This window comes from Rhinichthys klamathensis, unplaced genomic scaffold, assembly GCF_029890125.1.
Source record: "Rhinichthys klamathensis goyatoka isolate OS25496 unplaced genomic scaffold, OSU_Roscu_1.1 h1tg000092l_1, whole genome shotgun sequence".
Lineage (NCBI taxonomy): Eukaryota > Metazoa > Chordata > Actinopteri > Cypriniformes > Leuciscidae > Rhinichthys > Rhinichthys klamathensis.
In genome coordinates, this window is record NW_026606631.1 from 884,308 (window position 1) to 956,396 (window position 72,089).

General features: G+C 41.2%; 2 protein-coding genes across 2 annotated transcripts; both read left to right on the forward strand.

Moving 5' to 3' along the window:
* Positions 1 to 2,400: 2,400 nt before the first annotated feature.
* LOC130085993 (FYVE, RhoGEF and PH domain-containing protein 6-like) lies at positions 2,401 to 49,602 on the forward strand. The gene is made up of 21 exons (XM_056252076.1): positions 2,401 to 2,429; positions 8,512 to 10,387; positions 11,238 to 11,337; positions 11,978 to 12,042; positions 12,398 to 12,428; positions 19,443 to 19,594; positions 20,818 to 20,974; positions 21,142 to 21,229; positions 23,429 to 23,479; positions 23,616 to 23,674; positions 23,763 to 23,834; positions 23,919 to 23,987; positions 24,179 to 24,262; positions 24,424 to 24,503; positions 27,499 to 27,601; positions 27,679 to 27,825; positions 43,626 to 43,734; positions 43,847 to 43,944; positions 45,127 to 45,261; positions 49,008 to 49,150; positions 49,276 to 49,602. Exons 1-21 carry the CDS (start codon positions 2,417 to 2,419, stop codon positions 49,310 to 49,312), a joined length of 3,669 nt encoding a protein of 1,222 aa, XP_056108051.1. The 5' UTR covers positions 2,401 to 2,416; the 3' UTR covers positions 49,313 to 49,602.
* A 620-nt stretch (positions 49,603 to 50,222) lies between these two features.
* Positions 50,223 to 56,617, forward strand: hic1l (hypermethylated in cancer 1 like). Its single transcript, XM_056252077.1, has 2 exons — positions 50,223 to 50,316; positions 55,133 to 56,617. The coding sequence occupies exon 2, from the start codon at positions 55,164 to 55,166 to the stop codon at positions 56,526 to 56,528; it is 1,365 nt and encodes a 454-aa protein (XP_056108052.1). The 5' UTR covers positions 50,223 to 50,316; positions 55,133 to 55,163; the 3' UTR covers positions 56,529 to 56,617.
* The last annotated feature ends 15,472 nt before the right edge of the window (positions 56,618 to 72,089 follow it).

Genomic DNA, 72,089 nt, shown 5'->3' on the forward strand with positions numbered 1-72,089 from the left:
GACCAGACAGAAGCTGTCGGCGATTCTTTCTTTTGTAAAGTCATGCATTGTGAAACCCCCTGTCGGCAATCCATCATGCAGTGTGCACACAGCAGCAACTGAATGCTGCCCTAGATAGTCGTGCAGTGTGAAAAGAACAGTGACCCGACCACTTTGAAAATCGTGCAGTGTGAACTCGGCATTAGCTCCACCCTCTTAGGATGCGAGGAAAGGATACACCCGTGTATCCTCATCTCATGACTTCTCAGGAAGCTTCCTCGTTCCTCATGGTGAAATTAGAGAATTGAGATGTCCTTCAAGATGGCTGAGTTCGATCAGTTTCCTGGTCATGGGCTTGAGGACGTAGGAGCGAGGAAACGAAGAAGCATCAATTTGAGTATTAAGAAGCACCCCTCACCTCAAGCTCCCTTTGCCAAGTTGGCATCTTTTCCCTAGACTAACCCCAGAATTCATTGCACGCCAGTGACGACAGGATTTTTTTTTTAGAGAGAGAAATTGCCAAATTACACTTTTAAACGTAGTATTGGGTTTAAAAATATCTGATTAATAAAAATGTAAAAAACAACAACTTTTAAACACTCAGTCCAACATTCGCATGCAGCCTTTGAATTGGGACACAGCCAATGATTCAATAGGAGTCAACATCGTACAGTCTGTCGTACCCAAGTTTATTAGATCCATGTCGTGCAGTGTGATTTGTAGTGATCTTATAGGATTGCCGAAATCGCACAGTCTGTAGCAGGCACAACTGACGACGACTTCACAACGTACTGTGTTTGCTGGGGTAAGCCTATATACTTCGGGCTTGGTAATAACGTTTATCATCTCATCTATTACTTTTAATTTGGCAAGAAATCAAATACACTGCTGAACAATAACCACTAATTTCTATTAAAAAAAATTCCTATATGTTATGAATTTTTTTTATTAGTTTATGTAGCCTACTACAAAAACTTGTGCATTAAGTCCTCATGGATTTCATAAAATGTAAAAAAATGCTTTAATACATTTAATAAATAAATCTGTAAATTGCAAATGCTGTTCTTTGAACTTTCTTCTTCAAAGAATCCTGAAAAATAAAATGTATTAGGGTTTCCAAAACAATTTTATAAGCAGCACAACTGTTTTCAACACTGATAATAATCAAAAATGTTTCTTGAGCATCAAATCATCATATTAGAATGATTTCTGAGAGATGTGACGCTGAAGACTGGATGCTGAAGAACTGACGCTGAAAATTCAGCTTTGCTCACAGGAATAAATTAGGCTACATTTTAAAATATACTCACAAATTACTGTTTTTATTGTATTTTTGATTAAATAAATGCAACAAAAGAGACTTTCAAAAACATTAAAAAGGCTGTCAATTCAGAAAATCAGCTATGATGAGTTAATTGCAGTTTCAATAAAACTTTGGATACCTGCATGACCGATTTAAACAAATGAGACAGAGGACAAATATGTACAAGAAAAATCATTAACACTTTACAATAAGGTTTCATTAGTTAACATTAGTATACTTTAGTTAACATGAACTAAGAATGAACAATACTTCTACAGCATTTATTAATGTTAATGTTAATTTAAACATTAATGCACTGTGAAGTAACATGAACAAAAAATATATATGTTTTATTAACTAACATTAAGAAAGATTAATAAATACTGTAACAAATGTACTGCTCATTGTTAGTTCATGTTAATACATTATCAAATGTTAACTAATGAGGCCTTATTCTGTAAAGTGTTAAAAAAAACTCTGGTGAAAAAACCTGCATGTTGGTCTGAGCCCTGCTCTTTTACCTTTAGTTTTTATGCCAAAGTTCTCTTCTCAAACGGACATAGGAGTATAGATTGTACAGCTAGGTTTGATGACTGCGTTCACCTTTGTCATGTAGCCTAGTTAAAATCGCGCCTACAGATCAGTCCTGATTTTAGCATTTTGACTGATTTTGGCTCGTTATGGGCGATGGAATAAGCGGCCTTGTCTAATTAGATGGATTTGAGGACGCTGATTGGCTCAATTTTATCTTTGAATACGGCCCTGTTCCAAATGGCACACTTCATAATGCACTTTCGGTCTCGTGGACTTACAATGGCCGTTAAGTCCATGAGACCGTAGGGTGTCATTTGTAATTTTAGGTTTCAGAAGGGCGCCCCCTTGCGGTTGAAATGCGCGCTCGATGCGCACTTTGGCCGAGCCCGCACTGATGCGGATCAACACAGCCAGGCACGCACTCAATGCAGAATTAGGCTACTCTACTGATTCCAAAAAGGCACGTGTGTGTGTTACCCGCCCTCTCCAAACCTCTGAAGGAATTTGATCACAGTCTTTCCTCATTAAACTGGACTGGAAACGTCGCCTTGAATGGTATCGTTGAGCTACGAGAAAAAATCTCATGAATATTGTGGGACGATGAAGCGTACAGGTGAGAGTTTTTTTCTTTTTTACATGGATAATTCATACTAAGTCACAACTACAACCATTTTAATAGTAATCCGATTTTTACTTTAAAGATATTTTTAATAGGCCTACAAATTGTATAATTTAAAAGTCAAACTGCAAAACGTATCTGTCACCACTGGAAAGTTTATTTTATATACTTGGTTGGACTGACTTTTTAAAGGCAAAAGCAAAGAGACACTGACTAGTTGACTGACAAGATCTTTTTTTATTTCTGTAACAAATTAGCTTTCTCTAGAAGTGTTTTTTTTATATATATATATATATATATATATATTTATTTTAAGAACCAAGGACCTACCTTTAGAAATATTCACTGGATCAAAGAGTCTGACAGCTATTCACGGTCTACCATTTATTTTTAATGTTTTTTTTGTTTGTAAATTTAATAGAATATGCTATAAATCTTGCTGAATTCCATTAAAGCTAGGGACTTTCCATGCCCCTCCCCTTACCAAAAACAAGTATATTTAAAGTAAATTTTTATTAAGTATAGCTACTGAAGTAAAGATCAAGTATATTTTTAAGTATACTTACTAATATCAATGTACTATAAGTATACTTGGAAGTGTGCTGTTTCAATACTACTACTTTAGTTTATAAAAGTATACTTTTACGTAGGCTATGAAATTTCACTCGTCTAGTACGATTATGTGGTTTTGTTTCATTAATACTGTATACTGTATAGGATGCCCACATGACAGATTAAAATGTTATCTGATCTAATCAAAACAATATACAAATCAAACAAAAATATTTTCTCAATAAAATACAATTATTAACTTGCAGTGTGTCAACATGCATCAACTGCGCAACTAGGATTTAAACCCGGCTAGTTTCTTCTGCTGTTTAGATCAGCATTAAAGAACTATCTCAACTGTTAAATAACAGATATAAGATTAACATAATATTAGATTTGTCTAGGTTTAAATAAACACACACACACAAAAAAAAAAACAGTGATGAAAAATGTACTTAAGAAATGTACTTTTGCTATGGTTAAATAAATGTTCAATGATATCTTCCAAAGATTTTTTAATTTTGACAACCAGTAAATACACTAAGTTTTAAATACACTGGTTCGCTTCTTCTATGTACTTCCATATTCAAATAGCGACGCGCCACAAGCGCTTCCTGAGATTTGCTTTCGAAGGCATGGCATACCAGTATTCATTGCATGCGTTCGGGCTGGCCCTAGTGTGGACACAGCGCTTTCTCGCCTCAGAACGAGCGGAATGCGCATTTTGAATTATCTGGACGATTGGCTGATTTTAGCTCACTCAAGGGATGTGCTAATCAGTCACGTGGAAACGCTGCTTCGCCATCTGGATACACTGGGACTGTGTGTGAATGTGCAGAAGAGCGTGTTTATTCCGAGTCAGACTATAACATATCTGGGCATGTGTTTCGACTCGGTGGCGATGCGAGCCCACCTCTCTCAAGAGCGCATAGAGATCGACTCTGCGCAGTTTCAGACTGGACAGGTCTGTTTCATTGAGGAAATTTCAGAGGCTTCTGGGGCCGATGGCGGCTTCTTCAGTGTGCCATCTGGGCCTGCTGCATATGCGGCCGCTGCAGTTTTGGCTGAAAACTCGAGTCCCGCCGAGGGCGTGGTCTTCAGGTCACACGCACATTCTGGTCACTCACAGTTGCGTTAGCGCTCTGAGACCATGGCGCAACCCGGATATGTTCAGCCAAGGAGTGCCTTTGGGAATAGTGACACAACGCACCGTAGTCTCGACGGATGCGTTGACCTCAGGCTGGGGAGCAGTGTGCTTGGGCGTGCCTGCCTCAGGTCTGTGGTCGGAGTCACAGAGAGAGTGGCACATAAACCGTTTGGAATTAAAGGCAGTGTCCTTAGCCCTGGAAGCTTTTCGGTCGAGGTTGGTGCAGCAGCATGTACTGTTTCGAACAGACAACATGTCTGTGGTTTCGTACATAAATCGCCAGGGCGGTTGTGGGCGGATCGACACTTTCTCTCCATCAGAGCGGTGCATATCCCCGGTCTCCTAAACTGCGGAGTGGACATGCTTTTGAGGAACAGGATTCCTGAAGGAGAGTGGAGGCTTCATCCCCGGATCGGTGCGAATGATTTGGGATCCATTCGGGAGGGCGGACATGGATCTGTTTGCCACAAGCGAGAACACACACTGTAAGACGTTCTTCTAGCTATCTCACTCCCCGCTGACTGGAGATGCTCTGACATCGCGTTGGCCGAAAGCCAGGCTTTACGCGTTCCCTCCGGTGAAGATTCTGCCTATGGTGTTATGCAAAATCAGTGAGGAGAGAGCGTCAGTGATCCTCGTGGCCCCGAACTGGCCGAACCAGCCCTGGTTTGTGGACCTGAGAGAGATAATGGTGGCTCCCCCATGGAAAATCCCCCTCAGGAAGGACCTGCTGTCTCAGGCGTACGGCACGATATGGCACCCCAGCCCCGAGCTGTGGAACCCTCATGTGTGGCCACTCTAGTTTTGAGGGCTCTCTCTCTACCGCCGTTCGAGCCCCTAGCTTCGATAGCGTTTAAGGAGCTCTCCCTGGCTTTACTCCTTGCTCTCGCCTCTGCGAAGCGCATTGGAGACTTACACGCGTTCTCGGTGAACGATGATTGTATCTGTTTCGGACCCGGCGACTGCAGCGTGCCGGGCTACGGGCTACGTGCCGAAGTCACTCTCTACACCGTTCAAAGCACAGGTTGTTTCCCTGCCCGCTTTATCACGCTGGGCCGTCACCGCTACCGCCGTTGACACTGTGTTTGAGCCTCATGCTTGAGTGCTTATTGTGTTGTGTCTGCCCTGGATCAGGGCAGCCTTGGCTTTCATTGCGTTTGAATATGCAAATTTGGATAGGGTCGGAGCTGATGTCTCATTGGTCTAGTTCCGCCTATCAGATGCGAGCATTCCTAGCGGCACGGCTATTGGCTGGCTGTCTGTCTCATACTTGAGTGGTATAGTTTGACCCCGTTTCTCAAGGCTTATCTTCACTACTCTCACGGCAGGATTTAATACAGTTCCCACAGTGTTGCTACGCAATGTAGAGTTACTTCTCTCGAAAGGGAACGTCTCCGGTTACTATCGGAAATACTTCGTTACTTTACTTAAGTACATTTTTCACGTATCTGTACTCTACTTAAGTAGAATCAATAGTGCATACTTTTTACTTTTACTTCGTTACATTTTGCAGCAATTATTATACTTTCTACTCCACTACATTTCTACAACGTTCTGTTACATTTTCGTTAAATTTTCTGATCAGTTTTTCCCCTGCCAAAACATCACCCTGACCGTCCGTTCATCGCACGTTTGTCTCACCAGTGAAGTTTGGTTGCCATAGATATATCAACCCGGTCACACTAAATGCGTCTCTATAACACGCAGGGCCCTATTTTAACGATCTGAAACGCAAGTGTCAAAGCGCAAAGCGCAAGTAACTTTGTGGGCGGATCCCGGCGCTGTTGCTATTTTCCCGGCGGGATAAATGCCTCTTGCGCCTGGCGCAAATCTAAAAGGGGTTGGTATGAAGTAGCTTCATTATTCATAGGTGTGGTTTGGGCGTAACGTGAAATAAACCAATCAGAGCGTCATCTCACATTCCCTTTAAGAGCAGGCACGCTTGTTCTAAAGCGGATTCCTATTATAACGGCGGATTTGCCAGGCGCGCGCCAGGAGCGGTTCACAGCCGAGGAGAGCAACGTTCTCGTCAGGGCCGTAAAACACAGAGAAGTGACATTGGGGATGGAGAAACCCACCCAAATCAACTTCTGTTAAACAGGCGTATGATAATTTGGGTAAATGTGTAAGCTACATGCTTTTATAATAAATTATCTATCTATCTATCTATCTATCTATCTATCTATCTATCTATCTATCTATCTATCTATCTATCTATCTATCTATCTATCTATCTATCTATCTATCTATCTATCTATCTATCTATCTATCGTAATAATGTATGATTTGCAAAAATGAAAACTGCTGCTTAGATGAGAGAATCAAAGTGTATGCGTGTTGTGCACACGCTACATTGATTATGGCCAAGCATGCGCCCTTAAAATAGCATAATGAACAACGCGCAACGCGCCACTGACTTTAGACTATTTTTTTCTGGTCAGTGGCGCATTTGTTGCATAGAACAGCAAAATAGCATGAGGGAAAGTTTGCGCCGGAACACGCCTCCTTTTTGCGCTGAACCGCCCCAGGGAGCGCAAGTGTATTTCTTAGTTAACCGACGTGTGTCTGTGGAGGGAAAAGCCCGCTTTGCGCGGGTGCAAAATAGGAATGATACATGCGTCAGTGTACAAAGTCATTTGCGCCGAGTGCAAGATAGGGCCCGCAGTGTGTTTAGCGTGCAATTTATACGCGAAAATTAGTTTTTACATGCATAGGAAACGCATTGGTAGGTATAGTAGTGATGTGGGGTGCGTGTGTATTATACGTTTGGTTAGGATTAGTATGGCAAGCCAAGAGGTTCAGAATTACGCCATAAAAGAATCGCGTTTACAGCAAACGCCGTCATATACGGCGTTTTAACATAATATGTGTGTTTATATATATATATATATACCGTATATAGTAAGGGTATATAGTAAGCTTGATGTGTATATTGCCTAATTGCAAGCTTGTTCAGAAATGGTGACAAAAACTTAAAATATAACTGCTTTTCCATCATATTGAACATCATTATATGAGTATTGGGTTGAATGAGTTAGAATTAACTGTTTTATTAATCATTAGAATATAGACATTAAGAGAATAAATTGTTATGCAAGTACTTTTACTTTTAATACTTAAAGTACATTTAAAAGCAGGTACTTTTTACTTTTTACTTAAGTAGGGTTGTCATTGTGGTACTTCTACTTTTACTAAAGTAAATATGTCTCTGGTTATTTGTACTTTTACTTAAGTACTGAGATTCAGTACTTCCTCCACCACTGGTCGTGATTCTGATGCAATTGTCGCGTCCAAGCTGGCCATAGTTCATAAGATTTCAACAAAAGTGGAGAAGGAAGGAGTTCCTGCAGCGTTGCTACACAATGTCTCGTTCCCGCCTCTCAGGGAACCGAGGTTACGATAGTAACTGGAGACGTTTTGGGTGCTGACAGACCCCAAGCCTAATGGATGGTTAAAAAAAATACATCAACAATGATTGACACTTAATGAATTTAACAACTTAAAGAATATTTATATATAATATTACTAATAAAAGTTCTAAAAATGTTACATTGCGCTTCAGGCATTAAAAAAATAGACGGATTTTATATTGTTGCCTGCTGTACCAGATTTGTAGTTTGTTTTTGCTGTTCTTGTCATGATTAACAAAAACAAAAATGAATAAAAACCATCTTTCCAAGAAAGTACATTCTTTCTTTGCCGTAAATCGTGTTAAATCTTCTACTAGATTTTAATTCAGAGAAAAATATTTTATTAATATTATTAATATTATTTTGATAGTAGGATATTTAAAAAGTACAATTAAACAAACATGCACGAGCAAGGACCACGCCACAACCCTGAATGTTTGAAATTATTTATTGAAGTTGGGGATGAATAGAGAAAGGATGAAGTGGAAGGAGAAAATGGGTGGTAGTCAGTTTGATCTGTTATTGAAGAGAGTTGGGGATGAATAGGGAAAGGATGAAATGGAAGGGGAAAAGTGATGATATTCAGGTTGGTCTGGGCGTCTGGTGTTGGCGGCTAGGAGACTTAGAGTGGGGGCATCATCTCAGTTAAATGTAGGCCGAGTGATTAGGACCCCCCTATACAACCTGGAAGGGAAGAGAAGAGGGCATGATATGGATGGTTGAATGGATGAGAGAGGGATGGGAAGGGAGGGTTTGAGAGAACGAGACAAACAGCACTGTAAGGGGCGGCCCAATATAAGAAGGTTTTGAGGTGACTGGTTGAGGCGTGGCCCCGCTCCCGAACCTCAGTTAACTAGTCAACTCCATGAAAAAGTGTCTCAGGGACAAAATGTGCATTAATGGTCAACTGTATTTCAACTAGAGTGTTCTTTCCTTGTTTTTCTGTCTCCATGTGCTTTTTTTTTCTCAGTGGGTGATCATAAACCACCGGTAGCTCCAAAACCAAAGGTTCTCCCAAAACCAGTGCAAACAGACCATCCATCCGCTTCCAAGTTGTGTGTTTACCAACATAACTCACCAGCTGTTAAAAGTAAAGTTAAGCCTGAAGTAGCACCAAAACCATGCCTTTTCAAACCCCCCTCTCCTTTCAATTCAAAACATCTCACATCCAAGGAGGTCCATCAACCTATTTTACAAGAAAAGTCTGACATCACAAAGAATGTTGGCGTTCTAAATTTCAGAAATGGAATGCACACTGGGAACAACAAGCCAAAGTGGGATTACATAATTCCAATCTGTGTATGCAATGACCGAAATTGTGCTGATTGCTCACCGAAGGAAAACAACCAAAATGTTAATCAACATGGGAACAGTCCTGATCCGTGTAAAGCAGGAAATACAGAATGTCCCAGAGAGAGTTCATCCAAATCTCCGCTGAGAACACCGGAGGAAGATAAGCATTTGGTGACACCTAATTTGTCAAAGTGCATATCTGGACTCCGCTCATTCAATAACGATAATTTCCATCCAATTGAAAAACCTCAGAAAACATCCCAGATCCAGAACAAGGAGCCTTTGAAGGTGAATCAGAGTGGTTCTGAGATGCAAACTACCAAGAAACAGCAAACAAACATGGTCTCTAGCGTTAATTCATCTGTTGATAGTGGCCAAACACCAGAGCCTCTAAAACGTAGTGTGCATTATAGTCCGCCCCCTACTAAGCCTATTAAGAAAGCACCACCAGTAGCCTTGCAACGCAAAAATAAGATGGAACAACCCAATGTTATCCATCAGGAGTCAGCGGGCCTTACCAAGTTTACTGTCTTACCTGTTGATGTAAACAATCCAGATCCATTATGGAGAGAAAGTCCTAACAAGGTGAACATCAATGCGAACATCAATGCTGTAAGACATTCTAGAGAGAACAAAGGTCCTCAGGCCATAAGGAGCTTTAAATGTACCCCGTGTAACAGCCAGGACACCCCAGAACCTGTCCCACACCAGAAAATCCCTCAGCTGCAACAAAATAAAAACCAGCAATTTGGTGTACAGGGGACTGAAAATAAAGAACAAAATCTGTATGTATCTCCTGAGGTATCAAGCAATACCCATCTGAAGAAGTCATCCCAGAAACCTCAACCTGATGGGCGAAGGCACGATAACATTGGGTCTACAGAACTTTCAGTAGCCAGACTTCCTAAAAAGACTCTGGCATTCAAAGGTCCACTAAGAAATGATGGTCACATTAATGCAATAAATACTGAAGGAAATCCCCCTCTCGCATTTGAAGGACAAATTGCCAATCAGAACCAAGCAAGTGATGTGCCAAAAAAGAAGACCGGCTTTACTCTCAAGCCTAAAGCAAAGTCCTTATCCTCAGCAGATATACATAAACCTGATGGCCTCAATAAGACCTCCTTTCTAAGGATCATGGACCTTGACCGTGTCAAAAAGGTTCCCAAGTTATCTGTCAAGAGTGGGCAGGCCCTTGATCTCACTCCAGTTATGAATGAGCAGTCAGTGGATACAGAGGAAAGCCACTGTGAAATCTGCTCTCATACACTGGTGTCACTGCACAATGGTCACCTTGATGCGAATATACCTCGAGATGAGCAGAGTGTAGATGAAGATCTTGCAAAACATCTAGAGAATTCTGGTGAATCTGAACATGCATATGAAGATATCCCAGAATATGAAAACCTGCCTCCTTTTAGCACTACAAAGGCACAGGATGCTGATATATACCAAAATCAGTCAACCATGTATGAGGACGATGGTATTTATGAAATTCCAGACGTGTTCCCTGAACACTACGCAGACACCAAAAAGCAGCAGTTTCTTAAAAGGTAAAATTTTAGCCGAAACAGATGAATAATTAATGAGAAATTTGAGTTAGTTGAGAATAGTTGAGATGAGGAAATTTCATTCCTGAATTTGAATTGAAGTAGCAAAATGAAGTACTGAATTTGATTAGCAAAATATAGAATTGCAATTACAATTTTAATTTATTTGCTGAAAATAACACGTATTTAACTAGGAAACAACCTAGGAAAGGCTTTGATGTTTTAGAAAAAAGTAAAAATCATTGATGTTTACGGGCCTTATGGAGGGACAGACATTTATAGTTTGATTATATCATCAAATTTACAAATGTATAAATTTAATAAAAAATCTATACCAATAATAATAAATCCTCTAGTCTTGGTTTAAAATATACAATGGCCCTAAAATGTATTTGGACACTTAAGCAACACTTTATTGAAAAATGTATGGGTGTAATTTTTTTAGATAATTAATTTAGATTTAATCAACAAAAAATGAGCCTGGGCTATTTTTACATGCAGTCTAATTTGATTTAGGGCTATTTTTCTTGTTTACACTCCAATAATTAGACACTTCCTGGCTAACAGCAAAAACAAAAATGTAGGTAAATACAGAAGTTTAGTTTGATTTATGTGACACCTATTTGACATGGAATTTAAAGAATGGTTGCAGCATTCTAAACAGGTGTTGCCGAATCATTTTACCTTTGACCGACATCTAGTTCATACTACAGATTCTGAGACATTACTATTGACGCTTCTGTAGCTATTATGGTGGGAAGAACCGAAATTTGGGGTTTTTGGGATATGTGACACCTCTTCAGTTCAACTCACATACTTTTAACATCTGGGAGGCTTTTTGATTTCTTTTCAGAAATGTGTTGGAAGAAGTGCAAGAATTGGAGGATATGCATTCGGAAGAAGATGAATGCAGCTCAGAAGAGGAGGATGACACCATCAATAGAGAAAAACAGGTACTGTATTCATATTTATATTAAAAAATATTTAAGGGTGTTTTCACAATTTGTCCTTTTCAGGGTTCTGAGCACGGTTTGCCCATATGTGAACACTCCCAAATGATCTCAGACCCTTTTAAAGCAAACCGAACCAAGACCATCTCAGGAGGTCATCAGATGCCTCTGTACATTCATCATGTCTGCGTCTGCTGGCAGATCTCTCCAAATTATTTATGCATTTGTCTGTAATTTCAACCCCTTCCAAACTCTGTGAGAGAGACACAACTGTGTGAACGCCTTGTTTATATTTTTGTGTTAAGCCCGCAAGATATTTAATTATATTATTAAACCACTGCATGGAATGCTTAACTTAATGTATGTTCAATAGTAAATGGAGTAAATAATTGCCTGTTCTCATAATGCCTGATTTCACCAGTAGATTTAAAAAAGCAACAGTATGAACACAGAGGTCCCCATTATTACTTAAGTGGACCAAAAAAGGATCTGAGCTTTTAAAGCTTTTTTAAGTGTGAAAGCACCCTAAATGTTATGAAATACTTTGTAAGATATAACACTTCATGGTCACGGTCAAGTGCAATTTATAGATTAACTACAGTTAAATATTTCGTTTTGATGGTAATATTTACATTTTTTCTAGACTGAGGAGAAGAAGAGCAATAAAACTAAACACATTGTAAATGAGATCTTGTCTTCTGAGAAAATGTAAGTCTGTTTTATCCAGTCAAAACTTCTTTAAAGGAACATTACCATGTCATTCATAACATGTATGCCTTTTCTTTTTTTTTTTTTACTGTGGAAGTAGAATTTTGAAGAATCTTCATACAGCCCTTTTCCATCCAGCCCTTTTGTTAAATTTCTGGTTACCATGTCTCAAGTTTTGTAATATGTGGATGTTACTTTCTGGAAAAGAGTTTCATCAAATTCTCCTTTTGTGTTCCAGAGAATAAAGAAAGTCACAATTTGGATCTTAATGTTTGCATAAATTAGTCCTCTTTTAATACATGTATAATTTTTTATGTTTCTCTTTATTATACTTTTTCTCTTTATTTATTCACAGATTTGTGCAAGTACTAAAGCTCCTCCATGTAGTAAGTGTTTCCTATCACTTGTTGAACTGATTTAGGTGCAGTCACGTTAGGTAGGAAACATTACATAAAAGCCCTGCTTTTCACCCATTTCATGAAATGTGAGTTAATCAGTCACATGGGTTATTTTCTAAATCTGCTTTTTTTGCTTCATCTACTTCATCTACTTTATTATTGAAATCACACTTACTTGCAGTCAGTGTTGGTAATCTGTTACTTTTACTGCATTTATCAGTGTTTTGTTGGAATTTTTTTAATCAAATGGCAATTCAGTAGCTTCAATGTGGGTGACAGTGAAGTTCAGTGGTAGTAAAATTCGTATATATGGATGTATGAGTGCTGAAGCAGTGGGGGAGTTGAGTTAGATGTGAAAAAGTCACGAACTATCAATAGTTAATGGCTTTAGTTCTCTTACGAGAGTATCTCTCGTACTGCGTAATAGCTTACGCTAGGGGAAAAACTCTTTTCCACGAGATATTGAAGCCAAAAATTATCCTTAATTTTTTATTAATGTAAAACGCTTTGCAGCAGCAAGCAGACATAGGCGAAACAGCTCGCGCGCCTATTGGTTGCTCTGCAGCAAATGCAGCAGCCTATCGAGAGAGACTCTGCGTGACGTAATGACCAATGGGGGCAATTCGCGCCCATATCGTCACGTCCCGCCAGAAGGGGCGTGGTCTCACCCTATAAATATGCTCGTTAGGCTGGTACAAGCTGATTTTTATCTCTTCAGCGACGCACACGCATCGCTGGATCCGGGGTGAGAAGCCGCGCCGTCGAAGCAAGCCTTTCAGCGGGACGAGCTCTGGAGTCGCTGGCCTCGCCGCCTTCAACTGCCGTACCTGCTGCGCTTTCCGGCGTTCTATATCCTTTTATTCTCTGTGTGTATTTACTCTGTTGAGAGTGTTTGCTCGCTTACTTGACGCGACTCACACTTCTCTCACAAAAGAGCTGCGTCTTTTTAAAGATGCCTTCCTGTGGCTCGTGCCGCGCCCCGCTCAGCGATGGAGACCGGCACGTCATCTGTGTTTCCTGCCTGGGTGAGGATCACGCGGCTCTCGCGCTCGCTGACGGCGGATGCCCTCATTGCGAGCTTTTGCCTATGGTGACTCTGAGGACTCGCCTGGCATCATTCTCCGAGCCTTCACCGCAGCCCGCCGTGGTGCCGCGCCGCAAGAAGCGCCGCGCCCAGCGCGCTCCCGAGCTTTCTCCAGCCCGCCAAAGTTCGCCGGTTCGCCCGCCAGCTTCACCGGCTTCGCTCGAGTCGCTCACTGACGGACAACGGCCGCCGCCTGCCGCCGCGTCCATCCACGAGTTTGACGAACCCACCGAGGCGTGTTCTCTTCTGGCATCCGATAGCGAGGATTGGGCGAGCTCCGTGGACCTCCCCTCCGCTAGCGTTTCCCGCCAGACCACTGGTAAGAGAGCCGGCATTGAGACTGAGCTGATGCGTCTGCTCTCTCAGGCCGTGGAAAGCATCGGCCTCGATTGGGAGGCGCCCGCGCAACCGCCGCGCAACAGAATGGACGGACGCTTTCTCGGAAATGACGAGGCTCCGTCAAAATCGCGGCCCACGCCCTTCCTCCCGGAACTTCACGAGGAAGTGACTAAATTGTGGAACGCCCCCTTCTCCGCCAGGCTGCGTACCTCTGCCTCTGCTGCTTTCTCCTCGGTGGATGGCGCGAAGGACAGAGGATACCTTTCTGTTCCTCCTGTGGAACCAGCTGTAGCGTCTCATCTCTGCCCGCCCTCCGCTGGACGGCGCGCTCACACGACGCTACCATCTAAAGCCTGCCGAGTGACGTCAGCCATGCACGGACGCGCTTACACCGCCGCCGGGCAAGCAGTTTCAGCGCTGCACACTATGGCTATCCTGCAGATCTTCCAGGCCGACCTTCTCCTTAAATTGGACGAGGAAGGACCCGGAGCGATCTGCGTGGCGGACCTGAGAAGCGCTACAGACCTCGCTCTTCGCGCTACTAAAGCCGCTGCGCAGGCCATAGGACGAAACATGGCCTCTCTCACCGTGGCTGAGAGACACTTATGGCTGACGCTGTCCGAGATGACGGAAGCCGAGCGCTCTGTGTTCCTCGACGCGCCCATTTCACAAGCGGGCCTTTTCGGATCTGCCGTCAAAGATTTCGCGGACAGATTCATGGAGGTGCAAAAGACTTCGCAGGCCATGAAGCACTTCCTTCCGAAGCGCTCGAGCTCCGCTGCAGGCCGCTCAAAACAGCCGTCTGCTCGCAGTTCTCAGCCGCAGCCTGCACCGCCCGCCGCCGCCGCTTCACAGCGCCGCCACGCCCGAGACCAAAGACCGCGCTCTCGCTCTGCTGGACGCCGCCCCCCTCAGCGCGGGCCCCGGCCGAGGATTGAGATCAAGCCCGAGGCCTCAAAATCTTCCTAGCCATTCTAGGAAAGCGACGGTGTTCAGATCCCGCTGCGGCCGGATTTCCACCAAAACTTCTCGCTCGGTCAGTTCCAAACATCGCGACTGTCCCAGTGTATTTCGCAGTGAGCCAGCCGGTGTCTCAGCCCGTTTGCCTGCGCACAAAAGCCGTTTTTACGGCTACCCAGATAAATCCAATAAAGAGTGCATTTTCTGGTGTTCCGGCCACGGCCGATGGTGTTATGAGTGTTGTAAGAATGCCCACCCAGTGCCCATTCCCACACCCAGACACAGCCCGCCACGGTGCAGGGCTAGCACAAATAAAATCGACTCAGGTCGATTGTGCAAACAATGTAGTAAACGCGCCCCATGTCACCATGCCCGCTCACACTACATGCTGCGTGTCCCTTGGTTTCTGTAAAAACGAAACCAACACACATTCAGTCGGCCATGACCGACAATGTTTTCAGTGTAATAAATGTGCCCGCAGCCCCGCGCCCACATTTTCTCACAGACACGCCGATTCCTACGGGATCTCCCCCGCTCGCTTTTTCTGCACAATCTGCCATAAAAAAGCTGAGCGCGGCCAGGCCGCCCGCTGTGATCAGCGCGCCCCCCGCCTCGAACGCTGTAAACACGGTGTTGTGTTCCCAGTATGCCCGGGCTCTCGAGCTGCCGTTTTGTCGCGGCCGGAGCCCGGATTTCATTCTGCCTCTAGCTATTCACGCAGATGCGTGGTCAAAGCTTCCCGGGGTATCAGAATGGGTGCTGAACACTATAAAGAGAGGCTATTCGCTACAATTCGCTCGACGCCCGCGCCATTATACGGCGCGTGTCGAAACTACGGTGAAAAACGAAGTGTCTCATCTACTTCGTGCCGAGATAGCGAAACTACTGAGCAAAGGGGCTATAGAACCTTTATCTCAGGCTCAGAGCGAAGGGGGCCTATACAGCAGATATTTTCTGGTACCGAAAAAGGATGGGGGTCTCAGACCCATTTTAGATCTACGACAGCTGAACAGAGTGCTTGTGAAACGCCAGTTCAGAATGCTTACGACCAGGAAAATACTCGCGCAAGTGCGCCACGGGGACTGGTTTATGTCGATAGATCTGAAAGACGCCTATTTCCAAATACAAATAGCGTCCCATCACAGGCGATTCTTGAGATTCGCCTTCGAGGTCCAGGCATATCAATACACAGTCCTGCCGTTCGGCCTGTCCCTAGCACCTCGTACATTTACGAAGTGCATGGACGCGGCGCTCGCACCCCTGAGACTTCAGGGCATGCGAGTCCTGAACTACTTGGACGATTGGCTGATTCTAGCTCGATCACGATCGGAGCTCATAGAACACAGGGCCGCATTACTCGAGCACCTCGAGGAGCTGGGCCTCACAGTCAATTGGGCGAAGAGCTCACTGTCTCCCAGTCAGAAAATTTCCTTTCTGGGAACCGTGTTGGACTCGCTGTCCATGACAGCACGCCTGTCACCAGAGCGCGGGCTAAATATTCAGCGCGGCGCGAAATCCTTCCGCCACGGCGCGATAGTTCCGCTCAAAAGGTTTCAGAAAATGCTGGGGCTGATGGCCTCAGCAGCCTCTGTACTCCAGTTGGGCTTGCTCCGCATGCGCCCACTGCAGATGTGGCTGAAAGCGCGGGTTCCACCCAGGGCATGGACAGCGGGTCTGTTTCGCCTCAGGGTCGACCTTCAGTGTGTTTCAGCTCTGGAACCTTGGAAAATAACCGACTGGTATCAGTCAGGTGTGAGTCTGGGGACCGCTTCGAGTGTGAAGGACCGCTGCCCTCGCTGCTCGAGGGCAGACCGCTAGCTGGCCTGTGGTCAGAACGGGAAAAGCTCCTTCACATAAACTGCTTGGAGATGATAGCAGTCGACAAAGCGCTACGGCGTTTTTGTCCCCAGGTAACAGGCCACCACGTCTTGGTCCGGTCGGACAACATGTCAGTGGTGGCATACATAAATCGCCAGGGCGGCGTCAGGTCACGAAACCTTCACAGGCTGACGGAACGCCTCCTGGTCTGGGCTCAGCACAACCTGCTCTCACTGAGAGCAGCGCACGTGCCTCGTCACCTGAATGTGGGACCAGACAGACTGTCCAGGAACAATGTTCCAGCAGGGGAATGGTCGCTGCACCCGCAGACGGTCCAGCTGCTGTGGAAAACGTTCGGCAGAGCACAGGTGGACCTATTCGCGTCCCACGAAAACGCTCATTGCCCGGAGTTTTTCTCGAAAAGCAAGGACGCGCTGGCTCATGTTTGGCCCCGCTGCCCCCTATATGCTTTTCCTCCTGTCTCGCTCCTGCCTCAGGTGTTGGAACGAATCAGGGAGAACGGATGCCCAGTGCTGCTCGTAGCTCCGCTCTGGACAAACCAGACGTGGTTCCCTGCCCTGATGCAGCTGACCAGCACTGCCCCATGGCCTGTACCATTGATGAGAGACCTCCTCTCTCAGGCGGAGGGCTCGATTTGGCACCCTCGCCCGGAGTTGTGGTCCCTGCACGCATGGGCCATCAACGGGTACCCGCTAGCCTCCCAGAAGGAGTGTTAAACACGATCGCGCAGGCTAGAGCTCCGTCTACCAGGCGGCTCTACTCCTCGAAATGGTCTGTTTTCTCTGCATGGTGTCAAGCCCAGAGCTTTTCACCTGTGGAATGCGGGGTTTCGGAAGTGCTTTCCTTCCTTCAAGAGCTACTGGATAAGGGCAGGACCCCATCCACGCTCAAAGTATATGTGGCGGCCATAGCAACGTTTGCAAAACCGGTGTCTGGCCAGTCGCTGGGGAAAAACGACTTAGTCGTGCGTTTCCTTAGGGGAGCTCGGAGGCTGAACCCTCCCAGGCCCCCTTCAGTCCCGACGTGGGACCTTTCCACGGTCCTGGAGGCCATGAAAGGCGACCCGTTCGAGCCAATCCAGCTGGTGGACATGAAACACCTGTCGTTCAAAACAGTGTTTCTCATGGCTCTCGCTTCAGTGAAGCGCATAGGGGACTTACAGGCGCTTTCAGTAAGCGCGTCGTGTATGGAGTTTGGGCCTAATGACTCGAAGGTCATTCTCAAACCAAAGCACGGGTATGTCCCGAAATCCCTCAATACACCGTTCAGGGCCCAGGTAATTTCCCTGTCCGCCCTTCCGGTTCTCAGTGAGGAGGAGGATGCGAGTCTCCTTTGCCCCGTCAGGGCATTGAGAGCTTATGTGTCACGCTCGTCTGTTTTCAGACAGACGGAGCAGCTTTTTGTTTTGTTTGGCGGGCGTTCCAAGGGACTCGCCGCCTCAAAACAGAGCCTATCCAGATGGATAGTGGATGCCATTGCGCTCGCTTACTCTGCGAAGGGCCTACAGTGCCCCTTGGGTGTCAGAGCGCACTCCACGAGAGGCGTGGCCTCTTCGTGGGCGTGGTCGAGCGGGGTTTCCCTGCAAGATATCTGTACGGCCGCGGGCTGGGCCTCGCCGTCTACATTTATAAAATACTATAACCTGGAGGTACCCGCCTTACAAGCTAAGCTTTTGGCGGTCTAAAATTCAGTGCTATCTGCCCCGCTGTGCGGCCCAGATGCTGAGTTTACTGCAGCCCCATGAGTGTTGACACACGTATGGCCACCCAGATCAGGCTGAAAGCTTTCACCCTTGCTGCGCGTTTTATTGTCATATGATAGCCCCGCTGGGTGCTTTTTTATAGGGAATGACGCTTCCAGCCTCTCTTCCTCCACTCTATGTGAGTTTATGGTGATTATGCACTACATGAGCCCTGGGCTTCGGCCCCCGGGACTTTGGTGTTGGATCCCTGTACGCACGGCGTGTTGCATTGTGTTCCCCTAGCGTAAGCTATTACGCAGTACGAGAGATACTCTCGTAAGAGAACGTACTCGGTTACTAACGTAACCTCGGTTCTCTCTAGAGAGGGAACGAGTACTGCGTATCTTGCCGTGCTTGGAATACGCTCTGGTTCGCTTCAGCGATAAAAACCAGCTTGTACCAGCCTAACGAGCATATTTATAGGGTGAGACCACGCCCCTTCTGGCGGGACGTGACGATATGGGCGCGAATTGCCCCCATTGGTCATTACGTCACGCAGAGTCTCTCTCGATAGGCTGCTGCATTTGCTGCAGAGCAACCAATAGGCGCGCGAGCTGTTTCGCCTATGTCTGCTTGCTGCTGCAAAGCGTTTTACATTAATAAAAAATTAAGGATAATTTTTGGCTTCAATATCTCGTGGAAAAGAGTTTTTCCCCTAGCGTAAGCTATTACGCAGTACTCGTTCCCTCTCTAGAGAGAACCGAGGTTACGTTAGTAACCGAGTACGTTTTCCAGGGCCATTTCCACTCCAAAATCTGTGTACTGAGTAAATAAACCAAGTTAAGGCATTGTTTCCTTAAACAACGAGTTCACCCTCATGTCGTTCTGAACCCATATACATGTGACGAATTATTCTGGTGTGGATGAATTATTTTGGCTGTATATAGCCTATATATATTTTTACTGTGTTAAGAAACAAAGACTTTGGGCATTATCAGTGCTTTTGTTGTTACTGATGGTAAAATGTCATTATATACTGACTCCTAAAATAATGATTTACTTTTCTATAGTTTAATCTCACTTCCCTAAACCTTTGCAGGATTTTCGTGAGGCGGTACTGAAGGCCTCCTGTCAGGCGGGAAAAGCCGTGATCGATGAGCGAGTCGTGAACCAGATCTTGTGTTCTTTGCCCCAGCTGTACGAGCTAAATTGCGACCTGTTGAAGGAGCTGGAAGAACGGGTTGCTCACTGGTAATGCAACTGCACCAACATCAACAAATACCAGAAAGCAGCAATCTTGCATACCTTCTTATTTACATTTAAACTATGGGAAGTCAGCCTTACAGGAGCTGTACAGTGCATTTGTAGGTTTGCCGTGATTTCATGGAAATTGTCACTGTAGAAACTGTTGAAAACCACATCATGTTTGTTATAGCTAGGCTAGTGAAAGAAATCAGATAAATCGGTCAATGGCAAATAACACTGGCATATAAAAGAAAATAAATGTTTAAAACAATTGTGTCACATTCTTAAAGATGGGTAGGATGTCCCGTTGAGCCAACTCTCTGACCAGGAATCATCCGAACCTTCCCTCACGTTACAGTGCCCCTGCTCGTCATAGAAAATGTGTTTTCAAGTCTTTGTATTTATGAATTGCAGTTTTAATGTAGTGACAAATATGAGCGTCACATCATTGACCTATATACTCATTGGGTCTAATTCCTTAAAGCATTTTACCCACAAAAGGTCTGGAAACTAGATATGACCAGTCATTTTCAAGTTATTGAAAAAAATGGCATTCTAAATTTTTGGTAACATTTTAGTTTAGGGTCAAATTCTCACTATTAACTAGTTGCTTAATAGCATGCATATTATTACTTGGATATTGGCTGTTTATTAGTACTTATAAAGCACATATTAATGCCCTACTCTGCATGACCATATACTACATCCCTCAATCATACCTCATACCTAAACTTAACAACTACCTTACTAACTATTAATAAACAGTAATTAGGAGTTTATTGAGGCAAAAGTCTTGTTAGTGAGAATTAAACTAAACTAAAGTGTGACCAAATTATTGATAAAAACTTAAGGGTTTATTTAAAAATGAATATTTAAAAATGCATTGGCCTGTTCTGTCATCATCTACTCACTCACATATCATTCCAATCCTGTATGACTTCTGCAGAACACAAAACAAGAGATTTGCTAGTTGCTCTTTAAATGTTAAGCCACTGAAAATCTTGACATCTGCACTAGCCATCCTGGAGAATTAGCAATGTCCTTTTGGGTCAAAAAGTCTTTTCAATTAAATAAGTTGATCTTGTTCACAAAACTGGTCTGAATGATTCAAAAAGGGCAATCTTCAAAATATCTTTTGAGTTCCATGGATGATCGAAAGTTACATGGGTTTGGACAACATGTGTAAACAAATGGTTGTATTTTTTATAGAAGTTTCCTTGTTCAAACAGGAACAAGCATTGTGGTGTAGCAGATATATTTGTGAAGAAAGGACCTTATTTAAAAATGTACTCAAATTATATTCGTGAGTTCGACAAGAATGTGATACTTCTAGAAGAGCATTGCCGGAAAAACCCAGCATTTGCCAAAGTCGTCAAAGAGTTTGAGGTAATAGAACCACTCCGACCTGTTTTTAATTCATACCTTAAATGCCTTTGTAGTGATGTGAATAGTCTCTTGGGTGGTTTTGCTTTTTGTTTTTCATTTTTTTTAAATTCTTAACAAAAATTCATCTTCTGTCTTTCTTTCTCTGTCTTACTTTCTCAATGATACAGAGCAATCCGTGCTGCGCTAACCTCGCAGTGAAACATTACATGCTTAAACCTATCCAGAGGATTCCACAATATCAACTCCTCCTAACTGGTGAGAATTTTTACAATTTAAGAAGATTTTATGAAGGAAATGGGAGTGCTTTCCTATACAAAAATCACTGCCACAATGCTAGGGTGTTGCTATGCAGTTGCTTAGGTGTTCTGTATGGCAGTGCAGTTGCTAGGTTATTGTGGGTGGTTTCCAGGGTGTTGCTTTGTGGTTGCTAAGGTTTTCTGAGTAGTTTTTTCAGCACATTGTGGTGCAGTTGCCAGTGTGTTGGCTTGTTGCCATGCTGTCACTAGGTGTTTTTTTAGTGTGTGGTTTTTTTAGCACATTGCAATGTGTGTTTGACTGAACTGACACTTTTGAACGAGATCTGAACTGAGCTGGACGATGACATCACTGTTTTCTGCAAAGCTGCTTTATATTTATATAATTGAACTAATTTCACAATTGATGAACTTAACACAGTTACTGAACTGAACTGAAATGAAAACTGAACTGACTTCAGCTGAACAATGACACTATTGTATTTTTAGATCTGCTTTACATCACAATTGAATTGTGTTCACATCCTTGATCATTATTTTCCTGTTTATCACTGTAAAACTTCTTTGAAATAATCGTTATTGTATAAATCATTGTATAAATAAAGATGACTCGACTTGGTTGCAACAAGTTTTTTGGCCAGGTTGTGTTGTTCTATGTGGTGTTTCAATTAGTAACACATTGTAGTGCAGTTTGCTAGGGTATTGTGGATGGTTGCCAGGTTGTTGCTATCCGGTTGCTAAGGTATTCTGGATGGTATTTAGCACAACATGCAGTAAGTGTGGTTTTAGTGCACATAAGAGGTTAAGAGGTAAGAGGTTTTAGCTCATTGCAGTTGCTAGCACTGATCTGTATAATGACTGAATTGCTCATTGCGTTCTGAACTGCCACCGGAAGTGTTCGAGCGGCCATCTTACTATTCCCTACCGACAGAGGGCATCATTGACTTACAACCAAAACATTAAACTAAAATCACCCGATTTGCAGCGTCTCAGTCTCACAGGATTACTTGTATGATATATGTATTTAAATTATTTGTTACTTTAGATGTTGTCTGTAATGTTTATGGTCTTTTCGGAAAGGATAAGTCATATATTGAAATTGTTAATGTGGGTGTGTCTACTGCACACTTCCGACAAAGGTAACCGACCCAACACAAAATATATTTCTTTATGTACGTAATTATGGAGGAAATATTAAACATGAACATAAAGTATATCTGGAATTGATTAGAAAAGCCTATACAATTAAAATTAAAAATGAATTGCACTATATTGTATTAAAATTTAAAGTTTACCATGCATGCATCATCTTGGAAATAAAGGAGTCTGTGTTATTTGTCTGAATAAGTTATGATGATGTGTTTTTTATTTCCTGATTGAGCAACATATTTCAGACATGTGAGGCAAAATACAGACTTGTATTTTGCACAAGTTGTTAGCACTATTAGAAGACCAGGACATTACTGACAGAAATACAAAAACAAACTAACAAATTACTAATTTTGTGGATCAACCACTGTCTGTAATGTGGATTGTATAGGCCATAGGGGCAGAGGCGTTGCGGTCGTGTGCAGGCACAGGTTCACCGTCTGATCTGGATACGGCCCGGATCTGGCTGACTTCAGTAAACATCGGAATAAATGGAAAGGCTAACATTAGCGTAGATGCCGTTCTTCTTATAATGTAACGAGTACATCGGATGTTGTAGGAAGTGTCCCCTGTTCCGGCTGACCTAATCTATGCAGCCTAATAATCATTTAACTGATTTGAATAATAGAAATGTATAATGTTCTATATTATTGGCAGGTTAAAAAGATGCGTTTTTAGTCTAGATTTAAACTGACAGAGTGTGTCATAAATTACATAAATAACTAAGGAGTATTGTAGATTATTAGATTATTAAATTATTAGAATTACATTACATTCAACTTCTATTGGTTTGAAACTAAAGGCAGCATCATGGAGGCAGCATTTGCAACACGTGATTATGTTTGCTGAGTAAAAGTTTGGATCATATGCAAGCAGGATAATGGCCGCTGAGAGATGACCTTGCGGGACTAGATGAAGCTTAGAATGGAAATTGGCTAAAAATGAATGAACTAGTGAAATGGCAACTTCTAATTGTTTATTATTAAAAAATGTATGCATTTCAAATATATTTAAATTACTCTCAAATTTTTTATATTTATTTTTTCCTCAGATTATTTGAACAATCTAGATGAAGAATCCCCAGACTACAGAGATGCAGAAGGTGAAAATAAAAGCTCTCGAAATCTTCCATTATTAGGCACACCTTTAATTCATCTAAATACATACAGTACAACTAAAACCTGATCTGAATCTTCTATTATATGAAAAAAAAATGATATCTTTATAAATCTCTACAGCTGCCCTAGTGATAGTAAAGGAGGTGGCTAATCACGCCAATGAATTCGTAAGACAAGAGGTAATTCAGAATCAATTTTTTACTTTCTAAAAGAACTATAACTTTTCTTGGTAAATCTTGAGAAATGCAAATTTTTGTTTTCAAACAGGATAACTCCCAGAAGCTCTATGAGGTTCAGTGCCGCTTGATTGGGAATCATGTGATTGTCCAACCAGGAAGGGTAGGTTAACAACAACAGTTCACTCTTGTTGAACTCTTTGCAACAGTAAATGCTTTTGAAATATATCAATGCATGTTTCTTTAGGTTTTGTTAAAGGAAGGGATCTTGATGAAGCTCTCCAGGAAAGTGATGCAGCCTCGAATGTTCTTCTTAGTAAGTGACAGTTGTCACAATTCTCATTCATTTTATTATAAATGACATGAAACAATATTCACACTGCAACTGTATATGAGACATATTTCCAAGTGAAACACTCTATTCAGTGTTCAAACTCTATTCAAACTCAAATATCTTTGTTACTTTTTCTTGCTCTATAAAAATGTATTTCTATTGTATTTGAACAGACAAACGATAGTCTTCTTTATACCACGCAAGTCGCATCGGGCAATTTCAAACTGAACAACGTACTGTCATTGGCTGGGATGAAGGTGAGATCTTTATTCTAAATTTATCATATTAAAATGAAATATGATATTTTATTTTAAATTAAATAATTAAACAATTGTCATCAATAATTTTAGTAAAAAGTGCAATATTTATATAAATTTCATATTGTATTTTTTTCTGTTATTATCTGTATTTTCCTCAGGTTAGTAAACCTAGTCAAGAGGGGTATCAAAATGAGCTGAACATTGAGAGTGTTGAACGATCTTTCATTTTATCTGCCAGGTGAGAATCTTTAAAAAGTTTTAAATCATGTGGGTCGATGGTGTGACGCTCATTTTTTGTCCTATCCATTCATTTACTCTTAAAGTTCACCAAAAAAATAAATCTAATTCTGTCATTATTTATTCACCCTTATGTTGTACCAAACCTACTACACTAAATATGTACACTAAAGAAATTTTAAAGAATGTTCTTTTGTCAGTGACAATATTGTATGGAGAAGGGAAAGTCATTTTTTTATACTACGCTATGCTTGAATCGGACTAGCTGACGAACGTTCTAAGGTGTGCAATTACTTTTAGGGAAGCGCACGGCTAAAGTAGTTCCAGGTCTTGACCGCATTACGGTTCCATATCACTTCGCGTAGTTAACTGTAATAACGGAAAATAGGATACAATGGCAATATAGTACACAGACATAATACAGACCTGCAAACTTGTCGCTTTTCGGCGTTTTCTTGGTCAATTGGGTCATTCACGTGAATCGCGTAGAACCGGAGAGTTTTGGGGGGGGGGGGAGGCTGCCCTTAATCTGCACGCAGGCTAGAATTGCGAAACATTATTGGATAATTCTTATAATTGACATTTCTCTGGGCCAATCGGAATCTTAGTACTTTTTGTCTTGGCCAATCGGAATCTTAGCACCAAGAATGCGAACCGCCAATAAGCCCAAAGAAGAAGAAGAAGAAGAAGAATCTTAGCACTTGCGTCAGAATCGCCATTGGATGAGACACCTGGCTACCACGCGAGTCTGATGGAAACTCATAACGTGAAGGAATCTTATGTGAAATTCGAGGTAAATCAAGCTTTTTTGGAGCAAAAACAACAGCTAGTTGTTTGCTTGATTCAATTAACGTTAGCTACCGCTTTGTTATGCTCTCTCTCTCTCTCTCTCTCTCTCTCTCTCTCTCTCTCTCTCTCTCTCTCTCTCTCTCTCTCTCTCTATGCTCGTTCTTTCAGCGCCCTGTCACCACTGTCTATGGTCACGAGCAGGGCGCTGAAAGAACGAGCATATAGAGAGAGAGAGCCGGTCGCGCGCGCGGGCGCACTCTCACTGTATTCAAACTGCCTTGCTTGCTCTCCCTCCATCGCGCATATTAATCAAAATCTATTGAGAATTGACACGATAGTAAAAGATCAAAAGACCAAAGTTTCACGTGGAGATTTTTGTTCCTGAATTACCGCTGGGTGTGAATTGCAGCCTACTAAAATTGCCCTATCCTCTCTGAAAAGCGTTCCGCACATTCAGCTGACAGAAACCACATTTTCAAGAAACAAAAAACCTATCCAGTGATTAAATGTTTTCTGTGTTGAGAGTTGAGACAAATCTTGTGCGATGTCCTTATCTGCTGGGAATAATCACACAACGCGTGCTGTGTGTGTCAGCTAATGGCACGTCCGATTCGCGAACTAATGACTCATTTGAACCGATTTACTTTTATGAATGGTTAAAATAACTGATCTGTCCAACATCTGTCTCTTCAAAAGAGATCTGAATCGGTGGATAACAAATCGATAACACCAAACTAGTTAATATTAACTATTCATAAACTGCACTTCTTAATCTTTATAAATAAATAGCATTTATTAATCTTTGGTAATGTTAATTTCACTATTTACTAGTAGCCTTATTACAATTAAAAGTTCTATTTGTTAATATTAGTTAGCCTAATGCACTGTGTAGTAATATGAACAAACAACGAACAGCTGTATTTTTATTAACAAAGAATAATAAATACAGTAACAAATGTATTGCTCATCATGGTTCATTTATATTTTACTGCCTTTTTTCTCCTTTGCCAAACCTATGATAATTATATATACAGTATAGTGTTCATCCAGAACAACATGTAACTGTGTAACCACACCCTGGCAACCGTTTAAAGCTACCTAGCAACCATATTGCAACATATAGAAGCCATATTGTAGCTCCACAACATCGTTAAGACATTGTTGTTGTCTCGTATGCAATCATGTACAACATTGTAGCAACTATCCTAGCAACCGAGCGGCGAGTTTTGCCACTGCAAGCACCCTCCATAACCCCCCCACCCCCCGGCAACAGTGTCACCTTTTTTACTCTGAGGAGTTTGCAGGTCTGATAATAACAAAATGACAAACAATTTAGATTTTTTGAAAGTGAATTGTAATATCTATGGTGAACATGAAAATTTTAACTACTGGGCAACAGCAGTATTGGAAAGTCCAGATGAAAAAATAAATAAAAGGAAGTGGACATCGAAGGCAGCCAGCAACAACAAAAGACATAAAACAATTAGTGAAGAACAGCTGGACAGACCCGAAGGCGAAAAACATGAAGTAAACACCAAAAAAACAACAGCTTGGGCTGTCAATGTTTTTAACTTGGCCTTAAGGCCAAAAAAGTAGATTGAGAGGGGACAGACGCTTTAAATGCCCAGCTGCGAGCTTTCTATGCCACCGTCCGAAACCAGTCCGGCGCAGAGTATTCAGTGTCAACTTTTCTTTCCCTAAGAGGTGGACTGATCCATATATACAAATACAACATCATTCGGCAATCGGAATTCAAGTCATCCAAAAGCGTATTCAGGGCCGTCCACAAAAGGTTGGAAGGTTGTAAGAAGAACTCAGTCCTACACACAAGGACAAAAACCTGACAAATGTCTTGAAATAAATCATCTGTACAGTGTTTTGAGGTGTGGTAACTGTAGTATAAGCGGAATAATTGACTCCGGGCCGTTGAATTATTAGAAAAATAATGCACACCCGAGGTGTAATCTGCTTCTCGTCGTGGCCGCATTACCACCTTGGGTGTGCATTATTTTTCTTATAATTCAACGGCCCGGGGTCAATTATTCCTTACTTGGTATGACAAAAGCATTAATAAATTATGATAGAATTTTTTTTCCCCAACAATATGTGAATACTGACCCTTATTTATTTCATGCCCCATAACAAAATTCATACAATTGAATTTGTATGTTTCTGATGTACAAACTCTCATGGTTTTATCCGCAAAGCTCTGCTGCATGTCGAGATGAGTGGCTACAGGCTATTTCTACTGGAATCAACGATTATACTAAGAAAGAGACCACCTTCACCTCAGTTAGAAACCCAGAGATGGTAAACTGACTCATAAACTTTATAATAATCTTCATGTGTGCAATTTTGTTGTAAACTAAATCAATGAAATTTTCCAGGCAACCCAAGAAGTTGTAGACATTGAGGCCCAGCTGGGAACCAGACGCCCAATATGGATCCCAGATCAGAGAGTCACTATGTGTATGATCTGCACCTCTGAGTTCACCCTCGCCTGGAGACGCCACCATTGCAGAGCCTGTGGGAAGGTGAGAAGATTTTGCTCCCTTTAGACCCCATTTACATCTGATATTAAATTACATTCTTGGTAATCCGATCACAAGCAGCAAAACCAGTGTGGCGATGCATGTCCACTGTGTGATCCAATCACTCAAAACACTTTCTGTCATAGGCATAATTTGCAAGTGGGACGGGTTGGACATGTCCCCAACACTTTTTGCCAGGGTCGATATTGTCCCCACCACTTTTTGCCAGGGTCGATATTGTCCCCACTACTTTTTGCCAGGGTCGATATTGTCCCCACCACTTTTTGAAACATCTCGCAGCAAGGATGTGCCTAATACAAAAGAAACATCTCCATTTGATTAGCAATTCGTTCGTTTGTGTTAAAAAAGAGTCGATCTGGCAATGGAATGTGTTGTTTTTGAAATCATGCTGAGTGCTCGTTGCCACTGTTAGCAGTGGCGGGAGGCAACTGTGCTCTCTTGGCACTTGTGCACAAAATGCACACAAACGTCTCCATGCTCTTGATATACAATCACTGATGAACACCAATGGTTTTAATGAGAAAAAGAACAAAACAAGGGCAGATTAGAAACTCTTTGACACACACACAAGTTCTACCACCAGACCATTAAAGGGATAGTTCACCCCAAAATGAAAATTCTGTCAGTAATTACTCACCTTCATGTTGTTCCAACCCCGTAAGACTTTCGTTCATCTTCAGAACACAAATTAAGATATTTTTGATTAAATCTGAGAGCTGGATCACTCCTCCATAGGCTTCTAAGGGATTGAAACTTGCCGGCCCAGAAAAGTTATTAAAGACATCGTTAAAATAGTCCAAGTGACTACAGTGGCTCAATCAATCAAGCGTGGTTTATCAAGCGACGAGAATACTTTTTGTGCGCAAAAAACAAACAAAAATAACAACTTTATACAACTATTCCTTCCTGCTCAGCTACTGTACGGACGCTCTTGCTTACTGCTCCGCGCTTTTTTTATTTTTTTATTTATTTATATTTTTTATTGCTCTATCGTGTTTATATTTTTATATTTTATTTCCTTTTATCACCTAATTTTAACTTCAGCAAATCAGCACAGTGCTCAAACGCCTGATTACTAGAAAAAAGCAGAATTATTTTCTCCGACCAGCCTCCCACTGAAAGCTTACATTCCGGGGAAGAGAAAACACAACTGCCTACATTCATAAGGACGAGAGAAAATGCCTCTTCTGGAATCTACTTGCTGCACTAACTGCCAGAGACTTTTACAAAGGATTGCAGTTCTTGAAACAAAGTTACTTGTGGGACCACCAAACCAGACGGAACACACAACAGAGCTTCATCATGGATGCCATCAGCATGCCGGTGAGTCCCATGAATCTAGTGCTCCAATACAAGCCATACTGAGTGTAGAGAAACAAGCCGATCGACTTACAAATCGATGGCACAAACAGGGAGCGAGACCCAAAGGCACTCGAGACATCAGATTGTCACTAGCATCACACATTGCCGCAGTAGCATCCTCTACCTCAGATACGGCTCTGACAAGGATTGCAAACACTGGTCTCCTACCACCGTCTATACATCTTGAGAACAGATTTGAAGTATTAATGAATGAGGAATCCCTGAATGTGATGAATGTGATCGAACACAGACTGAATAAGCCAGTAGCTAACACTGCTAACTGGCGCTCAAGGTCGAGCAGACAGCGGCACTCAGCTCAGAGCGCAGCCGAGCCCAGGACTCTGATAGTGGGTGACTCCATAATCAGAAACATTATAAGCAGGGACACAACTACATGCTGCCTTCCACAAGCAACAACTTCTGATGTAAATAGGGAACTTCAGAACATTCTGATGAAACATAAGACTGCAAATCGACTCATCATTCATGTGGGGAAGAATGATATTCATAAAGAGCAGTCAGAACTCATTAAGAAGGATTTCAATGAACTTTTTGAAACACTGAAAAGACTGAAAGTTCAGACATTCATCAGTGGACCACTCCCAGCAAGAGGAACAAACAGGTTTTCACGGTTGCTTGGGCTTAACACATGGCTGCAAAAAACCTGCAATATAAAAGTAGTGAACTTCATTGACAACTTCAATCTTTTCTGGAGTCAGAGGCAACTGTTTCAACAGGATGGGCTCCACCCAAACAAACTTGGTTCAAGAGTGCTAAAGGACAATATCTACTACTCCCTCCATCATCCTTCTGCAGTGTGTGCCAATCCACTCAACCTGAATGGCACACACACACCTGGAAACAGTATGAATGACCACAGGACTTCACTTCAGCACCTGAATGGACATGCGGTTGACACATCACACAAGGACAATGATAACACCACTCAGCCACAACAACCTCTGCTCACGGACACAATCTCAGCTGAGCCCTGCCCACAGAGCTCACCACAGACAGACTGTGACATACTAGAACTGCTAGAAGATTCAGCACCCAAGGACGACTTTCTGGAAAACAGCCAGGAAATCCAGGACAGCATACTACAGCCTCCGATAACACCAGAGCAACAGCCCCTCTCACCAGACACGTTATCCCTCTCTCCAGCAACTCCACTTCTGTGCTTCTCAGAGAAAATGGAACAACTGGTGTATGCTGGAACCAAACTATCCCACTCTTTTGCTGCAAGCCCCCAGATGTCAACCAAAAAACGGCAGGCCCCACAACCACCAAAGCCTGCGGGCCCAGCTCGCCCTCCCCTCCTCCTGTGAGAGCTCTTCGGCCTCTGCCACAGCGCCAGGGCCCACACCCTCCAGCGGCTCGAGGTGAACCAAAAACAACTGATACCAGCTCTCAGTGATACGTGTCGGGTCCCCGCTATGATAACAGTAACTTTCTTAAATGTTTACAAAACAAGCGGGAACCCAGTGTGCCTGAATCTTTCTCTATTGCTGTTCAATTACATGATAGAAAATCTAAGGCCTTCAAAAGCCGTACAGCAAACCCATCTAATCTGGTGCCTATTACACGCCAAACTAAGATCGCTGTGGGGACAAAAAGTAAGACTGTTAAGTTAGCACTTTTAAACATCCGCTCACTTAAAAATAAATCACTTCTAGTCAACGACTTAATAACCACATATAACCTGGACTTTATGTTTCTAAATGAAACTCGGCTAGAAGACAGCAGCAGTGCAACAGTCCTCAATGAATCATCCCCTCCTAACTTTACTTTTATGAGTGTTTGCAGAGTGGGTAAGAGAGGCGGGGGCTTAGCTGCTCTTTTTAAAGATGTCTATCAATGTAAGCAAATATCATTCGGGAATTACCCGTCTTTCGAATATCTGGGTATTGTGTTAAAAGGTGCTCCACGTATTTTACTTATCATTATTTACAGGCCTCCAAAATACTCTCCAGCCTTTGCTGAGGACTTTACAGAACTGTTATCAACAATTTCCTCTGAGTTTGACTGTTTTGCCATTGCTGGAGATTTTAACATTCACATAGATAATGCAGAAACCAATATGGCAAAAGAAATCAAAACTGTTTTCAAAACTTTTGATCTGACTCAGCATGTACATGGACCCACACATAATCGTGGACACACTCTAGATTTACTTATCAGTAAGGGTCTAAACATCTCATCGATTGCTATTAAGGATGTAGCACTGTCTGATCATTTCTGTATTTTCTTTGATATATTGATCTCTCCTGCCATTGAAGCTAGATCTGTGTCTGTCAAGAAGAGATGCTTAAAGGTGCTCTATGTAACTTTTAGCGGCCTCTAGTGGTGATGTTTCAGATTGCAACCAAATTTTACAAGAGCGCTCGTGCTCGAACTCATAGACAATACCGTCTATTACGCAAATATCTCGGCGAATACTAGACGGATTCGGCGAGCACCGAGCTCGTTGGGACCATCTAGTCGAGCTGAAAAGAACCATACAAGTTCCATAGTTTTTGGTGGAGTTTTCGCGGAGATATTAGCAGAAAACCATCGGGCGCGCTGCAAAATTGCGGACGCCGGTGACGTCACGATCTCAGAAGAAAATCGCTCGTATCTCTGGAACGCAAAGACCCAGAGAGCTCAAATTCGGGGGAGGAGGTCCCAGGGGAACCCTTGCCCGAATGCTAGAGTGGCGGGCCTCGGGGATGCCCCCTACCGGATTGCCGTTCGCTGGGACCCCCGATTTCGAACGGCTATAACTCGGGGAGCGGGGCGAGTTGGACCTCGGGGGTGGGCTCGTTCGAAAGGCCCCGTCCAGCACTACGAACGATTAGAGTCTTGGGAATATTGATCAAAGATTGACTGAGATATAAGCCGAAAAACGTGGTGCCTTTAACCGGACGTAACTCCCTGACCGTCTACAATAGACTGTATATAAGGAGAGAGGCTCGGGAGCGCGCATGCACGTCACATCCGTTGGATTTCGCGGTAAATCCGACCCGGAGACTTCACATAGAAATAGGAATACTGGCCTTCAGAGGTAATAGCAAAACTCGACAAGTGGATCATTTTAATGTGTGATTACAACCCCTTCACACACAGGCAATAAAAAAAGGATTCATTTTAGTAGAAAAGTTACATAGAGCACCTTTAAATGAGAACATTAGTGTGCTATTTATGAAGGCTATATCTTTAAAACCAAGCATATCTGCTGACTCTGTTGATTTTCTCCTTGAATCTTTTAACTCAAAAATTAAAAGTGTAATTGATGAAATTGCTCCTGTGAAAGTCAGGAAAAATAGTGGTAGACAAAAAGCACCTTGGAGAAACTCAACAGCTATGCAAAACATGAAAAGACAATGCAGAAGAGCAGAGCGCATGTGGCGGAAGACAAAACTTGTAGTCCATTATAACATCTACAAAGACAGCATCCATGCTTTTAATATGGAACTAGGCAAAGCTAGACAGACTTTCTTCTCGAATATTATAAACAGCAACTTAAACAACACACGCACTCTTTTTGCTACTGTAGAGAGACTGACAAACCCCCCAAGCCAGATTCCCAGTGAAATGCTCTCAGACAGCAAGTGCAGTGAGTTTGCTTCTTTCTTCTCTGAGAAAATCAATAATATCAGAAAGGTGATCAGCTCATCCTTGAGTTGCGCTGGGGTCAAACAGATCAGACCACTACCTGAGAAAGTAGTTACTATGTCTGTTTTCGAAGAAATTGATGGCAAAATTTTGGAAGAAACCATACAGCACCTTAAAACATCAACCTGCGCCCTTGACGCACTTCCCACATCTTTTTTCAAAAGTGTGTTAAACAGCTTAGAAGCAGATCTTCTAGAAGTGGTAAATGCCTCACTTCTCTCTGGGAGTTTTCCAAACTCCCTGAAAACTGCAGTTGTCAAGCCCCTCCTGAAAAAGAGCAATCTGGATAAGACCATCTTAAGCAATTATACACCGATCTCAAGAACCGAATCTCTTACCACAGCTATGCAGATGACACACAGCTCTACTTAGCCCTATCGCCTAACGACTACAGCCCCATTGACTCCCTGTGCCAATGCATTGATGAAGTAAACGGTTGGATGTGCCAAAACTTTCTTCAGTTAAACAAAGACAAAACTGAAGTCATTGCGTTTGGAAACAAAGATGAAGTTCTCAAGGTGAATGCATACCTTGACTCTAGGGGTCTAACAACTAAAAATCAAGTCAGGAATCTTGGTGTGTCTCTAGAGTCAGACCTTAGTTTCAGTAGTCATGTCAAAGCAATTACTAAATCAGCATACTATCATTTGAAAAATATTGCAAGAATTAGATGCTTTGTTTCCAGTCAAGACTTAGAGAAACTTGTGCATGCTTTCATCACCAGCAGGGTGGATTATTGTAATGGACTCCTCACTGGCCTTCCTAAAAAGACCTTAAGACAGTTGCAGCTCATACAGAACGCTGCTGCCAGGATTCTGAGCAGGACCAGAAAATATTAACATATCACACCAGTCCTCAGGTCTTTACACTGGCTCCCAGTTACATTTAGGATTGATTTTAAAGTATTATTACTGGTATATAAATCATTCAATGGCCCAGGACCTCAAAATATTGCAGATATGCTCACTGAATATAAACCAAACAGATCACTCAGATCATTAGGATCACATCAGCTAGAAATACCAAGGGTTCACTCTAAGCATGGTGAGTCTGCTTTTAGCTATTATGCCAGCCGCAGCTGGAACCAGCTTCCAGAGGAGATCAGATGTGCTCCTACAGTAGTCACATTCAAATCCAGACTCAAAACACATCTGTTTAGCTATGCATTTACTGAATGAGCACTGTGCCACTGTTCGTCCGACTGTTTTTACTGTACTTTATTTTATTCTTTATTCTAAACTGTTTTAATTGTTCTTATTTGTTTTGATTATTTTATTTTCTCCTATGTAAAGCACTTTGAATTACCATTGTGTATGAAATGTGCTATATAAATAAACTTGCCTTGCCTTGCCTTGCCTATTCATTTTCTTCTCTGTGGGCCTCGAGTTAGTTCACGTAGTGTAACAGCGCAGCGCTTCTGGGTTGTACGTCACACGCATCACACACATGACCAGCGTCAGCCAATAGTGAGCCTACGTGTGACGTACAACCCAGAAGCGCCGTGCAGAATTTTCATTTTGGGGTGAACTATCCCTTTAAAGCACACGATCATTCCATGCGAATCTATGTATTTATTCACTGACAGGAAGAATCTCGGTGTAACATAAGTCCACTGAAAGCGAGTTGCATGTGAACCCAAGGGTATTTTTATTTGAATACAAACATGAACAAAATACAAAATAAACAAAGAAAAGAAGAAACATGAACTTAAACATGAACTTGAACATGGACTTTAAAGGTTAGTTCACACCCAAAAATAAAATTTCTGTCATTAATTACTCACCCTCGTGTCGTTCCAAACCCGTAAGACCTTCGTTTAAAAACCCATAGGAAAATTAGTCTTCCGGGTTTTGACGTCATTCTGAGAAGGGTTTTCCTGCACAACCGGAGGCTGCAGTTTCAGGACCCCAGTTTTAGGACCGCAGTTTCAGGACCCTAGTTCTCTTACGAGCGGTTCTCTCGTATTGCGTAAGCTAGCTTACGCTACGGGAAAGATTAATCTTTTCTGAGAAATTGAAGCCAAAAAATTATCCTATAATTTTGTATCCATTGTCAACGCAGTTCAGCTGCAGCAGACCATGAGCGGGCTAGCTTGCAGCTCATTGGTTCGCTCACAGAGAACTGCTTAAGCCTATGAGGAGACGCGAATGAACTCTCGGCCAATGAGAGTCTGACATGCTCTCATTGCGTCAGAGCCCGCCGAAACGGGCGTGGTCAGAGAGTATAAATTCGCCTCTCAGGCTGTAAACACTGATTTTCATCTCTTCAGCGAGGCTACACGCATCTGCTGATCCTGAGAGAAGCCGCCGTCGTCGAAAAGGCAACTCTAGCGAGCATCTGGGAGACTGAGGAAGCCGGCCGTCTTCGCCACCTTCAGCCGTCCTGCGAGCTAGCGCCATCCGACGGATTTGTATCCTTTTTACGAAAAGCTTCCTGTATTGTTTTGTATCTAAAAGAGCCGAGCGTCTTTGTAAAGATGTCTCGTAAATCTTCCTGCGGTTCTTGCCGCGCTCCCCTCGAGACTGGAGACCGCCACGTCATCTGCGCTCTCTGCCTCGGATTGGAGCACGCCGAGCTCGCCCTCGCCGATGGCGGCTGCGTTCTCTGCGAGGAGATGCCGTTGTCGACCCTGCGGGCTCGACTTCAGGCCACTAAAGTTGCTTCCGCGCCGCCTCTGACTTCGCCGCGGAAGAAGAAACGCCGCTCTCAGAGGCCGCCGGAACCCCAGCTGGAAGCGTTCATCCCGCCGGAGCCTGTCGCCTTCCGCTCTCCTTCTCCGCCGCTTCCGGACGTACAGTTGCCGCCGAGTGGCCGATCTGTCGCCTCCGATGACGCAGCGGACATCAAGGAAACTTGTTCGCTTCTCGCTTCAGACAGTGAGGAACGGTCCGGTTCTCACGCCTCCTCGGCCCGAGAATCCTCTGGGACCCGCGCTGGAATCGAGGAGGAATTAGTGTGCCTCCTCTCACAGGCCGTCGAACGCCTCGGGCTCGATTGGTCCCCTCCCCCCGAGCAGACCATCAACCGTATGGACGGCAGCTACTTCCGCCAGCGCTCGACTCCCGTCACTAAACGGGCCGCGCCCTTCCTGCCTGAACTGCACGCGTAACTCACAAAGTCCTGGAATGCCCCGCTCTCTGCCAGAACTCGCTCTGACTCTTCCACCCCGCTTCGCATTGTGGACGGAGCCGCAGAAAAGGGCTATCTCTCCATTCCCCCTGTAGAGGACCTGGTCGCCGCACATTTATGCCCGCCTTCCACGAGATGGCGCTCATCACCTGTGCTTCCCTCTAAAGCCTGCAGAGCGACTTCGAGCTTTCACGCCCGCGCTTACTCAGCCGCCGGCCAAGCAGCCTCTGCACTCCACTCCATGTCCGTCCTTCAGATTCTACAGGGCGATTTACTTCGCGAATGGGACGAGAGCGGAAAAAATCCCCCCTCAGTCGCGGATTTGAGGAGCGCCACGGACATTGCCCTTCGCGCTACAAAATCTGCTGCTCAAGCCCTGGGGAAATGCATGGCCGCCATTTGTGTGTCTGAAAGACATTTGTGGCTCACACTCGCCGACATGGGTGATTCTGAGCGCGCCGCCTTTCTCAACGCCCCGCTCTCTCCATCCGGCCTCTTCGGATCTGCTGTCACGGGTATCGTTGACCGTTTCTCCGAAGTGCAGAAAGCCTCCCAGGCCATGAATCTTTTTCTGCCTCGTCGCGCTAGCTCCTCTGCAGGCCGCTCACGTGACCAGCCTCCTGCACGAGCCCCACCCCAGCGCCCAGCTCAGCACAGTCAGACTTTTCAGCGACGCCAGGGCGGCCGCCCTCGTTCTCGCTCTGACAGCCGCCACAGACCGCCGCCTCCCCGGGGGCCTCGGCCCAGGATCACGCTGAAACCTGACCACTCGAAGTCTGCCTAGCACAGCTGAGGAAAAGACGGTGCTCTCCCGCCGCGGCCGGACCGCCGTCAAAGTTTCGCCCTCTGTTAGTCCCCGCTCACGCGGCTACTACAGCAGTGTACCCCGCCATTACCAAGCCGGTCCCCTTTCCCGCTTGCATGAGCACAAACGCCGTTTTCACGGCGACCCAGAGAAATCTCAAAAAGAGCATAAAAGCCTCATGTGTAGAAAATGTGCCCACAACACTGTGTTCACTCATACACAAAAGCATTTCAGTTCCCGTGTGTCTCACAGAGCCCACTCTCTTAAAGCGGTTCCAACCCGCTCGAGTTTCAGAGTGCATAAGCGCGCCCACGAGCCCGTCTGCGCGTCCCACCTCTGCTCACTCTGTTACACGGCCCTTAAACTCCTCTCTGAGTGTAAGTCCCGCTGTCATAAACACTATGAGCGCGCCCGCGCAGCCCGCTATGTGCAGCAACGGGGACCATGTAGCCATCCACCCCTTAGCGTTACGCTTCAAAGCGTGGGAAGCTATTCCGGGAATTTCCCAGTGGGTGCTAAACACAATAAGGCTAGGCTATCGCTTGCAGTTTCACCGCCGCCCTCCACGTTTCCGAGCGCGGCTAGAAACTATTGTGAACCCAGAAGCAGTGACTCTGCTCCGTTCAGAGATAGCAAAACTATTGTGCAAAAGGGCTATAGAGAGAGTTCCTCTATCTATGAGCGAGTCGGGGTTTTACGGCCGTTATTTTCTGGTTCCAAAGAAAGACGGCGGCCTCAGACCAATCTTAGACCTCAGATTTCTGAACAAAGGTCTCATGAAGAGACTGTTCAAAATGCTCACTATCAGAAAACTCCTCGCGCACGTGCGCCAGGGGGACTGGTTCATTTCACTAGATCTGAAAGATGCTTACTTTCAGATTCAGATAAATCCCCTTCACAGGCCATTCTTACGTTTCGCCTTCGAAGGCCAGGTTTATCAATACACCGTCCTCCCGTTCGGCCTATCCCTAGCACCCCGCACGTTCACGAAGTGCATGGATGCGGTGCTCGCCCCCCTGCGGAGTCAGGGGCTGCGAATACTGAACTATTTGGACGACTGGCTGATTTTGCCACAATCACAGAGAGAGCTACTGTCTCATCGTACAGTTCTCCTCGACCATCTGAAAGCTTTGGGCCTCTCTGTCAACTGGACAAAGAGCGTACTACAACCCAGTCAGACTATCTCCTTCTTGGGTATAGAGCTAGACTCGGTCACGATGACGGCTCGTCTGTCAACACAGCGCGCGCGCCGTGTTCAGCGTCTCGCCGCATCTTTTCAGATGAACAGACTCACACCTCTGAAAACTTTTCAGAAGGCGTTGGGTTACATGGCCTCAGCCTCCGCGGTGCTCCAGCTGGGGTTACTGCGCATGCGCCCGCTTCAGCTCTGGTTGAAGAGCCGTGTGTCTCACCGCGCGTGGACCACGGGTCACCAGCTGTTAAAGGTAACGCAGACCTGTATCACAGCTCTGCAGCCATGGACCGTGGCAGAATGGTTTCAGCGGGGCGTTTCCATGGGGACCCTTTCTCGCCTAAAAGTCATCTCGACAGACGCATCCAACACGGGTTGGGGTGCGGTCTGCGAGGGCTCACCGGCCTTCGGCCCCTGGTCAGTTCAGGAGAGTCCTACACATAAACTGTTTGGAGATGCTGGCGGTCGAGAACGCGCTCACGCGCTTTCTTCCGCGCATTCACGGTCACCACGTGCTGATCCGTTCGGACAATATAGCCGTGGTCTCCTATCTAAACCGTCAGGGCGGAGTCAGATCCAGGAATCTCTTCCAGCTGACAGAACGCATTTTAGTTTGGTCTCAGTGTCACCTGCTCTCGCTCAGAGCGACGCACGTGCCGGGTCATCTGAACGACGGTCCAGACAGTCTGTCCAGGAACCCCATTCCCCCCGGGGAATGGTCCCTGCACACTCTTACAGTCCAAAAGCTGTGGCGAATATTCGGCAGAGCAGAGGTGGACCTCTTCGCCTCAGAAGAGAACACCCACTGCCCAATGTTTTTCTCAAAGAGCGAGGACGCGCTAGCCCAGACCTGGCCCAGCCGCCCGCTTTATGCATTCCCTCCGGTTTCTCTGCTACCACAGGTGCTTCAGAGAATCAGGGAAACACGCCACTCGGTGCTCCTCATAGCCCCGCGTTGGCAGGGTCAGATTTGGTTTCCGGAGCTCACTCAGCTGTCACAGACAGCCCCGTGGCCCATTCCAGTCAGAGCAGATCTCCTCTCCCAAGCTCGCGGCACGATCTGGCATCCCCACCCAGAGCGCTGGGCGCTACATGCGTGGGTGATCAACGACTACCCGTCACTTTGCCAGAGGGAGTGTTAAACACGAATACGCAGGCTAGGGCGGCTTCTACTAGAAGGCTCTATGCGTCTAAATGGTCGGTGTTCTCTAAATGGTGCACCGACAGAAATTTGGACCCACAGTCATGCGAGGTCCCTTCCTTGCTAGTTTTTCTCCAAGAGATGTTGGACAAGGGCAGGTCCCCGTCCACTCTCAAGGTGTATGTGGCAGCTGTCGCAGCGTTCGTTGAACCCTGGCGCGGCCAGTCACTGGGCAAAGAGGGCTTGGTCATCCGCTTCCTCAGGGGAGCTAGAAGGATGAACCCCCCCCTTCGGTGCCGATTTGGGACCTTTCCATAGTTCTCGAAGCTATGAAAGCCCCCCCATTCGAACCGCTAAACACCGTGGACCTCAAATACCTTTCGCTCAAAACCGTTTTTCTGCTCGCGCTCGCGTCAGTAAAACGTGTGGGAGACCTTCACGCGCTGTCCAGTAGTGCTTCCTGTCTCGAGTTTGGGCCCAATGACTCCTTAGTCGTTCTCAAACCTAGACATGGTTATGTCCCAAAAGCGATTGGTACCCCGTTCAGGGCACAAGTTATTTCCCTATCGGCTCTGCCTGCTGCCGATAGCGAATCTGACTCTAATCTCCTGTGTCCAGTCAGGGCCCTGAGATTATACATTACTCGCACTGCTCCGGTCAGACGATCTGAGCAGCTTTTTGTTTCGTTCGGTGGGCGCACCAAAGGGTTGGCCGCCTCGAAACAGACTTTATCCAGATGGATAGTTGATGCCATTGCAGCCGCATACGCATCAAAAGACCTGCCATGCCCTCTGGGCATCAGGGCTCATTCCATTAGAGGCATGGCCTCATCGTGGGCATGGTCCAGCGGAATTTCCATTCATGACATTTGTGTGGCAGCGGGATGGACTTCCCCCTCCACCTTTGTCAGATTTTACAATCTGGAAGTTCCCGCCTTGCAGGCTAAACTACTAGCAGTCTAGTAGGTTACAGCTCTTCGGGTTGAGCTGCACTATAGGGAATTATTCACTCAGACCGGTTTCGCTCTGTCCCTCTCTATCATGTGCTTATGTACTACACAATCTCCGGCCCGTTCTGCTGGCCTTTGTCACATGTACATATATTTTTATTCCCACTCATAAGGGTTCCCCGGGGTCTCCCCTGGGACTCATAGTGGATGCTTAGCACGCACGGCGTTGACCAGGTGTTCCCGTAGCGTAAGCTAGCTTACGCAATACGAGAGAACCTCTCGTAAGAGAACGAATCGGTTACCTAACGTAACTTCGGTTCTCTCTAGATGAGGGAACGAGTATTGCGTTCCTAGCCGTGCTTGTGCTACTAGCGCTCTCGCTTCATTCTATGAAAACCAGTGTTTACAGCCTGAGAGGCGAATTTATACTCTGACCACGCCCGTTTCGGCGGGCTCTGACGCAATGAGAGCATGTCAGACTCTCATTGGCCGAGAGTTCATTCGCGTCTCCTCATAGGCTTAAGCAGTTCTCTTTGAGCGAACCAATGAGCTGCTAGCTAGCCCGCTCATGGTCTGCTGCAGCTGAACTGCGTTGACAATGGATACAAAATTATAGGATAATTTTTTGGCTTCAATTTCTCAGAAAAGATGAATCTTTCCCGTAGCGTAAGCTAGCTTACGCAATACTCGTTCCCTCATCTAGAGAGAACCGAGGTTACGTTAGGTAACCGATTCGTTTTCTGTTACAGTGCCACCTACCGAACTGGATCACCAAAAACGCTCATTTAACCCCTTTCGTGGCAAAGATCACAGACGGCCCCAGATTATTGTTCAACATTCATTATTCGTTAAAACATCACACTCTTACTTATTTGATCTAGACAAACTGAGCATCATTAGAAAGATTTAAAACTCCAGCTTCGATAGTTGACCACTGTTTATGATAAAACTGGTTTGCAGTGACATTCATTTCTTAATTTATGACAGGAGTGCAAAATTATTCATCTGTAACGTTCGTTATTTTGAATAGAAATCATCACTCATAAAGCAGTCATTCATGTCTTCTCTGGTTTATTTGTGTTCACATACAGCATCCGCCAGCTCTTAGTCCAATGGTGGACATATTTGGAGAAATAATGATTTTCATGTTCCACTAAATTATGCGATCTGAAGCTCAAACAGCGAACACACAAGGGGGTAATCCATCGACCGGAAGTTGAAGCCGGCCGGGTGCCGCCATGTTTGTAGCAGAACTTCACTTGCGTTAGCATTTCCATTGACTCCCATTCATTTTGGCGTCACTTTGACAGCGAATAACTTTACATCTGAGGCGTTTAAAGACTCCATTTGTCCATTATTTATTTCTAAAGAAACACGACAATGTATAAAGGGCTCCATTACCTTCTATGTTACAGTATGGCCCCGTATAAACAGATTTAGTAAAAATAGGCTAACGATTGCGTCATAACCACTCGACTCTCTGTCGCGCTGTACAGAAATTACCGTACAGACAGGAGGAGAAGCTCGCAGGCAATCGGGGGGACGTCCCGTCAAGGGAGAAGCCCATAGATAATGAGTCCATAAAAGCAACGGAATACTTACTCCTGCTCACTCACGCCAAAGAACTCTTTGCTCAAGTTCCCTGTCTCTGCAAGATTAACGTTGGCAATTTTCACGCACCGCTACTAGAAGATTAACGTCTGTCAGACAGGTTGCTCACGTCATCAAGCTTAGTTTGAGTCGGTTTGAGTCTGCGCGTCAGGAACGGAAGTGTTCAAAAATCGCTAAAAATGGGCTTCAACTGTCTCAACTGAGTTCCAATGAGATGGCTCTGTCCACTTCTTATACTGTCTATGCGAACACAGCGAGATCTGTCTATGGATCTATCTCTCCTCTTCCTGATTTGCGTCAGTTCTCTGCGCTCTCTTATTCGCTATAGAGCTGTCAATCATCTCACGTGGTTTAACGTGACAATAATCCTGCCCTTCTGCATGACGCGCTGCTGTGTACACTTCCTCATTCTGACCTCCGTGATAACAAAGCTAAAACACATCTCTTCACCTGAAACAAGAAGCTAATAAATGCACGATTTCGAGTATATGTGGTTTGTGTGTGATTTTCGATATTTTAAAGAAGTATGATGTAATGATTTAGAATGTATGTTAAACTGACATCTTAAAGATGTCTATCAGATGTTAGTAAACAGCAGATGCTTTCCAGATGAAGTGATCTTTAACAGACATCTTGCATATATAACATATTTCAACATCTTTTTTTTTACTTAAAACCATTTTAAACCGCGACCGGAATATGATACAAATACTCTATGGTGGTTTAAAGTGAGCTTTAAGTAAAAGTGTAATATTAATATTTTAAATTGTGTCATGTAGCTTGATGCTACTTGCTCTAATCCACCTGCTGCAGGAGCTTTTCTATTCCATAATCTTCTTTGTTAATATATATATATATATATATATACTTCTAACAAGACTTAAGATAATAGCTGGATCTTGATACTATGTACAAACTAAACCACCTGGATCCTATAACTGCGGTCCTGAAACCGCAGCCGCAGCTATATCATCCAGTTCGGTAGGTGGCGCTGTCACAAAAAAACTAGGGTCCTGAAACTGCGGTCCTAAAACTGGGGTCCTGAAACTGCAGCCTCCGGTTGTGCAGGAACATACTACTGGTCATTCTTGCACAACTCTACTAGCGACACCGGTGGCCGTTAATGAACTGCAAGAGACTGAACGTGATTCAAGGCCCTGATATACTCTCTGCGAATTTCTGTTCCGTTCTTTGTTTAGAAGTAAAAAGAAGTTGGAAATACCTTTGCAGCAACATACAGTCAAAGAACATCCTGACTCCGTCCGCACTGCTGAGAGCGATGTAATTTATTTAGCGCTTTTTACAATACAGATTGTTGAAGCAGATGTACAGTGAGAAATTAATGCAGCAAAGGTTGTTTTGGCTGTATAGAAGCTCTAGAAGAAAGTCATTGTCCAGTTTTAGTTTGTTGATTCATTTCCATTGAAAATAAAAACTTTATTAATTTAGTTAATTTGTCTTAGCAGCATAGAGAAAACAGTTCTCATACAGTGCAGAGCTCTTACGGCATTATCCTGACCTGAACATTGTATTAATTTAGTATGTCATTGAAAGGAAGAGAGAGGTTCTAAACGTCACATCCTTTTGATTTTCCTGGCAAAAACATCCCGAATTCTTTACATAAAAATCAGTCTACAGGCTTTCATACAACAGGGAAGGTCTTGTTTTTTAAGTTTTGTTACAAGCTGTTTACACATTGGCAATAAAAAATCGATTAATACATGAAAATTATATACATATAGCCCCTTTTATAATTCATATTAAAAATTCATATTATTTTGAAAATACTTTTTACTTTTTTATTTGAAGAAATATTTAAGGAAAGTGTTTTTATATGTGATTTTTTTTACTTGTGTAAAGTTTTCTTTCAGTCTTTCTGTTGCATATAATTGTTCAATGATGCTTATGTGTGCATGCCTTCTTCTCTCTTGGCTTGTAGGTTGTGTGTCAGGCCTGTTCGACTAATGAACAGCCACTGAAATATATGAAGAACCGCCTTGCGCGAGTTTGCGATCTCTGCTTTTCTGCATTGCAGCAGAGCAATTCAGGTTCATGATGCAAACACACTCATACAGAAACATTGTCTGCTTTAATGTATTTTTATGTATTTGTATTGATTTCTATAAAATAAGAGTTTGTGTGACATTTTACTCATATTAGGTGACGAAGCACCCAGTAATGTGCCTCTTTCGCCTGCTAAGTCCCCTGGTTCCTTTCCATTCAGAAAGCAGAAGAAAATACCAGCAGCCCTAAAAGAGGTGATGATCCAAAGAACTGCAACTGTCTTTTAGATGCCAATCAAAACTTACTTAATCTGACCTAATATAATAAAGACCGTTTCCAGTTCACAGTGTATTGAGCCATTGACAATTATCTTGTACCGCCTTTAGCATAGTTTATCAAATTATCTTAAAGACATGTAATATGTGATGTGTGATATTTAAATCTATAATTTTGTGAAAATAATGCTATAGTATTTGCTTGTGGGATTTAATTCAAATGTGATATGTTTACAAGCATTTTTGGCAGGTGAAAATATGCTCTCTGGCCTAAAAAAAATAAAAAAAAATAATGAAATCTGAAAACCCTGTTGAAACGAAGGGTGTTTTCACCTTGTCAATTGTCAATGTATTGAGCCATTGACAATTATCTTGTACCGCCTTTAGCATAGTTTATCAAATTATCTTAAAGACATGTAATATGTGATGTGTGGTATTTAAATCTATAATTTTGTGAAAATAATGCTATAGTATTTGCTTGTGGGATTTAATTCAAATGTGATATGTTTACAAGCATTTTTGGCAGGTGAAAATATGCTCTCTGGACTAAAACAAATAAAAAAATAATGAAATCTGAAAACCCTGTTGAAACGAAGGGTGTTTTCTCCAAGGTAGGCAGAAAAAAAAATCTTAAAAAATTGGGCTGAGAAAATAAGACAAAGTAATAAATGAACAAACTTTGGCAAATCCAGAGATTAGTTTTTAAACACTATTTTGTTTTCGGTCTGACTGATTAAACACACCTGTGCAAACTGTAAAACTGACTGCTATAAATCTGACTAGTATGAGTTACATTTATGAGTTAATTTCATACACTACCGTTCAAACGTTTGGAATGTTTTTTTTTTAAAGATGAGAAATGGATACTTTTATTCAGCAAGGATGCATTAAATTAATCAAAAGTGACAATAAATAAATTTATAATGTTACAAACGATATTTAAATTAATGCTTTTGAATCATAAAAAAATGAAGGTTTCCACAAACATTAAGCAGCACAACTGTTTGATAACAATAATGTTTTTATTATTAAAAAAATACTTTTTTCAAAAAGAGTTCTTCTATTTTAAAAAATACTTCTTTCAAAAACATTTAAAAATCTTATCAATCCCAAACTTCTGAACAGTAGTGTCAGTAAATTGAATCCATTCATTAATTTCAGGTTTCAGCGAACACAGATGGGTCCACGATGAGCGGCTACTTGGACCTCTCCAACAGGAAAGCCAACAGGAAACCGTGGAAACGGTTCTGGTTTGTCATCCTGAACAAAGTTCTGTACACATATGCTGCGAGTGAGGTAAGATTATATCATTTCAGACATTTGAATATAATGAAAATCTCAGCATAACTGAGTACACCCCCTCTTGAGCATAAAAATATATTGGTAACACTTTACATTGTTACCAAGGACTAAGAATTAAAAATATACTTCTAAAGCATTTATTAATCTTAGTTAATGTTAATTTCAACATTTACTAATACATTAATAAAATCAAAAGTTTAATTTGTTAACATTAGTTAATGCACTGTGAACTAACATGAACAAACAACGAACAGTCGTATTTTTATTAACTATTGTTATATGTTAAGAAAGATGTAGAAATACTGTAGCAAATGTATTGCTCATTGTTATTAATGTTAGTTTATGCATTAACTGATTTTAACAAATAGAACCGGATTGTAGTGTTACCAATATTTTTATTAATAAATTTATTAATGATCACTATTACAATTCATTTAAAGATAAAAATTGTATTAAACGTACTAGGATATACTTGATAAAAATAGAGAAAAATGTCATCAATATCTGTAAAATAAGTAAATTGGCCAAATTTGCTTAAATTAATGGTTGCAAAAATGAGTACATTGATTAAATCCAAGAAACAACGAAACAATGCTCAAGCAATATTCTACATCCTCCAAAAATGTAAGTATACTGCTCTGCCCCTTCTTGCCATTGAGTGTGCAAATTCACGAGAAGTGTTCACATCTAATGTTTAACTCCTGGAGTATGACTGTTCAACTACACAATCCCCCACAGGTGCCCCATAAAGTCCCGTGACATACTGAAGGATTTTCACCTCGAGAGAATGTATAGAGTCATTGGCATGTTGAAAAAGTGTCCAACAATGCAGGGAATAATGAGAAGACTGATGAAGCATTAAGCACAACTGCCCCACTCATACATCCTTCACTCCCGAACCAGGCTCTTCTCACTGTACTCCTCCCCCTTGCTATGCCATTTATTTTGGATGCTGTTAGATCCAAAATGATGTATTTGGCTTCATGAGACCAGAATGTGGATTACCAGAAGTCTATATTTTGTTAATTTGGGCTTTGGAATAGACTAAATGAGCTTCTTGTGCTTTGGATACAGTAGGTTATGGAAGCCACTTTATATTTTGTGAATCCCAACAATCTTTTGCTACACATCAGAAATATATTTTTTGGTTTTCCCCACTGTGATGGGTGATTTAGGGAGTTTGTGTTCCCCAGGTTTATGCTTCTGTGAAACAGGAAGTCATCGTTGGATAATTTCATGCTCCTAGTCAGTGTGCTAAAAATTGTAAATATTATAAATGGGAATATATTTAGATTTAGATATTTAACCCCCCCAATTTGATAATGTGATTTCCCCCCCACTTTCATTTGTTTTACTTCAATGAAAGGTTATATTTTTGTGATTTAAAAAAATATTTTCACATCATTCTTTGATCATATACCAAGGGCCAATAATTCTGACCATGACTCTGTGTATATTTGGAGATCTCCATTCATGAAATAAATTAGACATTTTGCTGCAAATCCCAACAAGTTAAAAAATTGTTGACGAGTCACCCTGAAAACTTGAGATAAAGGATTAGGTGTGAGATAATACTATTTTGATGAAAGACTAGGCTACTAAGACAAGCGTTCAGGGTTCCCGCGGATCCTTAAAAAGTCTTAAAAAGTCTTAAATTAGATTTTTAAAATGTAAGGCCATAAAAAGTCTTATAAAGTCTTATTTTTACTTATGAAAGGTCTTAAATTTTAGATGACACTTTGACTTAGACATATCTAAAAGCTTTCCAAATTAAAACCATCTAATTAGCGTACGTATTTTTATTTATTTATTATTCTATCTTTGTGGATTTGCTAGTTCACGTGACATTTCGCGTCACTCGCGAGTCGCGGCAGCATAACTGTCTCCTGCACGCGAGAGGAGAGAAGGAGAAGAAAGGTCGTAAATGTCAGTTCAGTTGTAAGTTCATTCTTTATGTGCGTATGGTGTGCGATGTGTATTGTATTTTATGATATTGTAATCATTGTTTTAACAATGTACGAGGCACTGCGAGCTGACATCGCATGTGTCGCTCGTGCTTTCACTGCGTGATGTGTGCAGTGTAACGGTTATGTCCCCAAGTTAGTTTTTGTCTTATATTTATATCATATTATGTTCTTATATTAGAATATCACATCAGAAAGAGTGCCGTTTTCCCGTGCACAATTCCAATTTTGATATTTATGTTATACAACAGTTAAATTAACAATAAGTTAACATTGAGTTACTTTTTAGACACAATATTGTCAATATTGTTTGTTTTCCCTTTATTTCGCCGACTATAATTTCAAAATGAAACCGTAGCAGAGTCTCAATGCAACCGACAGCGATTATTTCTTGACTGAAATCCGCGTTTTGAACGAATCACTTGCTTCTTTCCCGAATGAATCAGCCGTTTGAACGAATCGGTTGAATGAATGACTCCCTCAACTCACTTATTAAGACAGTGATTTGCCGCTGCGGTTTCATATTTAAAGTACCCTTTAAATAAAATGTTAAAATTAGAAATCATTTCATATTTAAATATTGAATATTGATTTAAAAATATATATCTCATAGCTTTATTTATGCAGTTGTAAATGGAGTGTAAATAAATTAATGCCACTTCTGATGCCGCTTCTGTCACCTCTGCACTGCAAAGATGGATTTTGATTGAATGATTTAATTTGACTGTAACATGAAAATGCCCCTGAAAAAATCAATTTAAGGTGGCAAATATTGCCCCTTAATTAAAATATTAATTTCTGTCACTGCTGTGAACTGACCACTGCATAGAATATGAAAAATATGAATATCTTCGTGAGTCAGCTGTCAACAACAGACCCCAACAGACCTAGACCTAAACAGACCAAACCTATAACACAATCAGTAAAATATCATCTAATTATTATCAACAAAACGTTGAAAATATCAAGATATATTTTTGTCAATACTGCACAGCCCTAATGTACGGTATTAATTTTGATTTCTTCAAGTCTTAAAAAGGTCTTAAAAAGCCTTAAATTTGACTTTCAAAAGTGTGCAGGAACCCTGGCGTTTGGAATTTGGCATGGCATGCACAGGTGAATTGAGCACAATAATACCAAGAAGGTGTATTAAGAAAATAAATCTGAAAAATCAGAGTCTGAGACGGACTGAAATGATCAGGGAGGTAAAGGCTTCTCCTATTTCTAGTGCTTCTGCTGTTTTGAAAGGATAGTATCTATCCACTGTCAAGTGACTTGGTGGGTCAAGTTTCTGAGCACAAAAATAGTAATTGATGTGTAAATCTGGCCAATCATGTGTTAATGTGAGGTTTCTGTCATCAAACTTCCAGCAAATGTGTGAGCAGTTTTTCAGCTTATAGTTTCAATTAACTTTTTTCTCATCAAAAGATTAAGGAAAATTACGTTTTTCCTTATTTTTTTTTTCACAGCACGTCCACCAATATAAACTGCATTTTTTGTTTACTCTTTTATATATTGTGAAGTGAATTTCCGCTTTATGACCACACTTTATTGTATTTAATCAACTAATGAATCCACTGTTACCAGTTCATTGCACTTTATTTATTTTTAATTTTATTTATTTGACAGGGACATTGCAATACACAAATGTGTTACACAAGACAGAGATAGCTTTAAGCTAATTCACTTGATAAAAGTATTTTATACACTATATTATAAATATTTTCAGTTCAATTTTTTTATTTATATATTATTTTAATTGTTGTATCCATGCAGGATGTAGCAGCTTTGGAAAGTCAACCCCTTCTCGGATTCTCTCTCCGAACAGAGAAACCAGAATCTTCATTGTGTTTTAAACTTTATCACAAAAACAAGCTCTACTACATTTTCAGAGCAAGTGACAGCCAGATCTTTAAAAGGTAAATATATTGATATAAAATATTTAAAATATGAAGGTACTACACATGTAGTAATAATTACATAATAATATAACATTTAAATATAATAATCATCTTACAGTATATACATTTTGTCTCTCTCATAGATGGATTGAAGCTATCCAGGAAGCCACGGTTCTATAACCTTCTCTTCCTTAACAACCTTGACAACTATCAGACCAGACCTTTATACAAAAGACAATATTAAAGTTATCTCATGACTAACTTGTTTAAATTTGTGGCTCACCACTTTTGTATGTCCAATTGTTACAAAGAAAATTGTGAAGTGAGTGTTTTTAGTTATTAAATTCATAATATATCTGATCATGCTTTTGCATAATATAGTAAAAATTATTTTATTAAGCAGTTATATGTATCCTTTATGGCAAAGCCATTGTACAACCAGGTGCACTCAATAAATGTATTTTTATAGTATTTCAGTATTTTGTCATTTTAGAATGTTATTTTAGAATATTCTTTATAGCCTAGGCTACTTTAGAATATTTTATATTGTATTTCAATTAGTCTAATATAATTATACATTTATTCTATTCAACTATTTATTATCACTCATCAGGCTCAGGTGAACGTATTTATAGTATTACAAGTAGGGCTGTCAAATGATTAATCGTGATTAATCACATCCAAAATAAAAGTTTTTTTTTACATAATATATGTGGGTGCACTGTGTATAATTATTTTATATATATAAATACACACACATGCTTGTATATATTTAAGAAATATTTTCATCTATATACTGTATATAGATTTATATATAATTTATATTATATATAAATATAAATATTTTATATATAAATAATATTTTTTTCTTAAATATACATGCATGTGTGTGTATTTATATATATACAAAATAATTATACACAGTGCGCCCACATATATTATGTAAAAAAAACTTTTATTTTGGATGTGATTAATCACGATTAATCATTTGACAGCCCTAATTACAAGCCTTCACTCCGAGATAATAACCTGAGGTAATACTATGGTAATGCCTCCAGAAGGACAGGTAGGGGGGTGAGACTGATCTGAACTGGGTCAGGGGTCACACTGCCTACGTCACAAGCTCCTAAGATGGCGTTTTGATGACGACGGGAGAAGTAAGGACCCCTGCCCTTGTTTAAAAGGTATTTGAAAATAAATATATATCTGCTTTCGTATATATATGATGTAAACGAACGCATTGTGTTGAACTTAAGAACTAATATTGATTATTAAAACACAAGCAGCATTAAATGCATAGCGCGATCCGCTTACCTAGCCCACAGCAGCCTTGCAAGGTATCATTTCCTGTTGTGTTTTTTTTTTTTTTTTTTTTTTTTTACTTTAAACGAGCTTAAAAATTATTCAGTGTTTGTCTCTTTGTTAACATCTATACTATCATCCATACTATTCAGGCGTGGCAGAGATTATAAAATAATTAAATTGTCATATACGCACGTAAGCACGTCTGTAAAGGATTGGTATCCGCAGTTCCGCATTTATTAAGAAACAGATACGTGCATTTTTTTACCTAGGACCCACCGTGTGCTTTAGCGAGCTCGGGCGTGTTATTCACGGACATGCTGTTTTCGACGAGTATATGTTGATGTTTTTTTAAATAAAATTTTGAAATGAAACCAAAACTCGATTTAAAACACGTAAGTTAGTTTCGCAATTTTATTCAAAGACCAGCCCCAATTAATTAGCACATGCGCGTTTGGACTCGTTATCTGTAACCCGTAGTGTTTAACGTTAAGATGTTAGATTCGTGTTTGTGGATCAATACAACACCATACATGGCTCAAAAACGGGCAATGACTCTAATATACTTTAATTATGACCATGATGACTAATATGCCAATGTCCCTTTGAAAATGAACAAAGCTTCTGCTAAAATGCTGTAGTTTGTGCAGTGTTTACTGTAAAATCATAATAAATAATTGTATTTCTTCAAATAGTGTAAGCTTTATACATTTCTTTTTTGTTTTTAGCTTGAGTGACTGTTATGGCAAAAAATGTGTACCATGGGTGTTTTTGGTAAGAGACATATACAGTATATATTTTTCTTTTCTCTATCTTAATGCCTTCAAAACACTTCATGACCACAACTGAGTGACAACTGTACACATCACATTTGTTTTTTGTTTTTCAGTAGATAAATTGTTGGCAAACTCCCATGAAGCATTGTAATCGATCATAGTTGGTCACACTACTACACTCTCAAACTATTTATTTGGTGTATGTGAATATTTTGCAGTCAACCTTCTTTAAATTAGTTATACTTAACATCAATAATTTTCAATTGAACCATTATTTTTGGTTAATTTATGTCATCCCCAGTGATTCATGGGAGTAATTTGTGTCATGAAAGAACTTAAAATTAGCGTGAAATGGACTTTTTTTCTAAATGTATCTTAATGATTTTATCGTGAATACTTTTATTTTTTTGATATGTCGCTACTTCCATTTAGGGTTGGCTCGATACCACAATTTTGGCTTCAGTGCGATAGCATTTACATTAAACCATTTAGCAGACGATTTTATCCCAAGCGACTTATTAGCAGGATTTATACATAAACAATTTATACATAGATTCGTACAACCTAGAAGCTTTGCGAGGTTCCACTACGTGAAATAACACGGCAGTACAGAGAAGGAAATGATTAGTTGAATAAAGTCGTTATTTTTGTTTGTTTTTTGCGCACAAAAAGTATTCTCGTCGCTTGAGAAACTTAAGATTGAGCCACTGTAGTCACTCGGACTATTTTAACGATGTCTTTCATAACTTTTGGGCCGGTCAGTTTCGATCCCTTAAGAAGCCTATGGAGGAGTGATCCAGCTCTCAGATTTAATAAAAAATATCTTAATTTGTGTTCCGAAGATGAACGAAAGTCTTACGGGGTTGGAACAACATGAGGGTGAGTAATTACTGACAGAATTTTCATTTTTGGGTGAACTAACCCTTTAAGTCGATATTCGCCGGACATTTGTTTTCCCTTGCCACTGTTCTATGGAGTCGACAGTCTTACAAACATATCAATAGCACGATAAGTTTGAACAATATGCAACCATTGTATATCGACATGAAATATTCATTCAAAGTGACCAACGTACGTTATAGCTGCATATTTATACATGACAATGCTTTGACGCCATAACGCACGTCTGCCAATTAAACTGCTTTAAAACATATCATTTGTATTAATTAATTACTTTTAACTTTTAAAAACAGACATTTTCAAATTCCAAAGCTTATAGTAGGTTCCTATTGGTAAGACTTTTTAGATTTTTTTTTTTACAATACTTCCCTCCCTTAATGTATGTACAGTACATGATTATTTTCTGCAAAATTACTGTAATTCACCAAAAGGTTTTTTGTTCAACCATGTTCTGGTTGTAGTACAATCCTAGTGCCCAGACAGACTTACTACAGGTGAAATTGTGCCAATACAATGGTCATTAGGAACGTACTACAACCTTTGGAACATGGAAAAAAATACTTTTGGTGAGTTACAGTAATTAAAAAAAAATTATTTTGTACTGTAAAAGCGAGATATCGGCTGAAGTTCATATGTAGTATGTCAGTCTGCCCAGCAGGCATTTACTATAACCTTGTAAATATCGTTCATTTGAATGAATGATCGGACGTTTATATTTTTGGACTGTGAGTGGAATTGCAGACTGTGCCTTTAGAATATGCAGTGAATATCAAACCTAAAACTTACTTTACTGCGCTCCCGGTTGCTTCCCCTACAAATGCAAAGTTAAACGCAACTGCAAAATTTCATGTTAAGCGGGCTCTATGGGGTAAAAATGCCCTTAATTTGAAACTTGGTGCATCGTATACAAACTATTATTCTATAGGCTCTTGTTTTTAGGCCTATATAGTTTTACTCCCATAGAGCCTATTAAAGGAGAACTCCGGCGCAAAATGAACCTTTGGTCTAATTACACATTGTTACCTAGTCAACCGTTATCTGAGATTTGTTTTCATGATTATCGAATGTAAATAGTTTTATCTCTAAAAACAGTTTAGCCTATAAAGCTAGTATAACGTTAGTATATTGGGCATAGTGTAATGACAAATAAAAATCGCTTGTTAATACCACTAACAAGGCTGAAAATAGCCCCACACTAACACGGTAGCATAATGAGGGTCCCTACCTTCAAACCGAAGCATTGAGAACGTTGTCAGTGTCCAGACAGTTTAATAAGAAGATATTTTAAACATACAGTCAACTTCGCGTATACAGGCAGAAGCCATCTTTGAAATACCGTCTTTACCAGTCGATCTACGAACGCCGATTCAAGTGCGCTGGTGAGATGTGAACGAGCTATGAGTTGTGATAAGGTGAGCGTGAACAGCAGGCTTGGATCGGCGTTCGTAGATCGACTGGTAAAGACTGTATTTCAAAGATGGCTTCTGCCTGTATACACGAAGTTGACTGTATGTTTAAAATATCTTCTTATTAAACTGTCTGGACACTAACAAAGTTCTCAATGCTTCGGTTTGAAGGTAGGGACCCTCATTATGCTACCGTGCTAGTGTGGGGCTATTTTGAGCCTTGTTAGTGGTATTAACAAGCGATTTTTATTTGTCATTACACTATGCCCAATATACTAGCGTTATACTAGCTTTATAGGCTAAACTGTTTGTAGAGATAAAACTATTTACATTCGATGATCATGAAAACAAATCTCAGATAACGGTTGACTAGGTAACAATGTGTAATTAGACCAAAGGTTCATTTTGCGCCGGAGTTCTCCTTTAAAAAGAAAACTCTTAAGGTGGCTTAATGCAGTAAGATGGGGATGTACTAAAACTCACTAGCCTGTACACCTTATTGGACATGCAACTATAATGCATTTTTATAATGGTTTTCTACGGGAGAGAAATGCCTAACCTCATGTGTTGTTCATAATCTGATTTAATCTGCTTGCCTGTACAAAGTATGCTTTATTAATAAGGTAGGCCTATAGTTTTGCCTAGTTTGGTCTTTTAATGTTAGCCTTTGTCTTAATTCATTACATTAAGCGTTTTCTTTATAACGAGGAAACATTCGATGTGAAACTTTGCGTGTTTTGAGTTCATATTTTTCTGCTAGTCTGTACAAGGTAAGCTAAGTTTTATTAATAAGTTTGATGCTTCAATATCACTTTCTTAAGCCACATTAAGCGTCTTAAATGGGGAAGAACTCTTGATGCGGTGCCGTTGTCTGTTTTAGCAGGCTACTGCCATCTAGTGGTAGCAGCTTTTCTCAGACAGTGTGTGTGGATTGTGAAAGGCTAAACCGGCGGAATAAAGGTCTCAAAATACAAATGAATCAAATAGGATCGACTCAGAAACGAGTCAATGAATGCACGCGTCACCTGAACCACAAATGCACATCTTTCTAGTTGCATGCACTAATTCTGATTCATTTAATTCTGAATTTTGCACACGCAAGTTGAAAGGCATTTGGTTGTGGATATTAAAACATATTTGCAACATTTATCAAGTTCATGGATAATTGTGCATGCATGCAATAGCTAATAATCTGACTCGAGTTACAGAACAGGCAACAACATTAGCTGATTGTTTTTGTGTCGAGACGTGACAACTTATCAGAGCTTCCCGAGCTTCAGAGACCAATGTTAAAGTCCCGCCCACACCTGCACAGTGTTTTGTGATTGGCTGGGTCTACACACCCACTGGCCAAAGATTGTCGTCCAGAAACGTCCTGAGCACAGGAATTCAAGAAGAAATGAAGAAATTACAGGCACAGGACAATTTCTCTGTTGACACACACACCATCACACACTTCTAGTGGACCACAAGTAATGATTGAAAGGCATTATTTTTATACTTTATTTTTTTCCGAAAATCCTTCATAGAGCACCTTTAAGGCAAAGCGTATGTTATTGATTATCCGTGAGGGTCTGTGGCACACCAAAATAACATTTCGTCATCTTTTCTTACAGTGACACCAATGCAAAACATCAAGGGTAGGCGATGGAGCTCCCCAACTACGCCAGTCAACTGCTTCTCCAGCTCAATCAACAACGCTCAAAGGGCTTCCTGTGCGATGTCATCATCATGGTTGAGAATACACTCTTCCGAGCCCACAAAAGTGTCCTCGCCGCCACCAGCCACTACTTCAAGTCCCTTGTCCTTCATGATAACCTCATCCACCTTGACCCTGATATGGTGGATCCAGCTGTTTTCCAGCAAATTCTGGATTTCATTTACACTGGCAAATTGTCAAATGAGATTTTTGAGGCTCTGGACTTGAGCTCTCTGCTCACCACAGCTAACTTCCTCCAGCTCAATGACCTCGCAAACCTGTGCTCCACTAAGATGAACCAAAATGGATCCCTCAATAGCGTAGCATGTGGGAGCTCCAAATCTTTATTTCGCCTGTATGAAGACCACTCATCAGACACTGAAACATACACGTGTATGACTCCTCCCAAAAAAAGGCATAATGCTGAAAGTAAATGTAGGAAAAAGCAGGACTTGGGGTTGGATTTGACTAAGAAGAATGTAAAGTCTGAGACGAATGATACGTTTTTTCTTTCTAGAACCATCTCCAACAATATGCAGCTAGGAATAAACGGGAAGTGTGTTCCAAAGAAAGAAAAGTGGATAATTCCTTTGGATGGAGCTCAGGAAAGAAAAAGGGAGGGATCCCGAAGAAAATCCAAGGTCAGTGGTTACATTCCTCTTAGCAGGGTTGGAAGTCAACTAAGCCAGAATCAGACTTTCACTTTACAGTTGTCTGTAAAGAAAGAGAAAGGAATTGGAGGGAAAACTGACGAAACTGATGGCCAAAAACCAAACAATAGCAGCACCAATTTTGTATATCAAAAGGAAACCTTTCTCAAAGAAGCTGAAGGGGACAACCCTTACGTTTGTATTCCATGTGAAAAGGGTTTTCCCTCCTCCGAGAGTCTCAAGTCCCATGTGGAAAGTCATTTGGATGGAGACCTGGATGTGAAAGTTGAGGATGAGGAGGAAGAGGAACGTGATGGAGACGCTGGAGTCACCAGAGTCTCGCAAGAAGCTGCTGAAAGCCTGGAGCAAAGTCCCCGAAAGTCCCTCAAAGATGTTGACACCTTGCGTCCATTCCCTTGCAACATTTGCGGCAAGATGTTCACACAGCGCGGCACTATGACCCGCCACATGCGCAGCCACCTCGGCCTAAAGCCGTTTGCGTGTGAGGAGTGTGGTATGCGCTTCACCAGGCAGTACCGTCTCACTGAGCACATGCGTGTCCATTCAGGGGAGAAACCGTATGAGTGCCAGGTCTGTGGTGGCAAGTTTACGCAACAAAGAAACCTCATTAGTCACATGCGGATGCATACCTCAGCATCTTAGAACAGGTCAAAGAGCCCTAAACTTGGATAATGCAGATACCAACAGTTCTCCATAGTGCTTTGGTTTAGGTTCTTTAATCTAGGGTTCAGTTCTCCCACAAGTTGTGCAGAACACTACAAAGATTCATCTAGATCTTCTTTACAGTTTTAGCTTCATCCACAAATCTTCTAGAATTCTAAAAAAAAGTCTTCTGTTTCAAAAAGGAAACCTCTGTAGTCTAATCTAGAATACGATTTTGGCAAAGTTTACTTTTTTATCTAATTTAGGGTTCAGTTTCAGCCACAAATTAAATTCTTAAATTCTACAAAGATTGTTCTAGCTAAAAAATGGTACCTCTGAAGATCTAGAGTAGGGCTATGTTCACACGGTCAGTCCAAATCCGATTATTTGTGTATCCGATTGGAATCTGATCTACATTATTGACTGTCCACACTGTGGATCGTAACTGTTCGTACCTGATTTGTGTGTCCCGTGGTGCTCTTTCGTTTTCCGGAATATCTCCATTGGTTTCTATGGCAATAAGGTTGCGTTAGTAGGCATACGCCAAAAACAACAGCAACGTGGGGGGTTTTGCAATACAGATGTTGTCTTATTTACAACTTGACAATGTGTAGCCACCGTGCTGGACTACTACATCTGAGGCAGCGGCAGAAACATAGGAGGCTGTTATGAGCGGCTTTATTTGTGCTGCCGTCTCCGCCAGTCTTAGAATTCGACATGTCTCCATTATATTGTAATTTTATGCTTGGCCGACACTTTGCAACAACACAACCTTGTTTCTGCAGTGACTTTCAGCATGTTTGTTATAACAATGTCTGACATGTTTACGTTTTATGTGGCCTTAGAAAGTGACATAAACGAAGAAATGCAATTTAAATAGGATTTCAAACCACATATGAATGTAGCTTTTTTTCCCGTTCACATCTGCTTTATGATCAGAAACATATGATCAGATTCAATCGGATATGCTCCAAAATCTGATTTGGACTGACAGTCTGACGAGATTTAGGACTAGCCAACCTGGAGGGCTGCCTTCCTGCAAACTAGTGTTTTAACCCTGCTCCAATCTATTGATAATCTGGTTCAGGTGTGTTCGATTAGGGATGGAGCTAAACTCCTCCAGAGCCGGATTTGAGAAACCTGGAAAACTGTGGCCCTCCATGAGTTTGAGTTCGGCACCCCTGATCAAGAGCGTTCTTTGTAGATTTCTGAGAATTTGTGGCCAAAACCTCTGTAGCCTATTCTAGGGATCAGGTTTGGCCACAAATCCTCTAGAACACTATATGAAGATTCATTTAGTTTACCTTTTGAGCTAATCTAGTATTCAGTACGGATCTCGAGTCCTTTAGGATTCTATAAAAGAATCCTTTAACTCTTCTCTACACCGATTTCCTTTTTGAGCTAATCTAGGGTTTGTTTTCATCCACAAATTCTAGAATACTCTGCAAATGAAACTTCTGAACATCTAGAGGATTATTTGTAGTATTTTATTTTTCTACTCTCAAAAAGAAAACCACTTTTGTCTAATCTTGGGTTCCGTAAGGTTTCTCTACAGTTCACTTTTTTTTTTTAGAAAATCTAGAGTCCAGTTTTGCTTGCAAATCCTCTAGAATGCTACATAGGATTATCTTGATCTTTGTTGAAGAATGGCAATGCCATTTCCTGATCAGTATAAAAATGCCAACTTCAGCCAATACCTGCTGTTATACCTCTTTCTATGAATTTCTATAAATTTTCTTCTTGTGCATGAATTGTTTATTGTTATTGTTAGTGTGTAGCTAAACAAATATCAAGTTTATCCACTTAGTGATGTAGTTTGATCTATTAAAACGAAAATTACCTCAAATTGCTAGTAATTCTCTCCGAACTGAAACAACCGAATGTTCCTGGTGATACCAGTTATTTTAAAGCCGTGACTTGCTATACCTCTCGAATGTAATTAGGAATTGTGATATAGTTTAGGCTTCAGAAACTGACCGCTATAATAAAGCTATCTGGTTGTTTACTTGAATACACAAACTTGCTACCTCAGATTAAACCAAACCCTCTGATTAGCCTGTATGAGATTAAGACTACATGTTGGATAAGAAAACCTACATGCTGTCTTCCATAATACAGTCACTCTGTCTAGTTGAATTAATGAGCTTAAACTGACATCTGATCCAGAACAGGGAAAAACACACTGCCTGTTTTAATGTACACTTTTCAGGGGGTCAGGTAATACTTCACTGTAGGGTTGCTATCTGAGCTTGTGAAGTCATATTGCTTGAGCAATTAGGGTGTTTTGATGTACAGTTCCAAAGAAATATTGAATGTTGAAATGCTGAAGAAATACTGTAAAACTATATAACCAAATCTATATTCTTGCTAAATATTTAAGTCTAATTTATGCTTCTTTCAATTCAGGTTTATATTATAAATCTTTTTCTTTTCATTTTTTTTCAGGGGTTTTCCTTTGGGATTTATTATTATTATTATTTTCCAATGCTTCAACCAATGGCTTAATGTATACAGCATGTTGTCCATATTTTCTTGTGGCATGTGCATTGTTCTTATGATTTAAAGAATGTTAGGTTTAGCAGATTGCATTCTTGCATTTAGTGTTGAAATGAGACCAAAAGCTTAAAATCAAAACCTACTGTAAATATCTTTGGGTATCTTAATGTAAATGACATGTTGTTGTTATCAGTTGATACATTACTGAAACTTTTACTTGTTCAGATATGAAATGATTTTCTTGCGGTTTAACATCTTTAAACCATGTTTCTTTTCAACTACCTCTGGTTGGGTTTCATCATGCTGGAGGGCTTTTTAAACCATACCCAATTCTGAGGTTGTTTTGTAGTTCGTTGCCTGTTCTGGTAATATCAACAAGGGTACTTTAAATAATAGATCAACTTGTCAAATTATTTAATTTGCTGAATTGCCATTGCAGGCACTCTGTTCAGTTGTGCTTGCTTTTTTCTCTCTCTCTTTGCTTTATATGATTATTTGACATTGTCTTTAAATCAATATAATTCTAGAATATTCAGGAACTTTTTATTACATAATGGGGCTTGAAACTGAACTTCAAAACTGTGACAACACTTTCATTTGCATCCTCTGCAAACCTCAGGGAACATTTTAGGGACACATCCCAATGAACTTTTTGAACCGTAACGCACCATAACCAATGTTTTTTGCAGCTATTTTGATTTAGACACATTTCTATATTCACTATAACTGACACAATATGCCTTCAGAAGGTTTGGCAGCTCTTTCCATTAGCAGGTTTGTGTGTATGTGTATGGTTTTGATGTGGTTTTCTTTTGAAATGTCAAGTACTTTGTTCAAAAATAATGATACTAAAGTATTTGCAACTTGTTTATGAAAACCAAAGCACATTTTCACTCTTTGAAGAATTTAAAGTCCTGTTATAAGTAACATTGTTCTCAGTTATGACATGAAATAAAATTAAATGCTGATCAAATAACTTCACTTTTGCTTTTTATTGATGTGGGTTTTTACAAAAAATTAAGCTTCTACAATATAATAATATATGTATTGTATACCATTGTATGCAAAATTATAGCATCTTTGAAAACTATTTGCCACCAATAATTGACTATAAGGTTTAGCTATGTTGGGTAATAATTGATGGCTATTGGGAATAACATATCAATAAACATTTATCAATAAAAACAAATATTTTCAATGCCAAGAAAGTAAATATCTCTAAATAACATATGTAAAAGTAAAATCTAAATAAAAAAAATATATATTTTAATCCGATATCTATGACTAAAAAGATTTTACTGATAACTTGCATTTCATGATTTCACACTTACATATAATTAAATAGAGTAAAGGTATTTGGCGTGCTGTTTTTTTGCCCCGTACTCCCCCATCCCAGGCTGGGATAGAAATAGAAGTGAGGAGATGGGGTGGTGGTGGGATGCTGGAAAACTGTCTTAGAACAGAGGTAAGTCTGCTGTATATATATATATATATATATATATATATATATATATACACTCACTGGCCACTTTATTAGGTACACCTGTCCAACTGCTCGTTAACACTTAATTTCTAAGCAGCCAATCACATGGCGGCAACTCAGTGCATTTAGGCATGTAGACATGGTCAAGACAATCTCCTGCAGTTCAAACCGAGCATCAGTATGGGGAAGAAAGTTGATTTGAGTGACTTTGAACGTGGCATGATTGTTGGTGCCAGAAGGGCTGGTCTGAGTATTTCAGAAACTGCTAATCTACTGGGATTTTCACGCACAACCATCTCTAGGGTTTACAGAGAATGGTCCGAAAAAGAAAAAACATCCAGTGAGCGGCAGTTCTGTGGGCGGAAATGCCTTGTTGATGCCAGAGGTCAGAGGAGAATGGCCAGACTGGTTCGAGCTGATAGAAGGGCAACAGTGACTGAAATAACCACTCGTTACAACCGAGGTATGCAGCAAAGCATTTGTGAAGCAACAACACGCACAACCTTGAGGCGGATGGGCTACAACAGCAGAAGACTCCACCGGGTACCACTCATCTCCACTACAAATAGGAAAAAGAGGCTACAATTTGCAAGAGCTCACCAAAATTGAACAGTTGAAGACTGGAAAAATGTTGCCTGGTTTGATGAGTCTCGATTTCTGTTGAGACATTCAGATGTTAGAGTCAGAATTTGGCGTAAACAGAATGAGAACATGGAACCATCATGCCTTGTTACCACTGTGCAGGCTGGTGGTGGTGGTGTAATGGTGTGGGGGATGTTTTCCTGGCACACTTTAGGCCCCTTAGTGCCAATTGGGCATCGTTTAAATGCCACGGCCTACCTGAGCATTGTTTCTGACCATGTCCATCCCTTTATGGCCACCATGTACCCATCCTCTGATGGCTACTTCCACCATGTCACAAAGCTCTAATCATTTCAAATTGGTTTCTTGAACATGACAATGAGTTCACTGTACTAAAATGGCCTCCACAGTCACCAGATCTCAACCCAATAGAACATCTTTGGGATGTGGTGGAACGGGAGATTCGCATCATGGATGTGCAGCCGACAAATCTGCGGCAACTGTGTGATGCCATCATGTCAATATGGACCAAACTCCCTGAGGAATGCTTCCAGCACCTTGTTGAATCTATGCCACGAAGAATTGAGGCAGTTCTGAAGGCAAAAGGGGGTCCAACCCGTTACTAGCATGGGGTACCTAATAAAGTGGCCGGTGAGTGTACATACATACAGGTGAAACTCAAAAATTAGAATATCGTGCAAAAGAATTTCAGTAATTCAATTTAAAAGGTGAAACTTTATTTAGACTCATTACATTCAAAGTGAGATATTTCAAGCCTTTATTTGTTATAATTTTGAATTTGGGGTTTTCATAAGCTGTAAGCCATAATCATCAAAATTATAACAAATAAAGGCTTGAAATATCTCACTTTGCATGTAATGAGTCTATATAATATATTAGTTTCACCTTTTAAGTTTAATTACTGAAATTAACTTTTGCATGATATTCTAATTTTTCGAGTTTCACCTGTGTATATATATACCTCCTGATGCTAATTGAGTTGATGAATAAGCTCCTCCCATGTTAAAGGGATGGTTCACTTTGAAATTAATTTTTGGTATGTTTTAGCTTACCTCAAGGGCATCCAAGATGTAGGTGTCTTTGTTTCCCCAGTAGTTTCAATTTTGATATTTTTAAGTCAAACCGTTCTGGTCTGTCAGTCATATAATGCAGGTCTATGGTCACCACCTCAAAGAGCATGCACAGAGAAGTCCAAATTAAACATGATTTAATGACTCGTAAATGTAAGTACACATTGATGGCCTAAGACACGAAACGAGCGGTTTGTGTGAGAAAACGAAGTATTTATATCGTTTTTACCTCTTGTAAACACAGCCACGTCTAAGTGATCTGAGGGCGCGGGCACTTCGGTCTAACGTCACTCTTTGTTTACACAGAGATTTCGGAAGTGTTACCTTTCACTGTGAAGAACTAAACATATTTAGATATACAGGAAATCGCAATGGAAGACGATTTCGATATATCAACAGACCACGTTGAATTTTTTTGACGTACAAATTGCCCGCGCCCTCAGATCACTTGGACGTGGCTGTGGTTACAAGAGGTAAAAACGATATAAATACTGTTCGTTTTCTCACACAAACCGCTCGTTTCGTGTCTTAGGCCATCAATGTGTACTTACATTTACGAGTCATTAAATCATGTTTAATTTGGACTTCTCTGTGCATGCTCTTTGAGGTGGTGACCATAGACCTGCATTATATGACTGACAGACAAGAACGGTTTGACCTAAAAATATCAAAATTGAAACTACTGCGGAAACAAAGACACCTACATCTTGGATGCCCTTGAGGTAAGCTAAAACATACCAAAAACTAATTTCAAAGTGAACTATTCCTTTAAGGTTAATTATCTGATCATGCTCCTCCTGAATTTTGTTAATAAAACATCATGTTGAATAAAAAAATAGTCAAGCACACTGAAAATTTTGAATATTAATCATTGCATACTGCAAAATGTATAGCATTTATATAGCATAAAAAATTGTAGACACTATATACTGCACAAAATGCTTTTCGAACAGAGCCAAAAGCTCTAGGCAACAGTGTTTTCATATCTTGTCCAGTGGGTGGCAGCAAGACTCCACATAGTGATGGAAGTGATCACCATTATTCATCAGGCTCTTGGAGTGGGTAGTTTGGGAATATAGTTTCAGTGCTTTGTTGAGCTGACAGCCTCATTGCAGCCTTCACCCCCCAGTAGAGACCTACCTGTCACAGATCTGCATGCTCACACAAGCAAGTTGAGTCCTCTTGTCCTAAACCTTCACTGAACTTAAGATAAGGCCCAGTGTTTTCACATGTAAATGTCTGCAGTGTATTGTTAGCACAGAGTGCCTCAGAAGATTTCTTACGGCGTGCAGGGTGTTATCTGATGGCGTGCAGGCCATGCAGTGACGGACAAGCAGAGAAGAGAATAGAACAGCTGGCAGCATCCCACGTGCGGAGAGAGAGACAGAGAGCAGACACTCTGAGCAGGGTGGGAACTTGCATACTAAGAAATCTACAAACATAGAAATCCCCTTTGTGGCATTATCAGAGAGCGGACAGCTTGTGCTGTGCACACACAGACAAGTACACAGTGAAAGAAACATTCAGACCAGTTGAATAAGAAGTCTTGGCTCACTTTGGTCTTATCTCACTTTTGCATAGTGTTTGCATAGTTAAAGTTTCAGTGACCCACATCGGTTTGGTTTCTTGTTTTAACCTTTCAAACTTAAATTTAAAGGGTCAAATTTGTTTGTTTGTGTGTGTGTGTAATTAATAGTAATCAGATGAGTTGATGTGAAAATGTAAACTGGGACAAAGCAGGAATCCACACATAAAATAAAATAAAATAAAACCATGAAGATATCCATGAAATTATTTGATAAGAAAAACTGACTTTATTATTGAACATGGGTACAAAGAATCATTAAAGAAGCTTTATTTTTAAGAGAAACATTTAAGATTTCCTATTAAAAATATACAAGGACTTTTTTGTATCAACAAAACTGAAAGATTTGAAACTAACTGAAATTGAAATACAATTTATTTTTTCTTTAGGTTGAATCAAACTTAAATGTTTGAGTAGACAAAATGGGCCAGAAATTAGCTAAATAAATGTCACTTCTAACGCTGTAAAAAAGTGAATGTGTTGTACTATCATTAAGCACAAAGCAGGTTGTGTCTCCTGAATGTCCAGGACTCGGTATGTTTTAACAACGAATGTCAATGTACAACAAAAGAACTAGGCTATATCGAATGTCACTTTTGTCCTGTGCATTCCAGGTTGCAAGGTGGAAACTGGCTGAAAAAGACAAAAATTTGCTGTAATTGGCACTCACACAATAGAGGGTAGTGTAAGGGTCAATGGGGCTTATTGTAAAGTAGCTACACAACGAAAGCGGCAAGGCGCATTAAAACAGAAGACATAATGCAGAGTGGTTGTTGGCAGTAAAATCAGAACGTGTGTGAATTCAAATGACCAGTGTTACACTTTATCAAGGCCCTGTTCTTGTCTCCTCGACGTCCTCGTGATATATGACTTTCTGTATCAGTAATAAATGCAATGTGCTGTGTGCGCACTCGCCGAATACTCTTGTGTAGCCCATGTTCTCGCAGATGCATTTATCAAAAACAGCGCTTTATCAGCATACTGCTTATGTTCTCTTATAAATATTCCTACGGTCGAAGTGTAGCTAGGTCAGAAACACACAGGCACAAAAGAATATTGAGAATAAAAGGCAGAAAGTGTAGCGCTGAGAGGGCTGATGTGATTTGAGTTGGGCTTTTGTTCCTGGCTCTAGCCCCGGACACCCTCCCCTCAGTGGGACAACGGCGCGGAATGAAGGCCTATTCAGCGGAGGGAGTGGTGTTAGGCGAACACCCCCCGTATCTTCATACCCTCGTCCCATCCTGGTCACCAGCAACGCTCTATGTTTGTGCCTGTCAAAGGGGCCGGAGGGATCCACCCCTGAACTCAGCCATCACTCCACACGCTGTGTCTACACTGCAACTGATTGACGGGACGGGACACAACTAGAACACTCCCATTATAATCAGCAAAGCTGTGTACAAAAAAATACTTTTGGAAAGGACTGCTTTAGCATCTGCAACCAATATTTCACAAATAAATTGTATTAATAATAGTACACATTTAGCCTATTTTTAAATTGTTTACATATTTATAGTATTTTACAGCTTTTATTACTGATAAAAGAAAATATAAAGATAATTTTTTTATTCGACAGACTGCAATTTAAATATCCAATAAATAATAAATTATTAATCTTGCAAAATGCAATAGATTTGTTTCTGTTAACTTTTTAAATTGTGTAAAGTAGCCTAATGTTCTTACAATGGTCGAAGTCGTATAGGCGTAAGTGCAGCAGAGTTTAAAAGCAAAAATGGGCAGCTTGTGGTAAAGAGCATTCACAGCCTACTCTATAATATTTGATAGGCCTCTCTAAATTGTGATTATAAAAAAAAAACAGTTTCACAGCAAAAGGTTTGATCTAAAGTAAAGTTAAGAATTACTTTTATCTTGGTAATATTTCATGAACTGGTCCGAAGCTACTTATGTTTACTTGTGTCACATGCATGTTCTGTTTTGATTCAGTTTTCATTGAGCTCTGTTTCTGTTTGCAGTTAGTTTGGTAATTAGTTCATATCTCCTCTATTCCCTGCCTGTGTGTTTCCTATGTTTCTGATTGATTAGAGCCCTCAGTTCAGGTGTACTCTGTTAATGATCTTGTTAGTGATCTTGTTAGCTCCTTTGTTTGCCCGTATTTAAGCTCTTAGTTTCTGTTCCTGGTCTTGCATTGCTGTTGTTTTACGTTGATGTGTACATGGTTGTCATTTCTCCCAGTTATTCTCCTGTTTGTTAGATTAAAGTCAATTTGTGTATGTCCTTTGTCACGCACTTCTTCGCAGCCACCTATGTGACAACTTGATTATACATTCTTTTCATTTGTGTTAAAATGTATCAAATGAGATAGATCAGGCTTTTGAGGAACATTTATTTGTACATCTCTCAATCATCATTGTTTACATTTACATTATATTTTTTATGTAAGTATAAATATGCAATTTTTGTCTGTTATACTGTTATAAAAATCTCATTGATCTATTGGCTAATGTAAATTACAAGCTATCAGAATTCCATTGTACTTTTTGGCCATAGCAACTGCACCAAATAGCATATTTTTCTCAGTTTGGGCCTCTGAATAAAACCAACGAGCTCCATATTATCCTATAAGAGGAAAAAAACAAAACAAATTGCAGCTGCAATCACAGATTATTCTTTTTGGAAGTATGACCAACATAAGAATATTCACCGGAAAATTTCATCTGAACAAGTAGGCTAAGTAACGTCCACTTTTGTTCTGGTTCTGACATTGCAGTAAATCGCGCTGATTAAATCTAAAAATCGCTTATCACGCAAAACTGTGCAAATTATACTTTGTTCTCAACTTGTTAATGTTAACAACGTCAGCATTGCGTGACTATGTAATGTCCTTCCGATATGTATCCTTGTTTTCGTATGGGTCCGGTTGCAGTGTCTTTTTTTCTGTAAGTTAGCCACTCCGAAGTCCGAACGAAGTCTTTTGCATTTTACAACGGGTGAATCTGTTGTCAATGGTGATTGTCGTTTGAACCTTTCTGGATCCGCCATCAAATTGATAAGTTTAATTAAGTGCTGTGAGAAAAGGCTATAAATCTCCACCTCCAACATCCTCACACGCAATATCGCCTACTAGCCGAGACTCCTTCTTTATGTGTACAGATGTGACGTAATGACGCAAAGACATGCTCGAATCTCCCACTGTACCACTGGAATTAAAAACATTATTACAAGCTTACCTTTTTGAATCGAGCTACGGCAAGCAGATAGTTTTGAACACTGGCTGGTTATGTATTTTCTCAAATATGTATTTTGGATAATTTTTAACCCAAAAAAAGCTACGGACTGCAGCTTTAAAAAAAAAAACTAGTTGTCTAAATAGTGGTGGGACTACTTTTCTTTGTGGATGCACTTCTGGTTATGCATTTTTCATGTAATACCCATGGTTGTATTTTTTTGTGAGTAAACAGATTCTTTCTCGTATCTTTGCATATTTCATGTCAAAGTTATGTGTGCTCCTAAAGTGTTGTGCCTCTGGCTAACAGAAGAGGCTATGTTATGGCCTCCTCTTATTCTAAGGTTATTAATGACCTTCTCTATCACCACTAGACCCTAAGCCATCTGGGGGTCTCTTCCCTCCTGTGTGTGTTTTTCTGTCTGTCTGTTCAAGTGTGTATGCATAGTTTTCTTTGTGAGGACCAGTTTGAGTTTTATCATTTAAATGCTGACTGCTTAATTTAAAATCTATAGCTGAATCATGGCTCTTGACTTTGTTCTTTTCTCAAACTTTGTTAGCTTTTCCCCGAAAAGTAGATATATACTCATCCTTGTTCAATAAATCAACTATTCTGCCATCGTTTTCCCACAGGTATGGGGATGAATACTCACTCAGATGAAAAAAGAGGAGAGAAAGGGGAACCAGGGTGGATATTTTTAGCCTAGACCTTGTTTCTGATTTGTGACCACCAAAAGCAGACTCGTTTAGCAAAGCAGACATGAATAAACATTGTAAAAAAAAAAATACTATAGTAGAGTCTAGCTGCATCTGTGGTATAGTGGGTAGTATGTGTGAATGTGGCATTATGCTCAAGAGGATGTAGGTTCAAATCCTGCATGCGACATACCCTTATCCTATCCCCCACTTTTTTGTCTTTTGACTTAACTATATTGTAGAAGGTTCATTCAGTTTGGTAGATTTTGGACTGTGCAGGTTTGTTGAAAAGTGTCTCAATATGTCAACCCTGTTACATGAAATTTTTACAATGCAATGTGTAACAGAGTGGACGTTTTAAGTGAATGAAGCCCATTAGGGGAAAAAACATGCAAGCAGAAGATTAACATTTAGTAATGTTTAATAGATGTATAAAGTCTGTTTAAAGGGTTAGTTCACCCAAAAATGAAAATTCTGTCAGTATAAACTCACCCTCATGTTGTTCCAACCCCGTAAGACCTTCGTTCATTTTCGGAACACGAATTAAGATATTTTTGATGAAATCTGAGAGCTGGATCACTCCTCCACACTAGTCCATAGGCTTCTTCAGGGATTGAACTTGCCGGCCTCGAAAAGTTATTAAAGACATCGTTAAAATAGTCCAAGTGACTACAGTGGCTCAATCTTAAGTTTATCAAGCGACGAGAATACTTTTTGTGCGCAAAAACAAACAAAAATAACGACTTTATTTCACTATTCATTTCCTTCTTTTTGGGCCTCTAGTCAGTTAACGTAGTGTGATTCCGTAGAGCTACGTCACACGTAGGCTCACTATTGGCCGACGCTGGTCATGTGCGTGATGTGTGTGACGTACAACAACAGAAGCTTACGCTATTACACTAGTGAACTGACTCGAGGCCCACATAGAAGGAAATGAATAGATCAACGTTCGTAGATCAACTGGTAGAGACTGTTTTTCAAAGATGGCTTCTGCCTGTATACGCGAAGTTGACTGTATGTATAAAATATCTTCTTATTAAACTGTCTGGACACTGACAAAGTTCTCAATGCTTCGGTTTGAAGGTAGGGAGCCTCATTATGCTACCGTGTTAGTGTGGGGCTATTTTGAGCCTTGTTAGTGGTATTAATAAGCGATTTTTATTTGTCATTACTCCATGCCCAATATACTAGCGTTATACTAGCTTTATAGGCTGTTTTTAGAGATAAAACTATTTACATTCGATAATCATGAAAACAAATCTCAGATAACGGTTGACTAGGTAACAATGTGTAATTAGACCAAAGGTTCATTTTGCGCCGGAGTTCTCCTTTAACAGTGTAAAAAACTCACTATGCATGAAATAGCATTTCACCCCCCCTTTAAGGAAGTAGCACCAATCTGAAAAACATTAGCTGATATAAAAAATTGGATGACAAGTAATTTCCTAATTATGAAAAAACTCATTAGACCAAAAAACTCATCACGTAATAACCTAGAATACGGTATAATACCTGATGGATGTTCACACTCTATCAGTTTAAATCTAGACTAAAAACACATCTCTTTAACCTGGCATACACATAGCACATTATCAATTTCTATAATTCAAATCATGTAAAATGATTATTAGGTTGCATAAACTAGTTCAGCCGGAACCGGGAACACTTCACATAACATCTGATGCACTCATTACAGCATAAGAAGAATGGCTTCCACGCTATATTAGTCTCTCTGTTTATCCCCAGGTTTACCAGTACTCAGCTGGATCCGGGCCGTATCCAGATCAGATGGAGGACCTGCACCGGGTAAACGAGCACGACGCAGCCCTGAAGTGTCAGCAGCGACCATGTCAACTAGACTCTCCCCTGCAAAGGCCTCATCGACCCGACAAAAGTTTTTTTTTCACGACAAACTTTTTTCCTCTGTTCAGATAAAAACGTTTTCAAAATGATTCCCGTTAACACGCATCCACAGAAACGACTAAAACGCTGTATTATGCGTGCCAGACAAGTAATTGGCGATGTCACTTTGTAAAGAAAGACTATGCGCCCGTGCACATACGCATTCAAACGCGCATATAGACTAAACACGTAAAAAGCATGTGCATGCCGTCACCATTTTCACAGATTCACGTTTTTTAAGTTTACACGGAGATGAGAACGGTACCTCTCTCAAAACCCGTTTTCATAATTGAATTTGAATCCTACTTCAAAATTTACGTTCTCAGGCCGAAGTTTTCTGTTTTCATTTGAAAACGGTGTAGTGTAGTGCCCTTAAGTTAATAACTAATGATTTTTTTCAACGGAAATGGATCAATTAAAAACTTACTTAAGCTTGACAATGACTTTCTTCTAGAGCTGCTGTACAGCCCAAACAATGTTGAATTAATTTCCTATTATCATTGTATAGCTGCTTCGATACAATCTGTATGTATTGTAAAAAGTGCTGTATAAATGAAGGTGACTTGACTTGAATTGACAATGTAACAGGGTGGATTGGAGTTTGAGAGGCAAACTTATTTTAATGGTTTTACACATTAAAAAATACATATGTATCAATAAATTGTATTTGACATCAAACAGAATATTTATAGAATATTAGAATAAATGCATACTAATACTATTGAGAATATTAAGAAAACATGATTTGGGACATGGGAATTTTAGGGGGCTTTTACACTGGACTCGTTTGCTGCGGTCCGAGCCCGAGCGCGTTTGTTCCCGGCGCCCCCCGCAGCGTTGGTCTGGTTTCACACTCAACTTGATTCTATCGAACCCTGGTGCGTTTGCGTGCATATTACGTCATCGCAAACGTGCACGGCGCATGATAGAAAACAGAACGCGGGTCAATATTGTGTTTTTTATTAATTCGCTGCTATTATGCGCAGTTGAGTGAACAATAAAGGTTTACTGTGCGTGTGTCACATAAGGTGGCCTTCTGCTGCTTGCAAACTGGCTCTTTTGAGGAGACAGTGGATTTCCAAATTTGGTGCCCTGATTTCACGCGCAATGCACAAATACACTGCAGGCTCACTCTCGCTCGTATCCAAGGTAAATCATCAACACTATCATCCCTTACAAGTGTTTTATTTAACTGAATACATCACAATAGCTAAAACGCATGCGCAGGTCACTTTACTTCCTGAACAAGTGTGCACCCGAGTCCGTGCTGCTTTCACATTCACGCGAACCGCAGCACGGTTCGGGAGCAACCGAACTCAGACCACCTCCTCCAGGTAGTCTCGGGTTCGGTACCCCAGTGCGCACCCGGGTCCCATGACAGCGTTCACATTAACGATTTTTCATGCGAACCGTGCCCCGTTCCGAACTAAACTGCCAGTGTGAAAGCCCCCTTAATGTCAAGTGCTTAAAGGGATACTCCACCAGTTTTTCTTATTAAACTATGTTATTCCCTTAACTAAGACGAGTTGATACATACCTCTCTCGTCTCAGTGCGTGCACTATATCGCTCTGTATTGCCGCAAAACAATGTTAGCACTTAGCTTAGCCCATGCATTAAATATGGGCCAAGCAGAGAAGCGACCAAACACTTCCACGTTTTCCCTATGTAAACACAGTTACTCGAGTAGTGTAACTTGACCTGGGCTGGTGACACAAAATAAACCGTTGCGCTTTTCTAAGCGTTTAAAATTGATGACTATATTGTATGGCGGAATACCATAACAAGTGCTTTTGAGCAGTTCGACTTGGCGCAATAATATCTTCACTAGTGAAAAGTCCTCTTACCGGCTCCCGCTTCCTCTCCCCCTCCCTCTGACATTTCCGTCAATACAACCAACGTGGCTTTTACTACCTGTGCTATTAGCAAACTGCAGATCATTTGCAATGGCGGACTTTGTAGATGATTATGACTTCTTTGTAGAAGACCCAGAGCCATATCTGTTTGAACCCGAGTACACGGAGGAGGAATTAGCTCTTATGGACCGTGAGAGGAAAGAAAGATATGATCCAGAACAGACCGGAGCTGGCGAAAGACCACGGGCAAACAGCAATTGGTGGTGCAAGTGTGACTGTTGCGAACAGATGCCGACCGAAATTGAGAGCCTGTGCTGTTTAGAATGCTAACTAGCTTCCAACAACCTGTTACTTCGTCAACTCCGCTCGAACTACTACTACCGGCGCATGTCACGTTGGTTGTATTGACGGAAATGTCAGAGGGAGGGGGAGAGGAAGCGGGAGCCGGTAAGAGGACTTTTCACTAGTGAAGATATTATTGCGCCAAGTCGAACTGCTCAAAAGCACTTGTTATGGTATTCCGCCATACAATATAGTCATCAATTTTAAACGCTTAGAAAAGCGCAACGGTTTATTTTGTGTCACCAGCCCAGGTCAAGTTACACTACTCGAGTAACTGTGTTTACATAGGGAAAACGTGGAAGTGTTTGGTCGCTTCTCTGCTAGGCCCATATTTAATGCATGGGCT

Coding starts and splice junctions, on each gene's coding strand:
- LOC130085993 (XM_056252076.1), top strand. Junction 23,675..23,762: donor ATGAATTCGTAAGACAAGAG/GTAATTCAGAAT, acceptor GTTTTCAAACAG/GATAACTCCCAGAAGCTCTA. Junction 43,735..43,846: donor ATTGCAGCAGAGCAATTCAG/GTTCATGATGCA, acceptor TACTCATATTAG/GTGACGAAGCACCCAGTAAT.
- hic1l (XM_056252077.1), top strand. CDS start 55,164: ATGGAGCTCCCCAACTACGCCAGTCAACTGCTTCTCCAGCTCAATCAA.